Below are 70,535 nucleotides of genomic sequence, written 5' to 3' on the forward strand. Positions count from 1 at the left end.
ATGCTGAGCTCATCACAAGAAATGCCAGGCTGGATGAGTTACAAGCTGGAATCAAGATAGGCAGGAGAAACATCCACAACCTCAGACATGTGGGTGATACCACTCTAATGGCAGAAAGCGGAGAGGAACTAAAGTGCCTCTAGATGAGGGTGAAGGAGGAGAGTCAAAGAGCCGGCTTAAAACTAAATATTAAAAAAACTAAGATCATGGCATCTGACCCCAAAACTTCATGGCAAACATCGAGGGGGGAGTAGGGGGAAGTAGGGCAGATTTCCTCTTCTTGGGCTCTAAATCACTGTGGATGATGACTGCAGCCATGAAATCAGAAGATGTTTGCTTCTTGACAGGAAAGCCATGACCAACCTAGACAGTGTGCTGAAAAGCAGAGACATTACTCTGCTGACAAAGGTCCATATAGTTGAAGCTATGGTCTTCCCAGTGGTCACAAACAGTTTTGAGTGAAAGTCACTCAGTTGTGTCCGACTCTTTGTGACCTCATGGACTATACACTCTATGGAATTCTCCTGGCCAGAATACTGGAGTGGGTAGCCGTTCCCTTCTCCAGGAGATCTTCCCAACCCAGGGATCAAACCCAGGTCTCCCACATTGCAGGCAGATTCTTTACCAGCTGAGCCACAAGGGAAGCCCAAGAAAACTGGGGTGGGTAGCCTATCCCTTCTCCAGTGGATCTTCCCAACCCAGAAATTAAACCAGGGTCTCCTGCATTGCAGGCGGATTCTTTACCAACTGAGATATCAGTGGGATGGTTGTGAGAGCTGGACTGTAAAAAAGGCAGAGTGCTAAAGAATTGATGCCTTTGAACTGTGGTATTGGAGAAGACTCCTGAGAGTCCCTTGGACTGCAAGGAGATCAAACCAGTCAATCTCAAGGGAAATCAACCCTGAATACTCGTTGGAAGGACTGATGCTGAAGTTGAAACTTCAGTATTTTGGTCATCTGATGCGAACAGCTGACTCACTGGAAAAGTCCCTGATTCTGGCAAAGATTGAGGGCAGAAGGAGAAGAGGGCGTCAGAGGATGAGATGGCTGGACGGCATCACTGATGCAACGGACATGAACTTGGGCAAACTTTGGGAGATGGTGAGGGACAGGGAGGCCTGGCATGGGGTCACAAAGAGTCGCACACAACTTGGTGACTGAACAACAACCTCAACACGCTTCCCAGGCTGCACCCGTCCCAACTGGGCATGGTGGGGATACCAGGCAACCACCCCCACTCCCCACCTCGGTCCTATCGAGGGGGACTTTGGCTCCAGGACTTGCTGGTAGCCTTCCTGAAACTTTCTCAGAACAGCGCGGCTGTCTGGGACTCTTCCCTCTGTCCTGTGGGGTCAGACTGCATAGTGATCTGATGACCCTTCCTCCTACTCTGCCTCCCCGATATTATCCTTTGCAGGCATTTTTAAATCCCATCTTGGTGTCTGCTTCCTGGAGGACTCGAATTCCCACTTTCCATATCTTAGGTTGCATAAGAGGTTTCTGGATGTTTGCTGTGTTTGTTTTGTATATCTGAAATATGTTACTAATTTTTTGATTATAAAAGACAAGATCATGACTTTATCTCACTGATAGAATCAGCAAGGGAAGTAGGAAGAGGGAGTGACCTGGAGTTTGCAGCCATCGATAGATCCATTTGGTGTTCTCGGCTGGTTGTTTTGCCTTCCTTCTCCTACTTATGCCAGGGATTTTTTGGTCTTTTTTAGCCAATTAGTGCAGATCATCTTTTGGTTCAGATTCGCATTAGTGATTTTGGCAAATGTCAGAACGTCTGCCAACTGTCTGCAAGAGCACTTTGAACGCAGGATTTCTGGTGACAGTGCCCATATCAGTAAACACAGTCCGGCCCCCACCCGTATCCCTCCCACTTGATCAAGACACTCTCAAGATCCTCCCCACACATCTTCCTCATACCTTAGAAATAGAAATTAGTGCATTCCTGCAGTCCTTTCTGAGTAGAATTCTTCTCTTCCCCTGATTCTTCATCATCTCATCTGGACCACGAGGAGTCTGGACTCTTGACTATTCAGGGAGAAAACGTGAGAGGTGTGCCAGGAGGGAATTCAAGGGTGAGGCGGTGAGCTGCTTAGGCTTAGGGTCCTGGTAATCCCCACAGGTACCACCACTCCAGTGGGACACTCATGTTTCCTGACCACTGACCTCCCGCTCACAGAAGGTACCAAGTGTGGCTGTGAATTCTACTGACACTGTAATTCAGTAACTTCAAAATCAATCTCGAAGTTCAGTCTTCAGCAGTTTCAAACTCTGTAGCAATATGCAATAAAAGATTCTTTCATATAATGGCCCTGAATTTTATTCTGTGCCTTGAGGCGAACATTTTGATTTGAGCCTGTCATTTTCTTGCTTTAAATTATCCAATGTTAGGAACAGCCATCCAGCTGAAGGCCCCAGCTTTCTTCATCCTTTATAAATTGGCCCACAGCAGCTGCTGGAGTCTCTCACATTCAGTTGGCACTTGGTCCCTGGTGACCGGAATGTGTGGCATGATTACCAGCTCACCCCCGCATACCATTGGTAACCTCTTTTCTGTCGAATAATGTGAACCAGAGTCCTTCTGATTTTGGCCCCATGGAGCTAAGAAAACCAATTTCAGGTAGCTCACATATCCCTAAGGTTTAATGTCATAAATTCCACTCGTGGTACTAATTTCTGAAATCAGGATTCTTTGGTTGCAAGTACCAAAAATTGACTCTGATGAAAGAGTGAAACAAGAATGGGATTTATCGAAGACACAGTGAAGCAGGGCACGGAATAGAAGGAAAAGCTAGACCCTCAAGCTCAGGAGGGACAGGACCCCTGCAGCTCTGGGCATCCGGGCAATGTGGACACTCCTCCCGGGCACTGCTACAGGGTGCCTCAGCCCTTACCACCTTCCAGCCCCTTGTGTCTCCAATAGAGATGCAGACTCTTGACGGAGGCTCTGATTGGGCCAGACTGGGCCGTGGACCTAACCGTGTGGTGAGGGACATGAGGGTGGTGATTGACCATCTCCCAGAAGCAACAGGGGCCCAGGGAAACTGAGGCCCCCCTCCCCAAGGGAAAGATGCCAGGCAGAGGAAACCAGTGTGTGGATCTCACACACCACAGTTCTGAGCCTTTTCACTTTCCCTTCTCCCTGGAGGGCTATACTTTCTAATAGGCCTTTGCAGAGATGTCATTTCCCCTAGGGAGTTGCTGGGAGCTTCCCTGCCTGGGATAAGTGCCCCTCCCAAGTGATTCCACAGCCCTTATCTCCCTGTATTGTAATTGTCTGTTTATTTGTTTTTATTTCTTATGGGATTGTGAGCTCAGTGATAGGGGTGTTTGCCTTGCTTACAGTTCAGTTCAGTTCAGTCAGTTCAGTCGCTCAGTCATGTCCGACTCTGCGACCCCATGAATCGCAGCACGCCAGGCCTCCCTGTCCAACACCAACTCCCGGAGTTCACTCAAACTTACATCCATCGAGTCGGTGATGCCATCCAGCCATCTCATCCTCTGTTATCCCCTTCTCCTGCCCCCAATCCCTCCCAGCATCAGGGTCTTTTCCAATGAGTCAACTCTTCGCATGAGGTGGCCGAAGTATTGAAGTTTCAGTCTCAGCATCAGTCCTTCCAATGAACACCCAGGACTGATCTCCTTTAGGATGGACTGGTTGGATCTCCTTGCAGTCCAAGGGACTTCAACAAGTCCCTTCTCCAACACCACAGTTCAAAAGCATCAATTCTTTGGCTCTCAGCTTTCTTCACAGTCCAACTCTCACATGCATACATGACCACAGGAAAAAACCATAGCCTTGACTAGACGGACCTTTGTTGGCAAAGTAATGTCTCTGCTTTTGAATGTGCTGTCTAGGTTGGTCATAACTTTCCTCCCAAGGAGTAAGCGTCTTTTAATTTCATGGCTGCAATCACCATCTGCAGTGATTTTGGAGCCCAAAGAAATAAAGTCTGACACTGTTTTTATTAACCCCCAAATGTACACAATTCATGGCACACGGTCCTCAATAGCTATTTGCTACATGAGTAAAGGATGAAGACCTTCCTCTCTCACTAACTTGCTATGACCTCAGGGAAGCCCCTTCCCTCTGGGCTTTCGTTTCTTATTCTTAAAATGCAGAGTAGCAGCAGGTCTTGTTCAAGGATGGTTTGAGGGCAAGAGATCGAAATTCACTTAAGCAAGCTCAACAAAGAGGGGTATTATGAGGGATCAAAGATGTCTCGCAGAACCTGAGGGCTTCACCAGGGGCTGGAAAATGTCAGGAATCAGCAGTTTCATCTGCTGCCTCGCTGGGGCCAGGTACCTGCCTCTCTCTGGGCGCCAGGCTCTTGCTTCCATCTCTGTTTGTGGATGACGTAGTCTCTTCAGCCCTTGTGTCTCAGGCCCTTGTAGTTCTTGCGTCATGGGGTTGGCTTCCCTGGGAGGCAGCTCTGAGATGGAGTTTATCCTGGAAGATGTTTAGTTCAGAAGGTTTTCAAGATCAACACCTGTGGAAGGAAAGGAAGGATTCAGGGGTGGAAAGGGGGAAAGGTCAGGTTGGGACACCATCCTCCAAATGTCCTCAGCAGACCTCACAGAAAGCTCTGGACTCAGATGGTGAAAGGACTGGACTTTTAACACACCTCACCCACCCACCTCCAACTAGTCACTGGACTGGGCTGCCTAGGAAAGAGGGCGTGACCTCTGACAGGGCTCTCTTCTGCTGAGGCTGTCCTTGAAGGGGTGGCAGCTGGGAGATGTCTCCCATCAGCGGCACTTCCAGCAGCTGAGAAATGCACCCTCCACTCCTAAAGAGGGATGCAGGTAGAGCATCAGTGTTCTCTACGTGAGACTGGGTTCAGGTACTTGAGTGGGAATCTGATTGCCTCAGCTCTTGGTCAGGTGTCCACTTTACAGCCAATGAGCTGTGCTCAGGCAGCTGCCAAGTGACATGGCATAAATGGCCCTTCAGTTTGGGAGGGTAGGGGACCCCCAAAGAGTATATATTGTGAAGAGCCTCCAAAATGTCCTCTATAGGTAGGACAAGATTGCTAAGCTCCGGGGCTCTGGAGCCAAACTGTTGTGTTTGAATCTTACTAATTAGGAGTACTTTCAGCAATGAGTAACAGAAAATGATGGTAGAGGGGCTTAAACAAAGGAGGGGTTTCTTTGGCTCATCCGAGAGCTGGGAGAAGGTAGTCCTGAGCTGGTGCAGTAGCTCAAGGATGGCAGTGGGACGTGGCATCCTTTGATTTTCCATCACACTTAGCAAGCGAGCTTCTCCTGCTCACAACATGACCGCTGCACCTCTGGCCATAATGTCTGTGTCCCCCTTAAATAACCAGAAGGAAAAGGGGCCCCCAGAGAGGACTGGGGAAAAGGGCGTGAAGGAGTCTCCTTTAGCTGGGCTTTTTCTTTGAAAATAGGTCCTCCAAAGACTTTTGCCTCTTGTTCATTGACTGAAATTATGTCATGGGGCTACTCCTCACAGCCAGGGAGACTGGGAAGGTGAGCATTTCAGCTTTCCAGCCATAAAGAAGGAAGAGAAAGGGGGCTTGATGGTAGCTTTTGGATGGTGCAACACTGTGTGAGCCGCAACCACGTGTGGCCAGTGTGGCCTTGGGGAAGCCACTTCACCTCTCCAGCCTCAGTGTCTCCACTGAGAAAAGGGAGCAAGTCGTAGCATCTCCGTCATTAGATGAGCTCAGGGAACCAGCACCTGGTGCGTGGGGAGCTCCCAGCGGATGCTGGCCAGTGTTGTCATTGCTGTGCTCTCCTAGGGTTCCGATGGCGGAGTCTGAGGCACAGGGGTGGAAGGGACAGTTAGGTGCCCCATCCTGTGGGGTTCTGCCTTGGAAAGCACAGCTCACTGGACTGTGCGTGATGTGACATCTTCTGGAGTGGCGAGTGGGGTGAGGATCTGGTTTCAATTAGAAATGTTTGGGGTCAGGGAGAGGGGCCCCAGGGGTCAGGATGCAGCTGGGCTGAGAGTGTCCCCATCTCCTGTGACCTTCAGACAGCCTTCAGATTGGGGGTTAGAACAGCTCAGTGGAGGGCAAGGCAGGTGGCATGTGACAGGCTGGCTGGGCCCCTTCTGGCTGGCACAGGTTCATTTGAATGAGTGAAATTTGGCTCCGGGGCCCCCATGCCTCATTTCTCTTCTTCAGTGTTGGGGAATCAAATCAAATTGATTGCGAGCAACTCTAAATTGATTCAACCTGGTGAACAAAAAAGGCAAAAGAGTGGGCTGCTGCTGCTGCTGCTGCTAAGTCGCTTCAGTCCGACTCTGTGCAACCCCATAGACGGCAGCCCATCAGGCTCCACCATCCCTGGGATTCTCCAGGCAAGAACACTGGAGTGGGTAAAAGGGTGGGCAGGGGAAGGTAAAACACATATTGCTTCCAGTCATGAGACCAGTGGTTAATCTTGGCTTCATAAGCCTGTCCTGGTGGTGGCTTAAGTAATTAGGTGGAGTGAGTGCTGGCTAGCTGACGCTTCCTCCCCGTGTTGCCTTATTCATAGGGGAACCAATGGAAGGGAACCTGTGGAGTCAAAGCACTGCTTTCCTTCCCTTGGGGCCTGGAGTGGCGTGTGGGCCAGGCATCCAGGTGGGCTCAGGGCATGCATGCACCCCCCAACACCTGCAGACCTGACACCCTGGGCCCACATGCACCCGGTCAAGGAGGAAGCCCTTGAGCAGTGAGCTTTCTCACATGTGGGTCCACCGCAACCCCTACCTGAGCCAGCTTGAGAAGTTGGTCTGGCCCCTTTCACCCTACCCCCAGCCTTGGTTTCCCCACCAGTAATATAGGCTTTGCAACAGGCCTTGGAGGGCCTCAAGGTGACTGGTGGAAAGGAAGCTCTTTGAACTGCATAGGCCTTGATCAGGCTTGCATGGGCTTGCTTTCAATGCCCTACGCCCTCTGACCCCACCTCTCCCTGGCACCCAACTCGGGTCTGTTGCATCTCTTCCCAGAAAAAGGCCGGGTTCCTGGTGACCTGGCTGTAATGTCCTCTTGTCTCCTCCCAGAGGACCTGCATCTTGAGCCTTTCTCTTCATTAGGTCCCTTTTGTAGGCTCCAGACAGAGTGGTTCAGAGCCCAGCTCACCCCACTCCAGTACTCTTGCCTGGAAAATCCCATGGATGGAGGAGCCTGGAAGGCTGCAGTCCATGGGGTCGCTGAGGGTCGGACACGACTGAGCGACTTCACTTTCACTTTTCACTTTCATGCATTGGAGAAGGAAATGGCAACCCACTCCAGTGTTCTTGCCTGGAGAATCCCAGGGACGGGGGAGCCTGATGGGCTGCTGTCTATGGGGTCGCACAGAGTCGGACACGACTAAAGTGATTTAGCAGCACCTGTTTGTGTGACCTTGGGCAAGTTACTTCTCTGTTCCTCAGTTTCCCCATATACACTGGAACATAACAGGGGTCCCTGGGTAGTTATGAGGAGCCAGTGAGTGTGTCAAGCACATAGAACTGCACCTGATCTACAGTGAGCACAGGTAAGTGTTAGCACTCTCTGGAGCAGCAGCGGGGTGCTGGTAGAGCTGAGGGGCTCCCCTAGGTCAGGCTGGGTGTCTCATCTGGGAGGCATACTGCAAGCACCCAGAAACTGATACCACATTAACAGCCACACCAAGGCCTGCTCCTGACTACTGAAATGAGGATCTCTGGTGTGAAGAGGCCATCAGGATCGCTAAAAGTCCCCGTGCGTGCTAAGTCCCTTCAGTCATGCCCGACTCTGTGTGACCCCATGGACTGCAGCCTGCCAGGCTCCCCCATCCCTAGGACTCTCCGGGCAAAAATACTGGAGTGGGTTGCCATTTCCTCCTCCAGGGGATCTTCTGGACCCAGGAATCGAACCCACGTCTCCCGTGTCTCCTGCATTGGCAGGCAGATTATCACTAGCAACGCCTGGGAAGCCCAAAAGTCCCCAGTCACCTGGAGACTTATGTAGCGTGCGGCAAGCCTGGGACCCACCAGGCTGGACAATTACAGGGAGGGCAGTCCATCTGGGTGACAAGCACAGTCCAAATGAATGGAGGTGGTCTCGGAGAACCAGCCAAGCATGACTGCTGGAAGGCTTCCTGGAGGAGGGGGCAGGAGAGGGGAGGGATATGGGGTGGGAGGGGCTCTGAGGCCCAGGGGCAGTGGGGCGCCCCTCCACTGGCTGCTCCACCCTCAGGGCTCCCCACCTGCCTCTGTTCTCCCCCCTTCTGTCTCCCGGGAACCCTGAACTCCAGCTGGCGCCCGCCTCCTTAATAAAGGCAGATTGCTGCTCTGCTTGTCCCCAGTACTCCTGATGGGGCCATTAATATTCCAGGGAAGATTAACTCCCCCTCTGCTTCCTCCCCTGCAAATGCTGGGCTCCTCTGACTGATGAGGGCCTGGGGCTCAGACGGAGATGTTGCTGGAGATGTTGCTGGAACGCAGGCAGGGGGCTGCCTGAGATGACCTCTGGAACTTAGGTGCTATCTTGCCTCTGTGGCCCCTTCCAGGTTTCAGCTGAGACTTGGGGGAGAGAGGGTACGGGAGAGGCCGTGTGGAGCTGCCTGCAGTCCCGGGACCCCGGATGGAACCTCAGGGCTCTCGTTCAGTCGTTTTATTTGGCTCAGAGAATGCACACGATGTCCCCACAGTCACATGGCCGGAGCGGAACCCAGAACTCCGGACTTTTGGCTGAGTGACCTTTGCATATATCAGACCCAAGGGCCTGGGTGGGTGGACAGCACCCCTTCACCGTCCTCAGAGGCCTTTGGTGACAAGAATGGTGTCCTCTGGGGGCTGCTGGCAGGCCAGGGCCTCACGAGTCTTGCCTGCCTCACTGGGCGGCCTCCGCCTGGGCCTGCTGTGGAGTGAGGGGGCACGTGGGCTGCCTGACAGTGGCCTGGTGACTCTGAAGGTGGTGGAGGCGCTCCAGGGAGAAAGTGGGAGGCAGAGGAAAAGGGAACCCAACCCCTCAAAGCTAATGTAAAGACACATGATTCCTTCGAATCCCAGTTATTCTCTGCCAGCCTCCAGCTCCCAACCATGTACAGGCACATAGACCCACTTCACACACTGCACCTATCACACAGCACACACCACATACACCCACACACCACATGCACGCTCCAGAGCGCACAAAACTCCTCCATTCCCTGGCTTTTGGTTAGCATGTACATGCTGCTGCCGGTGCCCAAGCCGTGTCTCTGGTCCAGTCTCCCTCCAAGCTCCAGACTCCTACCTCTGTGACACCACACCTCCTGGTATTTGCACCCTGGGTAATCCCTTGCCCTTGAACTTGGGCTGGCCCCAGCCACAAGGCAGAAGTGACGCCATATGGCTTTCAAGGCTGGAGCATGAGCAGACTCACGTCTCCTGCCTAGTATCCTGGGGTGCTCACTCCTGGGACACTCCTTGGAATCCCGCCTCCATGCTGCGAGAGGCCCCGGCGGCAGCCTCGATTCAGCTCCCAGCCCTCACCACCTGCCCGCTGTATGAGGGAGGCACTTTGGACACCCAGCCCTGTCGCAATTTCAGATGACTCCTTGCCCCAGCCACCATCTGACTGCAGCCCCCTGGGGGATCCTAAGTTAGCAATGCCTGGTGAGCCCAGAAAAACTGTGGGAGGTCAATTAAAGTTTGAAGCTATATTTGGATAGTTGGCCATAGATCATCAAACACAGGATAAGCCCAAGAGAGACTTAGTCAGACTTTGGTGGAGTTTGGGGGAATCCTGGCTATGCCACTTCTGTGTGTTGTCGTGTTGGGTCACCGTCAAGGGTAAAGTGGGGCTTCTCCTGAAAGGAATCAATAGTTGCTCATCCTGGGCACAAATAGATTTGGGCAGAGGAAAGGAGGACATGGGCTAAGTTTTAGACCTGGGATGTTACGGGTAGATTCAGCTGCAGATAACAGGAAATCCTCAAATAGGAGTTGCTCACACTGTAGTTTGTTTCTCTCTTATTTGCATGATGATCAGAGGTAGACGGTTGAGGCTGATTTGGCACTCTAGAATCAGTGGCCCAGGCCCCAGGGTGTTGCTTTGCAAATTTGGGGGATATCTTTCTTATTGTATTCTGTATTCTATTTACCATAGTATACAACATAAAGGGTGCTCCTTGAAGTTGGGCAATGTAGATAGCCCCAAACTTTCTTCTTTCTTGTTGTTAACTGTGCGTGATTTCCAGTCCCAAGTTCTCCACAATATCATGATCCAAAGTTGCTGCTGGAGTGCCAGACATTGCACCTGCATTCCAACTGTCAGGAGGGAAGAATGATGGCAGTCACACTTTTTTCACTATAGACACTTGGAAATGATACTACCCAGTTATACCCCATTAGCAAGACTTAGTCACATGACCGCATCCAACAGCAAATAAGGTTGGGAAGTATTATTGTGGATGGGCACATACCCTGCTGCACATCCCAGCTGTCAGTCCTCTCCCACGTGTTCAGCTCAAACTAGACAGCTGGAGACACCCCCAGCCACCCTAATCCCATCACCAAGGCATTCTGCCACCCACTTAGCACTCTCTACCTCTGCCTCCATCAGCCTCTTGTAATCTCATCTGGCAGTCACCTCTGAATGACTCAGCCCATCCTGTCTTCCCCTTCTCTGCATTGCCACCAGAGCCTCCCACCCTGGCCAGCTTTGGAGTCCTCCAGCTGTTTCTCACAGCCTCCTAGGTAGATAAGAGTTGCAGTCGCATTCCTCACTTCAGCTGCACTGAACTGTTGGGAAGATTCCCCCCCCACTACACACCTGCTGCACATCTGGCCCCTTCCAGCAGGTTCTCAACACATGTTATAGCTAGTGCTCAGAACCTCCTGTGACAGGGTGAAGCTTCAGCAGAGGAGCCTGAGGCTCAGGGAGGCTAGGACACATGCCCAACACCCCAGAGGCTGAGCTGGATTTGAACCAAAGTTGGCCTTGCTCCAAAGTTGGCGCCATCTCCTCCAGCTGTGCCCTAAGTGGCCGACCTCCGGCGTGTCACACACAGTCCGATTCTCTTGTGTTCACCACACACTCAGCATACACACCATCCTACCCTTGGGGCCTCGTTCTAAGACAGATGCACTTTCATATTCTCAAAGGGAGCTTAACAAAGAATCTTACCCGCTTCCCTGAGGGAACCAGCTGCTCTGTCCAGGTAAGTTTTTACGGCCCCTGCCTTCACATGTGCTGCCGGGCCCTGTCTGTACCGCAGCTGTATGCTCCCTCCTCCTTGCAAGGCCAGCTCCGTCTCATCTGTGAGGTCTCAGCTTCAATGTCACTTCCCTACAGACTGTCAAATGGTGAGATTTTGAAAAACAGTGCAGCAGTTTTTTAAAAGGTTACATGTGCCACGAAGCCCAGCAGTTCCACTCCTAGGAAGCTACCCAAGAAATGGAAATACACATCCACATGAAGACTAGCTGTGAAGTGTTTATAGCTGCTTCATTCATAATAGCCCCCAACTGGAAGCAACCCAAGTATCCATCACCTGTGGAATGAATGGACACAATAGGTCTGTCCATCCCATTGAGTACTATGCACAAAACTGCTACATGCTACAACGTGGACCTTCAAAACACGCCAAGTGAAAGAAGCCAGACATATGAGATCATATATTGTGATTCCATTTATATAAAATTTCCAGAAAAGGCAAATCTAAAGGAACAGAAAGTTGATCAGTGGTTAGTCCAGCTAGTGGAATAGGACCAACTGTATATAGGATTAAAGAATCTTATCAGGTGGATGAAAGTGTTTCATAACTGGATTATAGTGATGGTTGAATGACATTGTAAATTTACTAAATATCATTGACTTGCACATTTGAATTTAATATATAACTCAGTAAAGCTGTAAAATATTTTAAAAAGTCACTTCCCCAGAGCAGCCTTCGCTAACACCTGTTCCCCAGTCGTCGTTGCCGTGTCTCATGGCTCATGCTGCGTCTCCCTCATGGGCCTGTGTCACATGGGAACTTTCCTTCTGTGGGGCGCTGTGCTTCCTGCAGACTTTCTTCTATAGAAAGGAGCCTGCATAGGGAAGGGCTGAATCCATTTTGTTTTAAAATATTTGACATATAATTTATACACCATAAACCTACTCATAGTTTATTGAATTAGTATATTCACAGATAAGTTCAACCATCACCAGTTTTTTAAATTTGGCCATGCGGCATGTGGGGTCTTAGTTCTCTGACCGGGAACTGAACCTATGCCCCTTGTATTGGAAGTGCAGTCTTAACAGCTGGATCACCAGGGAAGTCCCCCACAACAAGTCAATTTTATAACACCTCGTAAAGCCCCATACCCTTCAGTTACCACCTCCTAACCATCACTTCATGGGAAATAGATGGGGAAACAGTGGAAACAGTGTCAGACTTTATTGTTTTGGGCTCCAAAATCACTGCAGATGGTGACTGCAGCCATGAAATTAAAAGACCCTTACTCCTTGGAAGGAAAGTTATGACCAACCTAGACAGCATATTCAAAAGCAGAGACATTACTTTGCCAACAAAGGTTTGTCTAGTCAAGGCTATGGTTTTTCCTGTGGTCATGTATGGATGTGAGAGTTGGACTGTGAAGAAGGCTGAGTGCCGAAGAACTGATGCTTTTGAACTGTGGTGTTGGAGAAGACTCTTGAGAGTCCCTTGGACTGCAAGGAGATCCAACCAGTCCATTCTGAAGGAGATCAGCCCTGGGATTTCTTTGGAAGGAATGATTCTAAAGCTGAAACTCCAGTTCTTTGGCCACCTCATGCGAAGAGTTGACTCACTGGAAAAGACTCTGATGCTGGGAGGGATTGGGGGCAGGAGGAGAAGGGGACGACAGAGGATGAGATGGCTGGATGGCATCACTGACTCGATGGACGTGAGTCTCAATGAACTCTGGGAGTTGGTGATGGACAGGGAGGCCTGGCGTGCTGAGATTCATGGGGTCGCAAAGAGTCGGACACGAATGAGAGACTGAACTGAACCCTCTACTCAGCGCCCTCCCCTGCAAGTCACTAATCTTTGTCTTTATTATAGATTTCCCTACTCTGGACATGTCATATAGATGAGTCACAATATGTGGTATTTTGTGCTTGACTTCCCTCACTTTTTAACATGGTGTTTTTAAGGTTCATCCATGTCGTAGCATGCAACAGTACTTCAGTCCTTCTTATGGCTGAACGTGATTCCATTGTATGGATACTACATTTTGTTTATCCATTCATCAGACATTTTTCCCCCACCTTTTGGCTAGTGTGAATAATGCTGCTATAAATATTCATATACAAGTTTTTACGTGGATGTATGCTTTCATTTCTCTCATATACCTGGGAGTGGAACTGCTGGGTCACATGGTGACTATGTTTAGCTCTTTATGCTGGACTACTTTCCAAAGTGGCTGTACCATTTCACGTTCCCAGAACAAATGTCTGAGGGTTTAGTCTCTTCACATCCTCACCAACACTTGTTATCTGAGTTTTAGATGATAACTCTCCTAGTGGGTGCGACATGATATCTTACTGTAGTTTTGATTTGCATTTCCTGATGACTAAGGATGTCAAGTGTCTTTTTTATGTGTTTATTAGCTATTATATATCTTCCTTGGAAAAATTTCTATTCAGATCTTTTATCCATTTTTAAACTGGCTTGTCTCTTTCAATTAATGAGTTATAAGAGTTTAAAAAACATTTTTGCTGTGCCAAGTCTTCGTTGCTGTGCACGGGTTTTGTCTAACTATGGCAAGCAGGGGTTACCCTCTAGTTGCAGTGTGTGGGCTTCTCGTTGCAGAGGCTTCTCTTGGCGTGGAGCACCGGCTCAGTTGTTCCAAGGCATTGGGGTCCTTCCGGACCAGCAATTGAACCCACATCCCCCGCATTGGCAGGCAGACTCCTAACCACTGGCCCACCGGGGAAATCCTGTAAGAGTTCTTGTAGATACCAGTCCTCTCTGGAGGCCTGATTTGCAAATACTTGGCCCTGCTCTAGGGCTTGTCTTCTCACCTTCTTGATAGTGACTTCTGAGGCACACACGTTTTGCCCTTGTCATGAAGTCCAACTCATTTTTCCTTTTGTTACCTGTGCTTTTGCTGTCACAGCTAAGAATCCATTGTCAAATCTGACATTATGAAGATCTATTCCTGGTTCCCTTCCGAGAACTTTATAGTTTTAGCTTTTATGTTTAGTTCTTTGTTCCATTTCGCGTTACTGACGTTACTTGATGATGTTGGGTGAGGGCCCAGCTTGGTTTTTTGCATATGGCTCTCCAGTTGTCCCGTCACCGTTTGTTGAAAATACTATTCTTTCCCCCCATTGAATGGTCCTTTTACCCTTGTTGAAACCACTTGACCACAGACACGATTTTACTTCCGGACTCTCAATTCTTTTCCATTGATCATATGTGTATCCTTAAGTCACACTGTTTCAGAGTTTGCTGCTTTTCTTCACTACATTGCCTGCAATATGGTGGATCAAATAGCTGTGGGATGTTCAAAGCCCAGCAATCAAATACCACCAGGAACACACCTGTAACAAAACATTTAGGCTTAGTTTGCTGCAGCAAAGGAGAACATACCTACCAAAGATTCCCCAGAGTGTCTGGAGAGAAGAGTTCTGAGAGGGGCGTCTTAGAGGTTGGTGCTGAGTGATTTGGAGGAGAAGCTGGGGAAGCAGAGGCTAATCTGGGGCTGGCACTGCCTAGAAGGGAGGCTATTCATGGCTGGGGTCTTAGTTTTTATCTGGGAGGTGGGAGAGTTAAAATAGGGAGTACAGCTGTCCCTTTAAGAGGCTGGCCCCATGGCCTTGTCTGGGTGCTCCCTGATCATGGTCTTGGTGCCTTTGGGAACTTCTTGTCTGATGGTCAGTAGGGCTGTTTTTGACTCTCCGGAAGTTAACAAATGGTCCCTGCTAAGGAAGAACTAGATAGCAGGCCAAGACTGACCCTGCCTATCCTATGACACCCACTCTGATGTTTGCTTTAGGGGCCAACCCAGGAATAAGGTGCATGTGCGGATAGCAGGAGGTACCCTCAGTGTATGATGGCCAGAGCCTGGGCCATTGACTTACCATGTTGCTTGGCCAGTTATTCTGCCTCCCTGGGCCTCGGTTTCCTCTTCTGTGATATAAGGAGATCAGACGAGACAGTGCCTGGGCCACCTCCTAGTTTCTTATCCATGGTCTAGTTGTAGTCCTGGGCTATTTCAGAGAGAGGGAAATCTCTGCTGATAAACCTATTTCACCAGTGCCCCCACATGAGCACATATGCATGCGTGCACGCACATATACACACACACACACACATTCTGACTCATCTGGCCCCAAGCCCCTAATCCAGTCTTTTAGCTCAGCATCTCCCAGACATTTGGATTTGATACCCTGGCAAAATTTTCCAAAAACACCTATTTTGAGGATCCACATATGGTTGCCAATATTTTATTCTGTCAAATAGGACATTAAAAATCACAAGTACTACCACCTGTTGCAAGCCCTGTGTCATAAAAGAAAGAATAATAAAAGATAAATTAAAATATAGGCTAATACTCTCAAATTGCCCACATTCTCCTCATTCTTGGATGACAGAGAAAACTGCTGGAATGAACAATTCTGATCCTTATCTGGGTTTGGGAATGGCTAATTTATCTTATAATGGCTTTAGCTTTCATTAAAATGCAAATAGTGTGGGAGAGCCAGCCTCAATAGTCCATAAAGCAGTGGTGGGTTCTAGGATGGGGATGGGAGGTTGGCAGGTGAAAATGGGGCTGTGAAGTACTCAGATGGGGCTTTGAACACCAGGTCTCTGGCAGCTCCAGTTTCCTGAGAGGGAAGGACCAGCACCCATGTTCCTGGGCACATCTCAAAGGCCTCTCTAAATGTGAGGCTGGAAATACCATCCTGGGAGAAGGCATTGGGAACTGGTGTTAATCAAATGAAAACAGAACTAGACAGTCTCCTTGACCATGAAGCTGAGCCTCTTCATGCCTCCTCAGTTGCCACCTACTATTTCCCGTCATTTCCACCTCCAGTGTTTGCCCAAAGCCTGTGTGTGTGTGTGTGTGTGTGTGTGTGATTTCAACAATTGCCATAAGTGTTTTTTGTGGAAGGCTGTAGGAAGTGGAGAGTAAATAGTCCACCCCCAGAACAGTGTTGTGCTACTTTTTTTTTTTAACTCTTGTATCGCAGGATAATACACGGTACCCATGGGTTCACTCTGGACTGTGAGGAACTGCATCCAACGAGGGGATTCCTCCCATACCCCAGGTTCATTCTCCCAGCACCAAATGTGCACTGTGCTACTGTTCCTTTAAAAAGTACACCCACGTTGCCAGAGGGAACCAATCAGCAGGTGGGGGAGGAGCTACTTGGGGGCCTGACCACCAATCACAGCGATTAAGAGCCTGGGGCGGGGGGGGGGGGGGGGGGAGCCCCAAGAGTGACAGCCTCCTGAGGGAGCCTGGGCAAACCTGCTTAAAGGGACAGTGTCCCAGATGGGTTGTTTGCGTGCTATCAAATTCCAGAGTCCCTGAACTGACCAATGCATTCTCAGAGTGACTGCTGTCCCCACCTTCCCACAAGATGATAATTTGCTGGGAAAGACGAGTGATTTATCTGTCTAATTGGGCTTTTATTTGCATTTTAAATCATGCTCTTTTGCTAAACTAATGGACCCCCTATTTATAGATGACTCCAACACAAAGTGACTACTAATTACTACAATTAATATCACGTTAAGGGCTTGCCAGCCAACTTCACAGCAACTTGTATCGCCTACTCATTTTCAATTAAGGCACATTGACAGGGAGAATACGTGGTTATTAAGAGTGGGCCCTGGGGTGTAATTACTGCTCACAAGGTCATTAAGCGACTCCCCTGCAGAGCTGGAGCCTTGGGGCCTGGGGCCTGGGGGCCTAGATCCGTGTCCCACCAGGGCCCTGGAAGCCTCGGTCCCCCCAGGTCGCTGGCAGACGGGGGCTGGCTCTGAGCTGTCTGGAGGTGGAGTAGCTGATGTGTGGATGGCTTGGGGCTGGGATGGCAGAGTCAGGCAGGGAGGCTGGAGGGGATGATCCGCCCTCTCTTGAAGACAGCAGTTTGTGGCAGCCCCCAGAGAGCCGACAGAACTGCAGTCCTCCTGGAGCAGCTTTCAGCAAGTGTCTGTGAAAGCATCGTTGGGGACAGGCAGGAAGTCGGCAGCAGGGCCGCAGGGGTGAGCGGAGGCGAGGCCAGGAAGAAGACAGCTGCCCAGCAGTGTGTGGGGGCGGGCCAGGGAGCCTGGGAGGGTGAGTGAGCTCTGTGCCCCATATGTTGGGGAAGAGTCCCTTCTGACTATGAGGAGGTGAGGGAACGCTGTTGCCGAACAGGAAAAGGATTAGCAGGGTTGGGTGGCCGTGGCAGAAGCCAGGGGGAGTGGGCACCTCAAGGGGGTGCTCTGTAGCTGACTGTCCCCCAATTCCTCTCTACACAGTGGCCATGGCTGACCTGCCAGGGTTAAGGTGCAGTGGGAAGGCTCAGGGGCCCGGTCTCTACTTTCCCAGGGGCCAAACCCAGGCCAAGCCACCTGTGTACTCAGGGCCAAGACTTGTGGCTGGACTGGGGACCTGCGACAGGAAGCCCTGGCAGTGGTACTCTGGAGTCGCCCCTGAGAGCCAACGGGGGTAGGGGAGCTCACCCCATTCAGCTTTCAGGGACTTATTCAAGGTTTAGCATTGACATGGTGGAGGATTTAGACCAGAGAAATCTGCAGACGCTACAGCTTGGAGAACTGGCTGTTAGATATTCACCTGCTAAGCCAGATAAGCCTGCTGGGGGGCTGTGCCCTGGGCACTGCACTGCAAGGCCTTCTTCGAGTCACGTCCTCAGCACTCGGCCCCATGTACATGTAGCATCGCCCTGTGTGTTTCCTCAGCTGAGTTCGACAAGGCCCCGCTGCACTGACAAACCCTCCCCAGGCTCTGTCCTCCTTGCCCGGTCCACCCCTGCTGCCTCTCTCCTGGGCACCCCTGCCCTTTCTAAATCGTCTCTCACAGCTTCCCGTCCTGCCCCTGCTCCTTCAGTGATAGTGTCGGTGGAGGGAAGGGAGGCAGGCAGGGGCCATGTCAGAATCAGGTTGGCCTGCACAGAAACAGCGCTGGCTTACATGAAAGAGGCATGTTCCCTCTCGCCTTCATGCGGCCTGGTGGTCTCGGCCTGGTTCTGGGTGGTGCCATGGCGTCTGGAGCCAGTCAAACAGCGTGCCTTCTGCCAAGTGGGCAGAGGCAGCAGCCGTGGCTTGTGTGCCTTCAGGCAGGGCAGGGGCATGCTCATCCCTTTGAGGCACTTCCTGGAACTCTGGCCTGGCAACTGTCCCAGGGTGGCTGAGGGACACCATGCATCAGGACGATGGACGTTGGTGAGGAGGGCAAGGGCTCTTGGCCATAGCTGCTGCTGCTGGGGGATGTGCAGAAGTGGTTCAGAATCCAGGAGCCTGGGAAGCCCGGACCAGCCACCAAGCCTCTCCCTGCTTCCAGGCCCGGGACTCAGCATTCTCACCTTGGAGCTGGGCAGCCTTCTCCAACAGCACAGGGGTGCACGGCTGAGACGTGGCAGGAGCTGGCCACACGGCCCCCAGGACGCTCCCGTGGTGGGGCGGGAAGGAGATCGGGAAGGAGCCATGGGCCTTAGACAGAGAAACCAAGTGTAGGAGGGTGGCATGCGGCAAGGTCAGGGACGGTATCAAGGGCATTTCAGACTGACTAGCAGCAGACGTCAAAGAGGGGCAGGGGGTGTCTGGAGTGAGGCTGGCAGTTAGGTGTGACCAGAAGCGTGGGCTGGGCGGGGAGCCAGGTGGACCAGGGAGGTTAGGGAGCCCACATGAAGGTTCAGGGTTCCAAGAGCACCTGTTTTGTGTCAAGCATTTTGCTTGGAGTTGGAAATGCCCAGTCATGTTTTTTCCCTCACCTAGACTGGTTCCAAATAGGAAAAGGAGTACGTCAAGGCTATATATTGTCACCCTGCTTATTAACTTATATGTGGAGTACATCATGAGAAACGCTGGGCTGGACAAAGCACAAGCTGGAATCAAGATTGCTGGGAGAAAAATCAATAACCTCAGATATGCAGATGACACCACCCTTATGGCAGAAAGTGAAGAGGAACTAAAAAGCCTATTCATGAAAGTGAAAGAGCAGAGTGAAAAAGTTGGCTTAAAGCTCAACATTCAGAAAATGAAGATCATGGCATCTGGTCCCATCACTTCATGGGAAATAAATGGGGAAACAGTGGAAACAGTGTCAGACTTTATTTTTGGGGGCTCCAAAATCACTGCAGATGGTGACAGCAGCTATGAAATTAAAAGACGTTTACTCCTTGGAAGGAAAGTTATGACCAACCTAGATAGTATATTCAAAAGCAGAGACATTACTTTGCCAACAAAGGTCCATCTAGTCAAGGCTATGGTTTTTCCAGTGGTCATGTATGGATGTGAGAGTTGGACTGTGAAGAAAGCTGAGCACCGAAGAATTGATGCTTTTGAACTGTGGTGTTGGAGAAGACTCTCGAGAGTCCCTTGGACTGCAAGGAGATCCAACCAGTCCATCCTAAAGCAGATCAGTCCTGGGCGTTCTTTGGAAGGACTGATGCTGACGCTGTAACTCCAATACTTTGGCCACCTCATATGAAGAGTTGACTCATTGGAAAAGACCCTGATGCTGGGAGGGATTGGGGGCAGGAGGAGAAAGGGACGACAGAGGATGAGATGGCTGGATGGCATCACCGACTTGATGGACATGGGTTTGGGTGGACTCCGGGAGTTGGTGATGGACAGGGAGGCCTGGCGTGCTGAGATTCATGGGGTCGCAAAGAGTCGGACACGACTGAGCCACTGAACTGAACTGAACTGAGCTCCTCTGAGAGGAGTTTTCTCCCCATTTCACAGTGGAGGCTAGTGAGGCCCTGAGGGAAGGGCCCTGTTAGGAAGAGCTGCCAAGCCGGGTTTGGGGGTAGGGGTGCGGGGGCTGCCACTTACTCACTGCCAAGAAGTCACCTTTGTGCTGGGCTCAGGGGCTGGGAAGTACCGGGAGGGCCATAGAGGGCCCAGAGGGCTGTCCTTAGCCCTGGGATTCCCATCCCTGCAGAGCCCGGAAAGGTCCAGCCCATCCCCACGCCCTCAGGTTCCACCCTTCAGCCGCTGCCCCCAACCCCGCCCCCCACCACCCACCTCCTGTGTAACTGTGGGGAGGCTCCCTGGGGCATCCACTGCCCTTTGGCCTCCCCCGACCTCCAGCAGTTAAAACCTGTGCCTCCGGGTACCTCCTCCTCCCACCTCCTGGCTCAACTCAGGGTTCAGAAGGCTGTCAGAAGGGGAGGCTGCTGGTGCTGTGCCTCCATCCCTGGGTCCTGTCCTGTGCTCCTTGGCATGGTCTAGAACTGGGAGGGGTGTGGGTGAGGAACAGGATGCTGCTACCCACCAGTGGGGAGAGAGCATACAGTATACACTAAATTAATGCTGGTCAATGCTCTTCCCCATCAAAACACAAAGAGCTTTGAGAGAATTTCTGGTTATTCATAAAACTCTGTGAATATCTTCTTTTATGAGAGTTTAAGCAAATGAAAGATTAATTTCCCCCCAAATTTCATGCGCTATGAAGCTGAATATGTTTAGATATGCGGTTTTGAGGCCCAAACAGAGGTTCTGACTGCCATGCTGGAGCAGATCCACGTGCCTGTGTTCTGGAAGGGAGGAGATGGCATGGGTCACCTCTTTCCGGGCTGGGCGTGGTGGTCACACCCCTGCCACACCTGGCCTCTCCCACTTGCTGATTCTGCTCCACCAGAAAGTGGCACGTCCACCCCACCACTGGGTCCTTCCTCCTTCCTTGATCAGGGCTCCTGATCTCACTCTGGTCCTCTCTGCGTCTGGCTGCTGGGCCTGCCTCATGGCCAATTGTCTTGGCCAAACCCTCACCTCCGCCAAGTCATCTCATCAGATTTCTTCTGCCAGGCCCCGCCCCTAGAGCAGCTGGGCACCGCTGAGACCAACCACATGCACCAACAGGTGAGGCAGGCTCCTAGTTAGCCTCTAGCTAGCACCTAGGCAGAGTCTAGATAGTCCCTTCTGATCCTCAGAGCCTTCCCACTTCACAGACGAATGAGCAGCAGAGGAGAGGACCCTGACCTCCTGTCCACATCGCCCCCTTCACCCTCTCCTTCCGGAGGCCTCGCCTTCCCAATGAGAATACCACCCTCGCTTCTGTGAAGACCTTAGACACAGGGGAGACCTGACTGTTGACCTCCCAGGGACCCTGAGCAGCCGAGGGATACTCCCTGTTTCCTTTGCCCAGACTGCTCCCAACCCCCGCACCCCATGCAGCCCCCTCCTCCTCAAGGGCCGGGGAGGCTCTGACCCCAGGAGGAACTGTCCGCCGCCTCTGCCCTGCCCTGCTGTGCTTTGGCTGTAGTTCTTTTGATCCACACATAGCCATCAGACATAACAATAGCTTACGGTGGATGGTGCCAGTATTCATGGCCTCCAAAGGAGAAAATTTCACTCCAGTATTCAAAAGACATGGGTCTCAGTTGCTCAGAGCTTTGTGTAACAAAGTTTAAAGAAAACGATAGAGAAAGCCGTCAGCAAAAGGCACTGGAAGTGGGTAGGAGAGTACCCACCCTCACGAGTTTAAGCGGGCCTCTAGACTTCTCAACTGGCTGCTGAGAATAGACGAAAAGAATACCTCAAGTCTCCGCCCATATCAGCCTGAAGGCGCCCGATCTTGTCTGATCCCAGAAAAAAATACATCAAGGTTGGGAGAGCTCCACCAGACTCTTTCCCAAGGCATAAATCCCAAGATAACTTCAGCACAAGGTGAGCCAGGGAGCACAGGTTCTGGGCAATGACTCTGGGCTGGATATACTGTTGCTGTGCAATTAGGGGTACAAGTCTTAGAGAAACAAGTTCCCAGGCAAGATATGTTACAATTATAACCATCAACATAGTAAGACATTGTCTCCCTGTGTAATTATCAGCTCCGGACCTAAAGCAAGGCCAGTTTTCGGGCAAGATACACTGTTGTATGAGGGAAGCATGAGCAAGAATGTTCACCTCCTCCTTCAAGGGACCTGGGCTCCCTGCCTAAGCTGCTTCTCTCAATAATATTCATTTTGTCCCTGACCCTCCCAGCTGGACCCTCAGGTCTAGGCAGGTAGGGGCTTGCCTGTCTTATTCACAGATGGGTCCTTAAATGCAGCCCATAAATATTTGTTCAGCGAATGAATATGAGAGAATGTTTCCTATCACTGTTTATACCAGTGAGGAACCTAAAGCAGTTCGTCCCCTCCCCAGCTCCTCAAGTCTTCCAGCTTCGGCCCTGGGCACCCCGTTTTCCATCCTGGGCTCCTTTTCTGTCTCCATCTGTGTTTGGCCCTAGAGGTCCTTGTCTCTCTTGGTTCACTTCATCCCATGAAGCCCATCGTCTGTCGTGGGGCAGCTGTGTCTCCTCCTTCCCACACTTGTGTTCATGTGCAGGGTTCTTAACAAGCCCCTCAGGCTGGTTCCAGAGGAAAGAAGACTGCCCACTGGCATACATGCTCTCAAGCCTGGGCAGCAGGGACTTCTCAGGACAGGCGCTCTCAGCGGCAGCACTCAGTTTCACCTTGCCATCGGTTGTCTAATCCCACCCCCTCTCCCCTCTCGGCATCTGAGTCATTAAGACTGGACTTCACGGGCCTACCCACCAAGCCTTGCAAAGAGTCAAAGGTCCCTCATTTTCTGGAAGACGGAACTTGCTGGGCAGACTCACAGCAGTGCCCCGGGATGGACCCCAGATCACCGCCTCCACCTGGCTCTAAGGAAGCTGCTGCTGCTACTGCTGCTAAGTCACTTCAGTCATGTCCGACTCTGTGCTGCCCCATAGACTAGGGGTGGGAATTTTCTGGAGTCCCCCTGATGGTTAAGTCACAGCATGGAAAGCTATCCTTGCCTCCCCAACCAGAGTGAGTGTGTCTGTGATGAGTCAGAGCTTTGGCGGGTGTGACCTCCTGCGAAAAGCCCACTTCGTGGGGGGCACAGGCCTCCAGAGATGGGTGGGAGCTGCTCGCCCTCTACAAATCCCTTGATCAACCAAGAGGCTGCTGTTTCCCACACCACCCCACCCCCCACCCCACCTCACTAGCCTCAAAGCCTCTCAACCAGTTTCCTCATGTGGAGCCAGGAGCCAGAAGGCTGTGTGGACCAAGTTCGGGGTAGGAGCAGGGAGGGCTAGCCAAGGAGACCTCCTAGATGCCCAGGCCCAGCGCCGGGCCTGAAAGGTGGCCCAGAAGAAAGCAAAGACTGCTTTTCACACCTCCCTCTTCCTTCTCCTGTTTCCTGGTGGCCAGAGACACAGTTCTTTTGTCCCTGGAGACAGCCTCGCGCTAGGCTGGTGCCTGGAGGGCTGCACGGCACAGACCGGAACTCTGCCAAGCTCCGGGACCAGATGCCCATCTCTCTCATCTCTCTCGGCATACTTGCACCCAGCCTTCTCCACCAGACATGGCCTTTCCCGCCTCAGACGGGCTCCACCCTGCGTCCCTTCCCACGCTGAAGGCCAGCTCCCCGAGCAGCTACGTTCCTGGGCTAGCAACCACCTGCAAGTCCTACGTGCCCCCTCCTCACTCCAAGCCTAAGGGCTCTGTCTCTGGAATCTCATTCCCTCCCCACCGTTCCCCTGGCTCATGCCTCTGTCACCCCTGCCTTTCTAACAGCAATCGTCTGCTCTTTGCCCCCAGCCCAGCTGGTGCCCCTGCAGGTCCAGGGCTCTTCTCCAGCCCACCTCTGCCCCGGGGCCCATGGTCTGGCCCGGCCCGGCCTCCTCTCCAGCTGAATGCCCTCAGGTTTCTTGGCTGTCCTTTGCCACCCTCACTTGCTCCTGTCCATCTTGAGATCTTGGCTCGGACACCTTTGCCTCCTGGAAGCTCTCCCTGCCCTTCGCCTCTCCACAGTGGGCTTTCCATTTGGGCTCCTATTCGCTTCGCAACCCCCCGGGCTGCCCCGGCCTGCAGCTCACTGCACCATGCTGCCCACTCCATGCTGGCAGAGGCCACATCCATCTTGCTTTCTGCCAGTCAACACTTTAGGGGCCAGCAGGAAAGCTGGTGAAGCCACGATCCTGCCCTCAATATGAGGACCCATGTGAGATGGAGGATGAGACAGGGAGGCAGCTATGCCAGGGCACAGCTGGCTGGGGTGCTAGCCTGCACCCCAAGGCCCTACCTACCTCAGTGACAGAACAGAGCGATGTCTCATGAGCTGATTCCAGCTGATGAGCTGTAAGCTGAATGCGCTAGACCTAAAAAAGGCCTGGTCTGCCCATCAGGCCTTTTGTCCCTCCTCTCTGGGCATGGTACCTAGTGGAGCATCAGCATCTTGTAACCACAAGGATGGAGGTGACCCACAGAGGTTGGCAGAAAGATGGGCAACATCCCAATGGCCTGGGCCCCAAGCCTGCCAGTGCCCACAATTCTTCTCCCAGTGGACAGGGGGGCTGTGCCTGGGCCACTGGCCAAGACCCTTGGGGAGACTCCTTTGCCCCTCTCAATGTCCTGGCTGCCCACTGGGGTCGGACCTGTAGGCACCTCTTCTCCCTATCCTTGTGCCATCCCCTTGCACAGGAGACCCCACTCCAGGCATGCTCCTGGGCTGAGTGCCCAGTTGGGGTATTCCCAGGCTCTTACAGCCTTTTAAAATTTTATGCTTTAATCCTCCATCAGAGCTGAGGTCCTGCTAGCCCCTGGAGGAGGTGGGTGATATGCGACCTGATCTCCAACTCTGGCCCATCTGGCTCCCCTGCCCATCGGGGTTGCGGCTGCTAAAGACCCCCACTACTGTCCTGCTACCCCTGGCGGTTCACTAGGAGGCCCTGAGGAGGCATTTCACTGACCCAGCCCCTGGGGATTATCTGGACATTGAGGCTGGGTCTGGGGAGGGGCCTTCAGGCCCACCTCTCTGAACCAAGGCCCAGATGGGCATGTTTGGCATACCCACTGTGGACCTGGGGCCCAAGACAGTCTTGCAAGACTCGGGACTCTCAGCCCATAGCCATCTGTGGGCCCGGTCAGTACAAGCACTTCACTCGTTTCTCAACACTAACAACCATGTAAATGTCTTGAAAAGCACCGGGGACTCTGGCGGCCACGGCGGTCTCTTGGAGGTAGAAGCACCAGTTCCCTGATGACCTTGGCTGAAGATGCAGAACCACCACTTGTCACCAACACAGGGAAAACAAAATTTCTTTATTTGGTCTATAGCTTTAAAAAAAAACTGCGTAAATCCCTAATCTGACAAAGTTCAGTCCCATTCAACATCGGAGAGTCTCCAGGCCCAGATGTGGCCTCTCCGTCCCCAGGGAGGGGCTCTTTGCTTTTCTGGATACAGGCTTGTGGCTCCTTCTGGCCATCAGAGCTAACTGTAGCCTCCACGTGGCCCAACCCACCCCACCATCCACACTGGAGGAACCCCCGCCCTGGGTACCTCTGCAGTCAAACAGCTTCTGGGTCCAGCCTATCACACATGAGGACCAGGGCAGATCAAGAAAACAGACTCAGCGGCCCCCTCGGCCTGCAGGCAAGATGGCCCAGGGGCAGGGCTGTGCCCAGGTGACCACGGGGCTGCCCGCCTTTGCTTTTGGCTTCTTCAGCTGGTAATGTGTGCCCTGCTCTGGGGCTGAGCCCTGGAGAGGGCCTTCTCTCTCCTTCTCTTTCCCAGAGGGCCCTGGGCAGGCAGTGCCGGCTTTGCGCCTTTCCTTTTCCGCCTGGACCTCACTTAAGTAAAAATACCATAGTCCAGCTCACTGGGCCTGGCCCTCAGCATACCACTGGGGGTGATTAAGGTTAGACACTCTTCTTTCAGAATCCAAACCTAGTTTGTTAACTCCTGGAAGGACAGCTTATGCACTGCTCAGAACCAGGAGCTGGTGATTACTTCCTTGGCCTCTTTCACTGTTTCTGGGACAAATTAGAACAGGAAAAAGTGGAACACTCCCACATTTCATCCTTGCTGCAGTGTTGGTCCATCCCTCCATCTAAGTTTTACTCCTGGATTTGCTCCTTGGCTCTTAGGTGTTTTGTTTTTTGTGTGTGGCATGAAAACTGGCTAGTCCACCACAGTAGCTGATAGCCCCCTAGTCCCATAAGACCCCAAAGCCCCATTCTACTCCGAAACCACCCGCATCCCAGTTCTTGTGTATATTTTTTCCCCCAAGAAGTTGAGGCTGCTGCTGCTGCTAAGTCACTTCAGTCGTGTCCGACTCTGTGCGACCCCATAGACAGCAGCCCACCAGGCTCCCCTGTCCCTGGGATTCTCCAGGCAAGAACGCTGGAGTGGGTTGCCATTTCCTTCTCCAATGCATGAAAGTGAAAAGTGAAAGTGAAGTCACTCAGTCTTGTCCGACTCTTTGCAACCCCATGGATTGCAGCCCACCAGGCTCCTCCGCCCATGGGATTTTCCAGGCAAGAGTACTGGAGTGGGGTGCCATTGCCTTCTCCAAAGTTGAGGCTAGTGGGATGCAAGTTCTCTGTTAGAGGCCAAAGCGTCTTGGCCATCCAGATCAAGTTCAGGGCCAGGCCACGATCTGGAGGAGCCTGGCTCCACGGACTTGACCTGACGCAGGGCCCTGCCATCAGCTCCTCTCCACCCCTCCAAGCTGTTCATCCAGGGACAGGGCTTTCGTCCCCTTCCTGACTCTACTGTGCTTTCTGCCAGCAGAGGGGCCCAGAGGGGCCCCTGTCACTCCTGCACTTTCCCCTGTCAGGATCCCGGGTGTTGCAGACAAGTTTCTGCTGCGGCAGCTCTTTGGGGCTAACTGCTGGCCCTCCATCCCCTTGGCTTTACTTACTCGAACTTCCTCAGCATACATATCCTCAGAAACTAGAACTGCAGTGATGTAAACCTTGGAATCTCTAATAACTGATCCTTACAAAATGGCATTTCTCCAAACCTTGGCAACCAGATACCCCAACATGGATTTCATTACCCCTCACTTATGAGCCAGACTACCAGGCAGGATCAGTCCCCAAGGGGGTCCCCTCATTTGAAGGCCTTCCGTGTGGACATTCCTGCCTGGAAAATCCCCTCCCCCTAGACCATCCATGGAGGGTTGCTTGAGACCCTTTACTAGGTCTTCTCTGTTCGATGGGGGTCCAGGGGCTGCCAGGGAGGCTCAGAAACGGATACACAGACCTGCGTGGCTCCATTGGTCTCAGGTGGTGTGTCCCGGTTCCCACCGTCTGGGACAGTGGTCCTCCTTCCTGTGCTGCTCCCCCACCGACCGACTTTGGCCCACTGACTTCCTGCCACCTGTGAATTCACAAACAATGTCTGGAACGAACTAGATCTCAGCTGACCTTAAGGAGACCAGAAAATCCTAAGACGTAGGAAAATGAAGACAGAGCCTGGAACTCCAGGGAACACAAGAGAGGGTGGGGCTTTCCCAGCCACTGACATTTCTGCTGGTCAGGGACACACTCGATGATCATCATTTGAGATTTCTCAGGCACCTTCTGTTGTTTGTTGCCCCACTGTCGTTGGCAGAGAGGCATTTGAAATGGACTTGTTGAGACTTCCCTGGTGGTCCAGTGGCTGGGACTCTGCATTCCTGAGGCAGGGGGCCCGGGTTTGATCCCTGATCAGGATGTTGGATCCCACATAGCACAACCAAGAGTTCACATGCTGCAACTAAAGCCCCCGCGCACCACAACTAGGACCCAGTGCAGTCAAATATTTATTAATAAATATTTTGTGTAAAAATAGAAAATAGATTTGTTGCCTTCCATGTTTGACTGGAGGTGACGAGGAAGCAGGGAGCTGGAGCACCTATGGGTGGCCACTGGCAAGGCAGGGAGAGGAGCCTCAGAAGGTAGGGTAGGTGGTTGCAGCTGTGAAGGGAAGAGGGGGCCACACCAAGACCCTGAGGCCCAGGCAAGACAGGGACCACCAGGGACTAGACACAAGATCAGAAAGCAAGTTGGGGCTTAATTGGCAAAAGCCCCATTACAAACATAGGGGTCAGGGACGATGAGTGGGAAGCGAGCAGGGTGGGGAAGTTGAAGGTGACATGAGGAAGGAAGTAGGTTTGGAGGGCGGTGGGTCCACAGGGAGGAGATGCCCATTGGGCACCTTGCTCTATAGGAACAGTGGTGTGGAGGCCCCAGAAGCTCATCAGATAAGATGCCCAAGGGAAGAGGCTGGAGCATGAAGCCTCATCCTCCACCACCTATGCTCAGATGCCAAACCCCAGAGGTTCCTCCAAAGTTCAGAGTCCTGAGTGTTCTTTGGTGACACACAAGGAAGCTTACAGACCTTCCATTAAGGATGAGGGGCTCAGGCAAGACCAGATAGATCAAGAAGACACAGATGAAGAGAAGGGCAGTCTGCCACCCCTACCTCTGGCTCTTCATACAGTTTTGTCCAGCAGACACGTTTGTATGAACCATGCTCCAGCCCCAAATATCCCCATCCAGACCGGTATTCAGCTTGTGGTTCTGCTTTCCAAACTCAGATGTTGTCTGTCTTAAAAGATTGGAACTCCCTAGCTAGTATAGAAAGAGGGAAGGAACCCCTTAGAAGAGAGGAAAAAGGCATCATCAACCTATTCTAGAACCTACCTTCAGTGAAGTTCTTGAGTCCCTCTCTGAGCCTCCCTGCCCCATCCCTGCCTCCGCTGATACTTCCTGAACTTTAAGGGGCCCCTGGGGCCTTAAAGGAGGAAATCTCAAGGTACCTTCTCTTCCTTCGGCTTCTCATTGTGTTGGCCAGGCTGGGGGCTCAGATACAGCACAGACAGTGTGGCCAGCTGGAGAAGAGAGCGGGACTGGCCCCGCATGCTAAGGCTCGAAGAGGCCCTGGGCAAAGCCTCCATCTGGTTCTCCCAGAAGGCTGGGTCGGAGCGGGGTTTGGCAGTGAGACAGTCCTGCCCTTCCTGTGCCCAGCACCAGGCCCTCCCCTCTGCCTGCTGTGGGACTGGCCAGTGTCCCCTAAGGACTGCTGTGCCCAGTGCCACCCCCCTCTTGTCAGATGGCCTGGGGTCGGGGCTCACTTCTTCCCCACCCTCAGAGACCCCTCGAGACTGTTGGATCCCATACCTGAGCAGGGAGAGTGGGACTACATATTTTTGGCACTTCCTTTCCTAGAGTCCAGGCTCAAATGAAACTGGAATTGCATTCCATTCCACACATCTCTCAGCATGCCATCTGTCAGTCAACGCTGGCTGGCCCTGGCCCAGAACACGCTCTCTACCAGCACCCAACAGGCCCCTCCCTGGCTGGGCCAGCTGCCCTGGACTGTGTGCTAGATTAAGAGTCAGGGAGCTTTGCTCTGACCCCCGTCCCACTCAAGACCTGAGTCTGTCCCCCTGTTTGTCATCCACCCATTCATCCATTCAACAAATACTCATTGAGTTCCCGGCGGTATCAGGCCCCATTCTAGAAGCTGAAGGTGTGGCTGCAGCCAAGAATGACCAGATCCTGCCTGCCCTGGAGCGTAGCTCTCTCCAGGGAGGAGAGACAGACAACCAACAAGGAGACAGAGATGGACAAGATAAATCCAGATAATGATAAGTGCTATCAGGAAAACAGGACCAGCAGGGTGACGAGGATGGCCTTGGAGGGAGGAAGCCCGGAGGAGCTGTGGGGCATCAGAGAGGACTTTCCTGAGGGGTTAGCTAAGGGGATTCGGAGGGATGAGCATCCCTTTTGTTCAGTTCAATTCAGCCTATATTCACTGGCCACCCTGTGCGCCCCAGGGCTGTGCCCTGTTTCGTGTCATCCTGGAGGTTTGGCTGTGGACCTGGGAGGGACCTTATTCCTTTCCCTCCCTGTACCCCAGACCCTATCAAATCACTACCCTTCACAGCCCGAGCTCGGAGCTGACCTGGCTGGGAGAGGACTAAGTGCCCCCCACATCCCATAACAAAGCAGCAGTCCCCAAGCCCAGTCCGCCAACTTAGACAATGTCTGGCTTAGAAACCCTGGTGTCTGTCCCCTCAGCCCAGTTCTTGAGTCTACTTCCTCCCTAGGCAGGTGTTCCCTTTTTGGCCCCCTTGCCCTCTGCCTCACCCCCCTCTGCAGGTCATCTGAGCCTCTCCTACATTCCCTGGATCCCGAGAGGGTCCCGAGCAGCAGCTCTAGCTTCTTCATTGCCCTTGGAACCCCTCTTTTCTACCCCCAATGAGATGCCATCAGTTGTTGGAGCCAACAACTCCAGCTACCTCCAGCTAGCGCCCAGGCGGACCCAGCACCCACACACAGGGCAAGCAAGCACACAGGCCAACTTCCCTCAAAATTGTTTATCCCCCATGGTGAGGGGTGAAGGGCTTTAAAAGAAATGCAGGGTCAGGCCTCCCCTCAAGGAGTTTATTATCTTGCTAGATAAAAGAATGCCCAAGAAACTCTTAGAGATTAAAACAAAGCTGAGACATCAATGGAGTATAATGAAGCACTAAATAAAATAAGAGATGCAGACAATAAAAGCCCTCTGCAGTCAGCAGACTGGAGGGTGGTGATAAGCTGGAATGGACCAGGAAATCTTCCTGGAGGAGAAGGGCTCCAGGTAGACTGGGGGCAGAGTGATGAAGTGAGGGGCGGGGTGGGAAGCTGTTGGTATCTAGATACCGAAAAAAATCAAGAAAGTCAAACCCAAACCAAAAAAACCTCACTCTTTAGACACACTACAGAATGAGTCCTGGGGCTGGGACGGATGCACCACTTTGGAGGCCTGGCTCCTTGTTGCTTTTCTGAAGACACGTGGAGGATGGGCTGGAGAGGCCCAAGCTGCCCTCCACTCTTTGTGCCCAAGAGGACACAGCTGCTGAGGGCCGGGCCAAATTCTGGAGAGAGTCAGCTTGCGAGAGATGAGGAAGCAGGCGGGGAAGGCCCCTGGCAGGGAGGGGCTTCCCTCATTTGGCTTTGAAGTTGTGCAGGGTAGGGAGAGGCAGGCCAAGTGCCGCTGGGCCACCTCCACACCTGAGGAAGAGGCTGACCGCGGACTCTGCCACAGGCTCAGGTGGAGGGGTAGGGAAGGCAGGAGGAGCAGGGGCCACTACCAGAGACAAGCCCTCCAAAGGAGCTGCGAGGCCACCCTGCCCTGAGCGCGCCCGTGCATGCGGCTGCCCCAGAGCCGATTCCATCAGCTCGCTGACCACTGGCTGGTGTGTGGGCCACCACGTCCCAGACTCGCTTCTCTGCTCCCAGGGCCCGGAACGCCCATCCTCCCAAGCCACTTCTTGTCCACTGAGCGTCTCACCCCGGCGTGAACCTTCATACCTCTTCTTCTCTCTCCATAGGTTGGGGTCTTCTCCTGCTGCCTCTCCCTGCTTCATCCTGTCTCCTCAGCCCCTTAATTAACTTGCCTCTGAATTCTAGAACCTTCCAGCTCTAGATCAATCTGCGCACGGCAAGTGCTCACCGCCGCCCCTCTGACCAGGTTATTTATTCCAGGCAGGATTCACCATCTCATCCCTCACCCACTCCCCCAGGCCATCTGGATTCACTTTCAACACCAGCTTCCCCAGCCTACCATTTTCCTGTTCAAGTCCTCTAACAGAGGACACAAGAGAAGGCAGGCCTTCTGAGCCTGAATGGATGAGTTGAATGAATGGTTCTAAGACACTGGCGGTGAGATTCAAATGCAATCAGGGTAGTTTTTCAACTAAAATGGAGCAAATGTCAATCGGCATCAACCGATTCTGAGATTCTGACTGGTACCAACATTGTGACAGGCAGGGATTAGGAGGAATGTAAAGAGATTTGAAGAAAATCAGGGCAATGAAGAAATGTGCCCATGTAATCTGACAACCAACAGGTCCAGGAAGTGGCAGAAAACTACAAAGTATGTAACTGTTTCTACGCGCACCTCATGAGTGGGGACAGGACGGACAGTGCAGCCTTGACCAAATCGGGTGGAACAGACCAGGAGGGAGTTGACCCACGGCCACGGCTCTGAATGACCGGAAACGGAGGTTCTACAGAATGCAGGAAGATAGGAGCTGCTCCCTGGGGCTGGTCCATCGGCCCACCCTACAGTACCTGGGTAAGCCAACAGTTGTGAGGGAGCTGCAATGAATGGGTTTTCAATAACTAAATCTCATTTCACTAATTGCCCTGAGGTGTCCCCAAAGCTTTCTAGAACTTTCTCTCTTCCAGTTGCACCATTTTTTGGATGATGACTTGGTTCTGTGTGTTCCCATCAGTCAGTTGCCGCTTCACTACTCAAGATAAAACTCCTCTCTATTGGCTCCAACTGCTGATTTCTCTTCAGGACGAAACACTGAGGTGAGGCTCACTCGGTTAAGACAAATGCCTCCCCTGACCAGAGTTTTCTCACCCCATAAAAAGAGGAAGCAGTCTGGGTTCACTTTCCAAGGGGACAGACCCTGGTGCAGGAGGGGTCCCCGGGTCATTGCTCTCTCTTCACAACACCTGATATCATTTAAGGCGGTGCAGGGCAGACGGAAAGGAAGCCCAGATACGCCCCCGTGCATCCTCTGTTTAAGGAAGAACTTTGATCAAATGTGGCTAATAGTAAGGTAAAAAAGAGCAAAACCCCACTGGAAGCCTTGGAGAATACTAGAAAACAGGAAAAAAACTCAAACAAACCAATTCCCCCATCACCACCCCGCCACAAGTCTTGCAGAACAAAAAGTCCAGGCCCATCCATGACCAGATGCCACCGGCAACTGAACGCAAGGCCGCCATGAGCAGGGAGAAGGTCTGGGAGCCAGCAGCCCCTGACAAGGGCCCTCACAAACCTCAAAAGCAGGAACTAAAGAGTAAGTGGGGTTGCAGATGGAGTCCATCAGCAAAAGGATGATGGCGGGATGCATAGCACCACGGACACACACATCTTGCAAACTAGTGACAGACGTCTACCCAATCTGCCAGGGACATGCAGAGAGGAAGGAGAAGGGCTCTTGTGGCCAAGAAGCCCTCTCATGGCCTCCCAGTCGGCTCCAGGGATCACAGCCAGGAGAGACGCTTCTGTCCTTCCTTCCAGAACCCGGGCAAAGCCCTGAACACGGATTGTCCACACAAGTGCCGTGAAAAAGCAAAAGATCTTAAAGAAGCACTGCCGTGCACAAGAACTGCACTATTGTTAGTGTGATGCTATGGCATGACTCTCACATTCCCTTTTCTCTGGACCAGACATCATCAGACCTGAAGAATCTTTGCCCTGCAATTCCAGCTGCGGTCTTGAGAATCTCTTGGGCACCTTTGGGCAAATTAGAAAAAGGCACCCCCTCTGGGTGGGTCCAGGGTAGCTGGGCCCCGCATGGCCTGCTGGGAGGGTTGGTCCCATCTGTCGGGCCATATCTGGGGGCACTGACACAGGGGGCATGACCCCAAGGCCTGGAAGATTCCAGAGGGGAAACGGCCTCTAGTATCCATGATGCGGTTAGTCATCTGAAACATCTTTCACCACCGCTGGGCAGGGGGAGCAGACAGAGGTGGCCAGGTCTTCAGCTGGCACGGCACAGGCATGGGAAGAATGGCTGCCATGCTGATTGTGCAGTTTCCAGCCCGCAGGAGGCCCAGCATCTGCTGGAGGTGACCTCAGAACTGACTGGCCTTGTAGCCCAAAGACGGCTTCACGTGGTCTCTCTTGCTCTCTTTTTTAAAGTGAACTGTTTATTGAAGTAGAACATATACACAGAAAAATGTCCACGTCATAAATGTCTAGGCTGATGCTCTCCAACGAACGGCCCTGTTGAAGTCAGCTCATAAAAGAGCAACGGTCACTCGTTCCCCATGAGAAACCACTCTCCCCAAGGGAAACCACTTTTCTGACGTCTATCTCCACTGGTTACTTTCACCTGTTTCTTGAACTTTACGGAAGTGATTGCAAATAACCCCTAGTCTTCTATGTCTGACCTATTTTGCTCAACAGGTATATGTTTTGGGGATGTATCCACGCTGTTACATGGAATTGTATAGCATCCCGTTGTAGAAATATACCACAATTTATTTATCCATTATACTGTTGATGGGCATTTGGGCCACTTTTCTTTTTAATCACTTTTTTTCCTTATTGCAAAGATAAACAAATAGTATAAAAATATCTCCATTTTCAATCTCATAGAGAGGCCCCAGGTCCTGGCGTCCCCTGGGGGTCCCTGCATCTGGGTTTCACTCCCTTCCTTCGATGAGTAAACCCTCTCTCACCAACATTCACACCTCTGGGTTCTTGCCCACCTGTCTCAGCCTCCTTTCAGTCCCCCAACCTGGAAACAGTCCCCAGCACACCCACTTCCCTCCCAAGGTCTCCAGCAGTGGGAGTAGAGGTGGGGGATAGGAGGTGGAGCCTTCTAGAGCCCAAGACCCCCTCCCTGGCCCACTCAGGACTCACGCCTTCAGTCTTCTCCCTCAATACGGAAACTCGGCTTCTCCCTCTCTGAGGGTGTCTTCCTCCCAGCTGCTAACTGGCAGCCCCTTCCTTCCCCACACCCACTACACAAGCAGCTTCAGTGAGGGCCACAGGATATGGCATAGCCCTTCAAAAGGCAACCTCCAATGGCCTTTGGTATAGTCTCCTGTGCTCCGTCTGCTGACACGCTTCCCTTGACTTCCTGGTTCTCTCTCCATCCCCACCTCTGCCCTTTCCTAACCCTCCCCACTGTTCTCTCCCTGGGCCTGCCCCTGAAGTGTCAACTTTCCCCTAAGTTCTGGGTTCATTTCCTTTGCTGGACCTCTCCTCTCAGCAACCCCAACTATGGGACCACCTCCCATCTCTGGTGCCCCCTCTTCCCTTACCCCCCCAGCCCCGAGTTCAGGCTTCTAGTCCAGCTATTCCGTCTGGAGTTCCCAGAAGAGCCTCAGCATCTCAGGGAGATGCCTTTTCAATAAAAAGCATGTTCGAGTTCAGCTTTTACATTTGGAGATGAAGCCATCCACTGTTTTCACAAGCTAATGAGACCAATTATTTTCACAGTCCTAACCATGCAGAGCCCAGCAAAACCTGGCGGGTGGGCCGCCGAGTGACAGCACCCATAGCGCCGGGTCGAGTGGACTGGGAGGCCCTTCCCTACCCAGGAGGGGCATCAGAAAGCCTGGCTGGGTGCCGAGCTTGTGTGTTCACTGAAAGCGAACATGGGTTTAAGAAGCTGAGAAGACACAGTGGAGAGAAGGGCCGCCTGGTCAGGGAGTGAGCAGAGCTCAGCCATCCTGCTCTCTACCATGACAGTTGGGGGGATTTGGGACATGCTTCAGGGAGAAATAGAAGACCTAAAAGCAGGGGCGCACACAGCTCTGCTGGGGAGGGCAGCTGGGCCAGAGGGACGGCCTCCCCCTGTGGGACCGGCCAGTGCCCACTGTCTGCAAACTTCATTCCCTCCTGATGGTGGCACCTTCCTCTGGACCACAGCACCGGGAGACCGTAGTCCATTCACCCCGCCTCCTGTGATGAGGCCCAGGAGCCTCAGAGGGGCTGGAGCGTGGCTCTGGAGAAGACCATGAGGAGGAGGAGCGGGGTCATGACGCATCACCTTCACTGAGTCACAAAATGAGGACTGCAGACCGTCACTGACACTGCCATCAAGACCAGGAGGTAAAACTAGGAGGACCCAGTGACATGGCTGGAGCCGTTTCACCTCCTCCTCATCCATCCTGTCTAGTCTGTATCAGTCACAAATCACTCCCTCAAGAGGACCTGTGCGCCAATGTGGGGAGAGCCAGGGCAAGGCTGGGGTAGCCAGATCGCCATTCCCCTCTCTCTGGGATAAAATGTGTGGGCCCAAGCAAGAAGGCCAGAAGGCCCAGAAAGGCAGATGGGAAAAGATGAAATAGGCAGGCCCTTGGGGATTGAGTTTGAAGAGGAAGAAATCTGAGACAGAAAGAAGATGTATCAATACTTGCACAGGTAAGAGGAACTTTGGTGGGCCCCCTCTTCCGTAAGAGGTGGGGGGAGGGGCTGGAGACGGAGAAGAAAAAGAGAATAATCCAATTCCCAGCTGCAGGAGAGGGAGGGGCTGCAGAGCCACAGCTCAGGGGCAGGAGGGTGAGCGGCAGACCTGAACTTCAAGGCAGACAGAATTATGGCCTCCAGGGTGGCCTTGAGATAAGGACAAGGGTCTGGGCACCCGACCACAAGACGCTGATGAAAAGGTGGAAAGCAGAATAGAACCTCATCTGAACCCGATACAAAGCAAGTGGCTCCCACACGTAAGGCTTGGTTCATTTGACCTCAAGCAGCAGATTACAACGCCTTTTCTAAGACAAGGGTGCCAGGAAGCTCAAGGGGCTCAAGAAAGAGGGCTTAACTAGGCTGTCCGTGGTGTCTTCCAGTCTCTAAGGATATGTCTCAGCAGGATTGTGAATCAGTTTCCAAATCCTAGAAAACTGATTAAGAAGACCAGAATCCCCCTTGGGGCTGGAAGAACCCGTTTAGCAAAGCAGGTACTTTCAGGAAGAGTTTATTAAGCTGAAAAGAAACTTAAAGTAGGATTTAGATACATTGAGAGCAGGAAAGAGCTCCGTAAGTTATGGGGAGGGCTCAGGGAGACCCTGCTGTGGGGCCACCAGTCTTGGCAGGGGGCGGCTGGGTGTGGCAGGCATTCCGGGCCACTGTGGAGTGTGCCTGGCATTGTCGCCTAGGAGCTGTTCCTGGGTGTGCGGAGGAAAAGGCAGGGGAAGAGCTTTGGTCTATAAGAAACCAGAGTGGTTTCCCAGTAGCCATTGGCCTGATGTTCAAGCAGATATGACAGGGCAGGGCTGGGTGGTCCAGCAGGAAAGTGAGGGACAACCCCACTATTCCTTGTGCCTAGTTCTGGTCCAGGCCTGAGGCCCCGAGTGGAGACCCAGTGCCAGTTGGAGGCCATTCTGAGCACTGTGATGGAGCAGCACCCGCCCGTGCACACGTGGAGCTGCAGTGCAGAGAGGAGGAGAGAGGTGCCTGAAGGGGCCGCTTCCCAGCACCGTGCCCCGGCAAAGGGCCCTCCGGCAGGTTTAACTGCAGGTGGAGATGAGTATGTGTCTTGTCCTATGCCACCAACCCCAGAAGCAGATCTGTTTCCAGCACCTCTTTCCACGCTTCTACCTGGGACCCTCTTCTAAGCAGCTTCAAGCTGTTTTGGCCTTTCCTGTTCTTCTCCCCTAGCTGCTGCATGCACATGGTCATCTGCAGATGGAAAGGCAGGCCAAGTCCTTTGCCTATCCCTCTTTACCCTGGGCCGACAAGTGTCCCTGCCCTGGGGCTCTGGCTTTCGATCCTCACTTCTGCCGCCTTCTCTTCTCCCTTCCTGCCCATCTCAGCTGTTGCTGTTTTCCTTCCCCAGAAGCTGCAGTTGCTGAGACAAGAACCAGAGGAAGGAAGAGTGGCCTGACCACCTGCTGGTGGACGGATGAGGCCCCAGGCCTTGCTGGCATCCCAAAGACTTGGAGGGCAAAAGGAGGAGAAAAAGACTTCTGTCCACCTGGAGTTCAGCTTCCCTCCTTGTGGTCAGTTGGCAACTCCAGCTCTTCTGGAGTGGCCCTCCTCCAAGAGCAGAGCCTTCCTGGCCTGCAGGGGAAGCCAAAGTCCCTGTCATCCTGCCAGGAATCTTCATCTGGAGCCTTAAAAAGCCCAGCTTGATCGTGTTGTGCAGACGGGCAGGTCACCAGTGCCTGGGGGGAGCCCCACACCCACTCCCCAGGAGGGGGGATGAAGACCAGGATGTTCAAGTCAAATGACAAGGTCAGTAGTGTAGGGAGTGGGACAGAGTGACAGCAGGTGATCTAGAAAGTGGCGCTCGACCTGGAAGGTGACATAGAGGGAGCGCGCCAGGGTGTTCAGTTGGAAGGAAAGGCGCCCTCCTCAAGATCCCTGCAGGGAACCCAGGTCATCACCACCCACCTCCCTCCAGGCCTTTCTGCACCCCTGGCCCCGGCACTGCCCCAGACCTCCTCCTCCCACCCCCCTGTCCACTGTGGCTTCAAGGTGGCCCAAAGGACAGGAGGAAGCCATCAGAGGGAGCTTTGGAAACCCTCAAGACATGATTGAACCAGACATGCCTGGTGTCACCCCGCTCGTGTGAGTGTCCCCCCCCGCCTGCTTCTCTCAGGAGCATCTCGGTTGTCCTTCCATGGCTCTTCACTTCCACACAATGGCTAAGGGCCAGAATCCAGAGCTGAAGTCACAGGGAAGAGTGTCACTGTCCCGGGTGTGGAGGAAGATCTTGCCTCTCCCCACGTGTCAGCCCCCAGGTGCTCTCTGTGAGGCCCGAGGCTTGGGGAAAGGTGGCTGCAATGGGGTTGTCTGGGGGCGGTGTGCAACGAGGAAGCCGTGAAACACACAGGCTCCCACCACCCCCTCATCTGGAGCCTGCCAGTCCCTGACAGTGCTCGTCTCCCAACTCTTCTAGAAGACCAAGGCTGCTCTTCTTCTCGTCCATCCCAAGTCCACCAGCGTACCCTGTCCACCCCCATCAGCTCCTTGCCCCATCTTCCTGGCCATTCTAAATCCGTCCTTGGTGATGCTTCCTCTTCCTCTTGGAAACCCCAGCCCCCACCACCACATCCCACCCCATCACCACCTGGCCTGACCCTCTTCCTCCCATCTTCATCTATCAGCAGTCCCAGGGCCTCCCGAGTCCCACCCACCCGCCAACCCTGAGGCTTGAAAGGGTGCCTGGAACATAGTAGGTGCTCAATAAATATTTGTTGAATGAATGAATTGAAGCTCTGGACTCAAGTTTTAATCTTTGCCCCTATACCGCCCCCCAGGATTCCCTGACAGCTCAGTTGGTAAAGAATCCGCCTGCAATGCAGGAGACCTCAGTTTGATTCCTGAGTTGGAAATATCCGCTGGAGAAGGGAAAGCCTACCTACTCCAGTATTCTTGGGCTTCCCTGGTGGCTCAGCTTGTAAAGAATCTGCCTGTAAAGCGAGAGACCTGGGTTCAACCTCTGGGTTGGGAAAATCCCCTGGAGCAGGGAACAGCTATCCACTCCAGGGTTCTCACCTATATTATATAGACTATATATATATAGCCCATGGGGTTGCAAACAGTAGGACATGACTGAGCAACTTTCGCTTTCATACTGCCTCTGTCTCGACGATTTTAACAACTCCTGAGGGACTTGGTCCTCACTCTTATCCACTTGGGCAACCCATCCCCACAGCCACACCTTGAGCCCAGACATCCCTTAAGGGGCCATCCCGGGTCATAGAGAAGCCCTTCTCAGCCCGGCTGTAGAAGCCCTTCTCTCCAGGGCTCATCTCTGCAGCTGCTCTTCCCAGCTCCCAGGTCTCCAGTTCTTTTCTCGTTGTTTCTCTACCTTGTGGTCAGTCCATCGAAAGCCCTCCCCTCCCTTCCCTGTGGGCCAGTCCCTAGCCTGGGAAACACGTGAAATTTCATTTTCTCTAGTCTTGCACTTGGGTTCCAACGAGAGAAAAACACAGAACTGCCAGGTTGCCCCAACACAGAGGTGTAATCCACCAGGCAGCTGGGCCCCCCTCCACCGCCAGTGAGCAGTCCATTCGGGAGCACTTTTTCCCAGACCTTTGCCCTTAGAGCCTTGTCCACAGCCCCAGCCATGTCCCTTTCCATGGCATAGCCACTCAGCTCCCTGATGAGAACCGGGGTCACCAACTCTGAACTCTCTTCCCTGGCCCTCCCACCTCAGCTTATCCACCCCAAATCCCTCCCTCACCCCCAAAACACTTCTCACCCTTTTAGGATAATTCCTCTGCTTGGGCTCGTGGGTTCACCTCCAGCCGAGTCTCCCTCTCCCCAGTGTCCCAAGAAACTATTTCTGATCTTGCCTCCCTCCCTTCTTCCCACCAACTTGCCACCACCCTCCAATTAGCTCTAAGAGCTTCCCTCTACCGTACCTCTTAGCTAGCATCCTCTTTCAAAAAGGCCACTCTCCAGGAAACTTCTGGAGAGATCTTCACAGTCCACAGAGGTCTTGCCTACCCACCCCAACCCCGTCGCCTCCACTCAGGCCATTGGCCCTGGCTCCCTAGAGGCGAGTGACTCTGAGCTCCCACAGTGCAACATTCCCTCAGCCTTCCGTATACTACCACCTTTCTGCTTCCTTTGTATCACAGAATACACATGCATTCAAATCATACCCCAGAGAGCCAAATAGTGTCACTCCCCTCTGAGCCCACCCTGAATCCCATTCTCCAGAGGAAAGTGCTAGAGGACGCGTGGGGCCTTCCAGACTTTTTTCTAAGCACAAACACATGTAGTTTCATGTACACAAATGGAAGTTTGTTGTAAAAACAAATGGGATCCAGGTGCACACACTGAATGAACAGAAGAGAGCACACAGATTCAATGAACGGACCATGGATTTCCTAGTCAATGATGCACCTCCATCACTCTCGGTGAAGCTGCCTTGTATCGTATCCTATGGAGGTACTGTGGATTTAATGTCGCTTTTAACATTGCGGCAACTGTCCCTGCATGTAGATCCTCACAAAGTTATTCAAGCATTTCTGTTGGAGAGAGTCCCCACAGTGTAACCGCTTTTTATGCTTCAAACGCCCCAGTGAGGTTGTCCCAGCTTCCCTGCCCAACCACCTGCAGCACAGGGGGTGGAGTTGGGGGGCTGGCTTTTGCAGCAAAGGCCTTGCCTCCCACTTCCACCTTCAAAGTCTGTGGTTGAATTACTTCTTACCTCCTCCTTCTCAAGCCTCCTCTACCACTTCACACTGGGCCATCCTCCTCTGCCAACCTCTTGAAAGTTGTTTCCTGACTTTTCCCTGAGTTTTCTGAGTGGCTTCTTATATCATCTTTATGCTAATGGGCTTCAGATGGGTCTTTTTCAAAACCCCTCCCTGCAGCCTCCAGACCTACTTCTTTCCAGGTGCCCCCAGGAACTGCACAGCCAAGCCATTCAAGTGAGCTGCCCAATGAACGAGGGTTGCATGGGTGAGTGTGAGGAAGAGGAGAGCCCAGACGGGCCCTTTCATTCATGCATTCTACAAATATTTATTGAGTACCTAATTCAGTGCCAGGGAGTGGCAAAAGAGGCAGGGGGCAATGGTAAGCCCAACTGGGCAAGGCCAGTCTTGGAGCGAAGAGAGACATTAATCAAATAATCACACAAACAAGTGTGTAATTTCAAAGTGTGCTAAATGCCACAAGGGAGTGGCTTGTGGTGATGTCCCTGATGCCTGCCGGGTCCAAGGGGCTTGGGAAGGTGTCCCTCAGGGAGGACACTGGAACTGAGATCTGAATGATGGGCAGGCTTTGAGCAGATGAGGCAAGCGGTAGACGAGCTCTCCATACTGGAACAGAAGGCCTGGCCAGAGGGGAGTAAGACCCATTCCAGGGAACTCAAGAAAAGAGGACAGTCTGATATTTACCTGAGGGCACAGGAAGCCTTGTGGGTAGAGAGGCAGGCAGTGGGCTAAATCAGATGGGAGTTTTGTGAGATTCCTACTCTTGACCTTGCCTGCACTTCTAGCCACAGGAAATAACAGAAAAACACTTGTTCGCCCTGCTTTGCCCTCTCAGACCACGGGACCTTGGATTCAGGATGCACTGATAGGGGAGCAGCAGGAAGCAGGGCCTTCGTCCTACCCTTCAGCAGTGATCCTGGTTCCAGCCCTATACTCTGCCTTTGCAGAAGCCACCCACCCATCCCTTGACTGGATGCTCTAAATCCTCCCACAAGTCACCAGGGACAAAGAGTTAGCATCTGGGCCGCAGCAAGGGTGGGCAGGCTGGGCTGGCTTTTGACCAATCAATCTACTCTTCTGTTCTGCCAAGGCCACCTCTGGCCACCAGAACGTGCTCTTCTCATCTCTGGGGATCTGTGCCAGGCAATGCTCTCTCCCTGGTATATATTTTTCATTCACTGGTATATATTCTGCTCTTGGAATCTGAGCACCTCTGAGTAGAGGCTAAGAAACGCTGATCCCTACAGAGTAAAGAAAGTCACTTAACTTGGCCATGGGTCCCATTATCCATCTAATTTAAATCTCTCCAAATGGTGGTCTGACCACAGGCCACTCAGGGTTTTCCAGGGGCATCATCCTAAACAACAGAATGGGGGCATGGGTCTGGAGCCCCCCACCCCAGCCACCTCTTGACCTCTTGGCCTTTTTGTCCAAGAACCACCCATTATCTACCCCGAGAGGCCAAGAGACACCTTCCTTGTCTCCATAGGCCTCTGCCCTTGAGAGGTCAGTCCTCCTCCCCCACACTGCCACTGAATTTTGAAATACATCAGGGCTGTTCTCCCTTTCACAGCACCTGGGCAATCCTGTATTTGATGCCTCAGCCCCCCTCAACTAGCACAAGAAATGCCAAGCCCAGCCAAGCCCACTTCCCTGGCCATCTCATCCCCTTGTCTGTGGCCCTCTCAGGCCCATGGTGTGAGGGCTGAAAGGTTCTTTAAGAAGCAGGCCCCCTAATCCACAGCAGCCCTGCATGCATTAGTCAGCCTCCTGTGACACATCACTTGAGTTCACCCTCAAGCTGTCCACACTGATTACCAACCACTAACCCGTGCCTTCAGAGTCGAAGGCAGCCGCTGAGAGCTGGGTCTCTAACTTTGACTTGGGAGTAAAGAGGGGAATCCCCGAGACGGATGCACCTGTCTGGGAGACAACCCTCCTTTCTGGATTTTGGTTCTGAAAGTGTAGAAATAAGAGCCGGTTCCATTCCATTTCAAAGACCTCCAATAAGGCAAATGCTTCCTGCAATAACAGTATTAAGAAATTTGACAAACAAAAATGGAGCTGAGAGCCCTTGAGGAGACTGAAGCTTTCAGGAATTAAACGTTCAGTTAGTTCACAGAGCAAAAAGATGTGTGGGTGATTTCTGGAGCCCTTTCGCTTGGGCAGCCATGTGGCTCTCACCTGAATTCTGCACTTTGGGCCCCCAGCCAGGGGTTGCTGCTTCCTGGGTCAAAATGGGCTGAAGTGCTTGCAGCGACAAGCCCTCACTGACCTCGCTTCACCCACAGAACCTTGCAAATACTCTTTTCCCACAAGGGTAGCACCTGCTGATAGGTGCAGGGCCCAGGCCACCTCCAGCAGCTCCTGTAGTCCAGACTTCAAGAAACACTTCCAATATTTGATGGAGAGTAGACATCAAAGTGTGGAAGTGCTTCTCCTGGACGTCTTGTCCATCCCCAACTGTTCCCAGTGAGCTGTGCACTACTCAGAGAAGGTAGGATGGACCTGCTTCCTCCCACACACTGACCAGGACTGGTGGGAGCAATGCCCCCTCCTACTCCATGGAAACAGGAACTGGGCTGCCCAGCCCAGAGAAGTCAGCCACACACTTCTGCCCAGGAATTCAAATACAAGGCCTCTGATGGGCTCCCCAGAAGCCCTGCTCCTTCCAAAGTTGAAAGCAATGATGATCTGCAAAAGACATTGTTGAGAAACTGCTGAGAAAGTTTCTCCAAAGGAAACTGAGAAAGTTTCTCCAAAGGACACTGCTAAGAAAAGGAGCCAAGGGACTTAGAACACCAGGAAAACCAAGTGGAAAGGGAGGGTCTTTTCCGGGGTTGGTCTCAGATCTTCCAATCGCTGACCCCTGACTTCTGCCTGTTATCGAAGGTGTGTGTGTGACTGAGGGCCCAGGTAAGGAGGACTTGGGCCTCCAGGCTGCGTTCGGGACATGGTATTTTCCAGGCCCCAGTGAATGCCTAAGCAAACTTTTGGCCGTGTGCTCACTGGCAGGGTCAGGCGCTTGTGGGAGGGGGTGGGTGGGGCCAGGGGCTGCCTTCCACAACTTACAGTTCTAGGACTTCACAGACACCCTTATCGTGGCTGTGGGCAGCCGCCAGCTGTGCTGGGGCAGCTATCCCCAGGGGCTTTTCTGTGCTACAGGTACGCAGGCAGTGTCAAGGAGGCAGAGTCAAGCTGCTGCCTGCTGGGCCGGGGGTGCCCGCGCCCTGTGACTGAGGGAAGAGAAGGGAGGCAATGCCTTCACAGCACTTTGTCCTCCATGTCGGGGTGCGGGTTTTAGCACGCATTTCTGGGCAAAAAGTTACCTTAAGTGTGCTTTTTAAGCTGCCACCCCCTCTTCACAAGCCTTCTAATTAATATCTACTATGTGAATTATTTATTGGGAACAGATGTTAGCTGTTTAGAGTGTTGAGTGAAGACCAACGAGTCAATTGATCAATAAGATCAATTGCTAATCAATTTATTTGAACAGGTTTACGAACTTACTACAAACCGAACTGGAGATTTCTATGGCCCTGGAAGCCCATGCTCCCACCAACCTGTGCTGTATTTCCAGCTCACCACCCCCGCCCCCTCTAGCCTGCTGCCTGATCATTCACTTTCCCCATCCCCGCCGAGGAGTCTACTCTTACTGGGATTCTAATTTGATCTGAAGAAAGAATTGTCTTTCTCCAACCAGAAAAGATGAAACTCAGGCTAGGCCGTTAAAACGTGCATCAAGTAGTAGCCTGAAAACCTAAATGAACAGGGCTGCAGAGTTACAGAACCCCATGTGTACGTCCCCGAAGGGCTCTTCTCATGCAGCCAGTCGAGGGAAGCTGGGGTGTGCTTGTCCCTCCAGCCCTAAATCCACAGCAAACTTAGGGGGTGGACTGGCTAAGTGCTGGGGAAGCTTAAAGCATTTGGGGGTCAGGGTATGGGTGATAAATGATCCAAACAGGCAAAGACCCCATTCTCCCCCAAGAACGTACAGCCCAGGAGATGGTCAAGTCTGCATCTCAGGTTTTCCTGCCCAATCAGGGTGAAGGGAGGGAAGGCGAGTTCTCTCCAGCAACCTGCTCTTCCCTGACTGCCTGCCCCCAGTTCGGGGACTGACCCTGCATCTGGAATCACTCCTGGCAGGTGAGAGACTGAGGTGTTTTGGAAGTTCACAGAGATTCCCAGGTCCACTACAGCCCCATTGCATCCACCAGCAGCTGCCCTCTGGCCTCAGTGGCTCTGCAGCAGCAGAGAAACTGTCTAAAAGGCAGACGCAGGGGCAGGAGCAGGTAAATCCTGGCCGGATGAGCCCCTCTACCCCATGACTAATCTTCCTACCTCCCCAGCACCAATCCCACTTAGACCCATGGTCCAGAATTCTCTGACGGGTCCATAGTCTAAGGTTTGTAGTCTCAGTGTGAGAGCATCTCCTCCTGTGAGTCCACCTTTACTTGAGAGGCCTGAGCGAGGAGCCCCCCCCGGAGAAGAGTAGCTTTACTTCTATCCAGACCCCCAGGGGTAATCACTGTCTCAAGACTATGTTTTGAGGTAAGTTTCTCACTGTCATGTATTTGTGGCTAATGTTTATCTGTGGGTCCCACTATAAATATTAGAGACACGCATCCAGGGAAGGAGGAAGACTCTGCAGTAACAGGAGATGTGGGGGCCAAGGGAGGGATGGATGGATGTCTTGGGCACAGAGGACATACAAAGACCACAAAAACAAAAGTCATCATTTCAAATAGCTGACACCCAGGTTCCATTTGACCTTATGCACAGGGAAGGAGCCTTTTTGGCTTCCCCAAAAGGGGATTTGTGATCCTGGAGCTGAGGAGAGAAATGATCATCCCCACTTCTTCCCAGGCAGAGCTGTGAGGGGCTTGGGGGCTGGGGGCTCTGCCTCTGGCTGAAGTCATGACTGTGACCCAGATGTGACAGTCCCCCTTGGCCTGGTCTAATGTTTGATTACTTGTCACTCTCTCCACTTGGGGGGGGTCCCTGCGAGATGAGCTTCTCCTCCCAGCCCCCAACATAGATCCCGACAGGGACCACTGTCCAGAATTCTCCGATAATTCTCAGTTTTGGGGGGGTGGTCTAATCTTGCTTCTTATCTGCCTTTGGAAACCCACTGTCCCTGTGCAATGGGGCTACACTGAGCTAAGAGAACCCTCTTCAGTCCCCACATCTGCACAGTGAACTCTGTAGAGCAGGTGAGGTAGTTTGCCTCAGAAGAAGGTCTAGAAAGCACACAGCTTAACATGATCTCTATATAAGGCTTGTCATGACATTGGGGCCTGCAGCTGTGAGCCACGTCCGAGAAGCTCCCAGTTCATAGCCTTTAAAGCCCTCACAGTACACATGAGTCCCTATGTTCCTGGAGCAGCAAGCTGTCTCAGGACATTTTAGGGATGGTCTTGTGGGGGTTGCGTTCCCTGGACTTTGGGAGACCAAAGGTTCTGCCATGCCAATGAAAACAAGACAAAGCAGAGAAGAGCACAGCATCCAGGGGAGAATGGCTTGCTGCCCCTGGAGAGGGGACAACTCCAGAGAGCACAATGGGGTGGATACTGAAGCTGGAGGTTCAAGTCACCAGCAAGGGCACAGGGCCTTCCCTTCCTTTCCAGCTCTGAGGTTCCACCCAATGTCAGGACCATTTGTCACCCCTCCCAAAAGACACTTCCCTTTCAATCCTGATTTCTTTGGGCTGGTCAGGCAGGCTCAGGGCTTCCTTGGCTCCTGTCTACAGGAAGCTAGCCCAGGCTGATTGGGCAGACAAGAATATGTAATCTCTATGCAATTTTTAGGGACTAGGAAGGTACCTTGGGGCAAGGGGGATTTACTGCCAAGGCTTGTAGATAACCCAGTGTCCACCCAGAAATCCTTCACAGTCCAGCAGGAAGGGAACTTCCTACTGGCTCTTACATTCCTGAAGGGCACATCCAAGTTATCTACAAGTGTGAGCGAATGAGGCCCACTCAGGCTCCTCCTCCAGTAGTTAAATCTCATGCTGAGCCAACTCCTCGGATACATCACGTGATTTCAATCAGCTCCCCAGTGCCTCCCCATCCGGCTGCTGATGTGGATCTTATACATGGGCCTACGGTTTGGGCCTTTAAGATACTGTAAGGATGCACTGCCAATACCAACCAGGTGCCAGTTCAGTGCTGGGGCTGCAGGGGCCCAGAGGTGAATGAGGCCATCAGGGAATCTCTCTCAAGTTGGAAAATCAGGTATTGACTATAAGGGGACAGCGTCACCTCGGTGACCTTGTATGTTTCCACAGAAGCCACACAGGCAAAGTCTTGAACCACAGCTAATCTGAGTCCTGGCCTGATGCCTTGTGATCCTCCCAGAACCAGAGGATGGAAGCCTACTTCAAAAGGCCACCGCCACGCCCCTCACTTTCTCCCCAGGGAGGCTGTCATGAGGCAGTTTCTTATCACCTCTGGGTTCTAGACAAAAGAGAGAATATTGGGGTGAAAAGAGCTCCTTTCCGGAGGCTTGTGATGAAAAAACTAAGATGCAAATACTCATGTCTGAGTCAGACTCAAAGATTTTCCTGCACTCTGGTTTAATCTGTGAAAGAAAGATTATTTCTCTGAGGCACTTAATAGGGAACCCGCTAAGGCCCAAACTTCCCCTCTTTCTCCATTTCGCTGACAAACAAGATTCCATGGTCAGAAAATGTTCTCTCAAAGGATAGCTGAGGACTCTTAGCAAAAAGCTAAGGAGATGGCTGGTGCTGGGTGACCTGGAGCATTGCCCCACCCTCTTCCCTTCAAGCGCTCCCCCCGCCCCCTGCCCCCATAGCCTTCTACACCACACATCCTCCCTGGTCCTCATGTAATATAACCTTGGAGTTTGCCTGTGTTGTTAGCTGATTGAAGTTCATCGAATTTCCACCTTTCCCACCCCCAGGGCCCCTCTGTTGGAGCTGCCACTGACTTCTGCTCTGTAAGCGCTCCCTCAAGCCCATTCCCTGCAAATGGGCTCCTCCCTGCCTCTTCCTCAAGCCCTCCATGCCAGTATTTCTTCAAGACGCCCACAGTTGCCCTTGCAGAGCAAGCTCACTTCACAGGAATCAAGTGGTGGGCTGGGTCATATAGACGCTTAAGAGCAATTTTATGTGATATAGAGTTGGCAGGTCCCGGCCCCCGAGCTCTGGTACAATGTTATGACCAGTGCTTGCCTTTCTTTTGAGCCCCAGATCCTGCACCCCTGTGGCCAGCAGGCTCCACCCCAACAACAAACATACTCCATCTAACTTGATGCCTACCCTCCTCTCAGAAGCCCACAAGCCCCGGCTTTAGTCCCAGCATGCCCTTCGCTCTTGCTTTGGGACCAGGCAGTACTCTTGCCTGGAAAGTCCCATGGACGGAGGAGCCCGGAAGGCTGCAGTCCATGGGGTCGCTGAGGGTCGGACACGACTGAGCGACTTCACTTTCACGTTTCACTTTCATGCATTGGAAAAGGAAATGGCAACCCGCTCCAGTGTTCTTGCCTGGAGAATCCCAGGCACTGGGGAGCCTGGTGGGCTGCCGTCTGTGGGGTCGCACAGAGTCGGACACGACTGAAGTGACTTAGCAGCAGCAGTGACCAAGAACAGAGGCTCCCGGCAGCAGCAGGTGTGACAGCCCACGAGTCGCCGAGGACACAGCCGATGGGTGGTGTGGCCCTCTCCCTTTGTGGGGACCGCAAGCCGAGAAGCGTGGGCGCCTCTCCTCCCGCCGCCCAGCCTTCAAGGAAGACCCCGCGCCCCCACTCCCACTTCCTCCCGCGTCCCGTCCTCGGACCCGTCTGCTAGTCAAGACCCGCTTTCGCCCCCTGGGAGCTCTGCGTGGCTCTGCCTCACGGCTGGACTGAGGGAGAAGATGAGGGTGTCAGTTACTCCCGGGCTGGGTGAGGAGGGGGCGGACCTCGACGCCCCGCCCCTGCCCGCCTCCAACGGCCAGCACCGCCCAGAGCTCCCCCGCCCGGGAGTGGAGTCGGCAGCGCCCCGCCCCTAGCCCCGCATAGTCCACACTCCCCGGCCTGCCCCCCGCGACACGCCCCCGCGACACGCCCCTACGCCCCGCCCCTGCCCGCCTCCAACGGCCAGCACCGCCCAGAGCTCCCCCGCCTGGGGGTGGAGGCGGCAGCGCCCCGCCCCTCGCCCCACCCAGTGCCACACTCCCCGGCCTGCCCCTCACCGCGCCCAGCCCCCGCGCCTCGCGCAGCGCCTCGCCCCGCCCCTCGTCCCGCCCAGTGTCACACTCCCCGGCCTGCCCCGCGCCCCACCCCTCCCCCGCCACGCCCCCGCGCCACGCCACGCCCAGCGCCCCCCTCTCTCCTGCCCCACCACCCGACGCTGGCTGCGATTCGCCTATTTCCCACTGCTGGGTCTGTACGGACCTCTGCCTATCAGAACTCCTGGGCCCGGGGCTGAGGACCAACTGAGAGGGTTTCCCAAGACATCCCTGATTTCAAATATCCTGTTCCGTCGTCAGAGTCAGCTGTTCTCCCTGCGCTTTGGACAACGGCGCCTTTCATGCACTTTCTAAAGGGCTTCAGATTAAGCTCTATAGTTGAGCGTCGCTGCGGAAGGTCCCAGCTAATCCAGATATCTTGATCCACCAGATTTGTCCCTGGGTCAGAAACGTCTGAGGCAGGGGGGAAGGGGGCTGTAGAGGCCGGCCCAAGTCTTTGGCCTTAAGAAGGAATGGACAGTGCCAAGGCCGAGGCCGTGGAGTGAGCCGGAGAGAAGAGGGGGTCTGCCCCAGCCCTGCTCTTTGCATCTCGCTCAGTTAGACTGAGAACCCTGCCCAGAAATTTGGGGCACCGTCCAGCCCCGCTCCTCTCTGAACCCTCTTGTTTCTCTCCATCCACCTTGAAGTCAGAGATCTCCTTAGCTCCCTCGAGGAAAAAAGACGCGGACCTTCGCGTTTCTCCACCAGCCCCCTCCTCCCTCGGGGGCGGGCAGACTGCATTTCCCTCCATGTTCTGTTACAGACAGAGCCTCGGATAGTGCGCTGCCCACCCTCCCAGCACCTCCTCCCTCTCCGGCCTTCTTCCTCACTTCTCTCTTCTTCCTCAGCTGAGGAGATAGAGCAGCTGAGTGAAAAGACAAAGTAATTTCCTTTCCGTCTAACCGCTTCTAATAGGAACCTGGAGGAAACGGAATTTAATAAACTGAGAGTGGTCGCAACCAACCTCTGCCATACTTTCCCACACCCCACCCCCCTCCATCATTACTTTTTAATTACCGAAGACTTTTTACAAAATGTAAAGCAAATTGACTGCGGCAATTGAGGCAAGCTAAAGATGGCTCTGAAATTATACCATTGTCAGTTGTAGACCCATTAAAACAAAGTTTATAACTATCCGATGTTCTCATTGACGACCCCGATCCATCCTCTTGCAGTAATCTCCTTCCTCCCCTCCCACGGAATCCATCTAGGAGGGTTATTACTCATAGAAAGTCGTGGTAAATTGCGAGGAAGTGTACCCCAAAAAAGGGAAGGAAGGAAAAATCCGTTTTTAGTTAGAGCTTGGACTTTAAAGTAGCCAGAGTTAGAGGGACTTACCTTTAAAATGCAGATGTGTGTTGTGATGGTCTGAAGCGGGGAAGAGACAAAGAGATATAGAGAAAAGGTGGGGAGTTTTCTCCAGGGTTTGTGGTGATTAAGTGAAGGTGGTCCCTCCACACAGAAACCAGAAGGGCAGGACCCCAGGAAAGAGGAGGTCTCAGACTAGGATGGAAGTGCATTGCTCTTGTGTGTGGGTGGGTTAAGTGAATGGGTTTGAATGGAGCTGCAAGGGGGAATTAGGCTGGAGTTTGAGAGGGGAAAATTCACAGCCTTCCAGATTCTTTCCTTGAAAGAGTACATTTCAGATCACCTGAAGACAGGCTCTCATCTCCCTTATGTCACTTAAGGGAGTGTCCTCAGGGATCTTGGTAATGATAGAAAGGGGGAGATGCCTGGTGGGAGGGCTTAGCCAAGTATTAGTACTGGATAACCAGGCTTGGGGGGTCCAGATGGCAAGGCCCCAGCAGGAGGACTTCAGAATGCAGGGAGCATTTGCAGTACACCAGGATTCCCTCCAAAGCCCTCTGCTGGCTTCCTGGAGGGGCGGGGTCAGGAAAGCTCATGTAGAGGGGCAGCTTTGTTTCCTGGCTAGTATACACTTGGCATTAAAAACAAAGGACAAGGAGCTTCGGTGGTGCTTCAGGAAGGGAATCAGAAGCTATAAACTAGAGACCAGAACTGATGGGATCTTTGAAGAGCCTGAATCTTAACACTTCTGAATGTTTCTATTTTGGTCAACACTTTTCTTTTAAAACTCTGTAGATAGGCTTTGAAAGTGAAAGTGAAAGTTGTTCAGTCATGTCCGACTCTGCGACCCCATAGACTGTCTATAGTCCATGGAATTCTCCAGGCCAGAATACTGGAGTGGGTAGCCTTTCCCTTCTCCAGGGGATCTTCCCAACCCAGGGATTGAACCCAGGTCTCCCGCATTGCAGGCAGATTCTTTACCAGCTGAGCCACAAAGGAAGCCCAAAATGTACAGCAAGGAAGTGGGGAGCAGAAAGACCGTCCCGTCCTTCTGGCCACTAGTCTTTGAGTAGAGTTAGATTCCTCTCAAAATGGGAGGGACTGAACCTTGAGGGGGCCCACTGTATAAAGAAAGAAAGCTGGGTAGGTGGAACTGGGCAGCAATGGGTGGTCTGCCCTTGATATCACTGGTGGCCGGCCACTGATCACAGTGGAGAAACCCAGGAACAGAGGATTTTGCAAAGAGGTCTGGGCACCAGGAGTGACAAGGGAAGGAACAAGGGAGTGGGAGCAACTGAGAAGCAAGGTTGTGATGGAACGAATCCCTTTGATTCGTTCTGTGAATTTGCAAGACTGTTGGCTCCTCAGGAGTTGCAGCTTGGTCTTAATTTCCATTCCTGGTAACCCTCAGCCAGGTGCCTGCCACACTAAGTTAAATTTTACTTAAAACATTAAATTTGCTTTCAGTGGTATATTTGCAAGCTCATTCTTCCAGATCTCAGTTTATTCTTTTTTTTTCCAGTCATTTTAAAGGGATTCTCTCAGACTCTCTGTTGGTTATGAGAATTGATCTCACAGTCCTTGAAACTTCCTTCCAGAATTCTCAGGAAGTGGAGCTCAATGCCTTGTGAGCTGCTTAATTCTCTTCAGAATTAGCGTTGTCTCAAAATATGCATGTTTGTTCTCTGATAGTGGGTGAAATGCTCTGCATGTGAAAGATGGTATATAAAATTCCACAAGATGGCTGTGATTATAATAATTATTCTCTGCCAAACCCAGAAGGGTTAAATCAAGGCAGGTAGCTGGAAGGGGACGTCCAAATCAGAGTTTTACCAGAAGTTTACAACTGGGCTCATAGCAGGGCAATAGGAAACTCACCTCCTGACTTGGGGGTGACTGGGGCAAAGATTTGCCAAGACTTCTTGAAGACACATTGCCCCAGTCTTCCTCCTGGCCCCCACCACACTGCAGGCACGCTGTCTCTCTAGAAGCTGCATCCCTGGGGTGGCTCAAACCTCAGACTCGGCCAGCACTGGAGCCACCTGGGCCTGCTCTCCGTTAATCATTCAGATTGCTCTTTCCTAGCCGCAGCCTTGCCTCAGGGTAGCCATTAAGAACGTTACTTCCTAATTTAAGCTCAAAATACAGCTTGGTGGGGGTTTAAACCCAGAGGGACCTGTACTCATATCTTGATAAATTGTAAAATATCTCCCCCATGTCTCCCTGTCTCAGTCCTCCTGCTTCCTTGTTACCATTGCAAGTCTGGCACATAGTCTTTCAAAGAAAAAATAGAATTAAAAAGGAAGAAAAGAAGAAAATGAAAAGCTTATTCTTTCTAATGTCCCCTAACATTTAAACACACACACATACACATGTGCAATTAGACACTTATTGTGTATTATGCACAAATACACTTAAGTGTATTTTTTCAGGGAAATGGTATCCTTAAGGATCAACATATGATCCTAAGGGGTCATATGTTGGCGTGATTTTGTTGCCAACCTTCAAATGGGAATATGGGTTTATTTGAACAGACTTTGAACGTGACCCTGAGAAGAACTGCTCTGGCATTTGACTGGTTGGAGCGTGGAATAGAGGGCTCTCTGTAGCCCCGTGACCCACTCCAGAAACTGTACCTGCTGTTTTGTGGGGGATGGAGAGTTACTTTTTATAAACAAAAATCCAGAGAGCAGTTTCAACATTTATCAGTGTATCACCAATGTTGAATACAAATTGTACCAAACTTGCCATCCCTGGGGACACTCTCTGAGATGCAGCTGAGCCAGGAAGAGCCCGTTCCAGAGCACCCTGGTATCCTTTTCCCACAGCCTGACTTCCCTCCTCCCTCCTCTCCTCTCTGAGCTGGACAATGGGGTAAAGCCCGGAGCTTGTCTGGTACAACCCTTCTATTTTACAGATGAGGAAACTGAGGCCCAGATAAGGACTGCCCTTGCCCAGTCCTGCGTCCTTGACACTTTTCTCTTCTGCCTTCACTCTCTGTACTTTCCAGTATGAATGACACCAACCTTACCTCTCTCTGGTGCCATGCCGCTCTCTTTTATTTGGCATGGTAAAAAAAGCAGGTCTCTTTCCCTCTTCTCAAGCCCCTCCCCATCACTCCACCACTGTGAGTACCGTGGTACTGGTCCCCACCTGTGTCCTTCCATTTATCACAAACTCAGCGCATGCGGCTCTTTTACCAACTCGTATCCACAAAATCATGGCATGAGAAGGTCATGCCAGCAAATTGGATTAAGAAAATGGTACTTGATAATTTACTGTAAGAATCACCTCAAACAAAAATTCTCTTCTGTTGGGATGGTGACAGGAGAGACACGTTGCCGCTATTCTAAGGCGCCTTCCCTTTAATCAGGATACAAAAAACTCAGTAAACATGTTATATCAAAGGCTCATATCATTCAAATCTTCCCTAATCCACTGCCTTCATTTGAAGAGCCCGCATTTCATTAAAAACAGTAGTGTTGTCCGCAACACTGCTGCTAAGTCTCTTCAGTTGTGTCCAACTCTGTGCGACCCCATAGACGGCAGCCCACCAGGCTCCCCCCATCCCTGGGATTCTCCAGGCAAGAACACTGGAGTGGGTTGCCATTTCCTTCTCCAATGCATGAAAGTGAAAAGTGAGAGTGAAGTCGCTCAGTCGTGTCCGACTCTTCGCGACCCCATGGACTGCAGCCCACCAGGCTCCTCCATCCATGGGATTTTCCAGGCAAGAGTACTGGAGTGGGGTGCCATCGCCTTCTCCGGTCCGCGACACTGACAGTATATTAATTTGTCATGTGAACCTGTCACTTCGCAAACGCTTGTTATCCTGTATGTGAGCAGTGAACTTTGTTGAGTTATATAGCTTGGCCATAACTGGAAAGAACTCAGGAAAGTTTGTGTTTTGTCCCCTTGACTTACAGATGAGGGAACTGGCCCCCAGCAAGAGGGAGGGACTTGCCTAGGGCCACTAACCCAGAGTAGAACTGGGGCTAGTTCCACAAAGTCAAATGCAAAGTCAGGATCCGCGCCCACCTCACCCCACTGCCAGCCCAGCATCTGACAATGGTAGAAATGCAGGATGGTGACGCTAGAAAAGAGACGTAGAGGTCTTGTACCCTTTTCTTCTGCATTGAGAGGAAGCTGAAGAGTTTTTCACCGCTTGACAGCTACGTGAGTTAAGAGAGACCCAGGTCCCAGGAGGACAGCCTCTCTTTCCTGGAAGTGGGCTTGACCAGCTCTAGTGCATGCGTGGAGGCTGAGGTACTTTCCTCTGGCTCATCCAGACTACTCTAGGGCAGGCAGTAGGTGGTCCAACTTTGATGTCACCTGTAGCAGCCAATGCTGACGCTTCCCTGGCCAACTAACAGGTGGTCACAGAAGCACCCCCCCCCCAAGTTGCTGGGTCAGTTGCCAGGAATTTGAGGTGTCGACAGAGAAAGATAAAGACCAGGAAACCGTTTCTAACACCATTGGCCCAGAGCAGAGAGTAAATAGCCAGCAACGACCTGGAAGAGGCTATAAAATGAGAATAAAACAGGCTGATAATTTATGATGCACAATAAAAAGAGCAGGGGAAGCTGAGGAGCCGGTGACGCTTCATTCCCTCCACGCCCGGCTCTTTAACTGTGCTGAGCATTTCCTGCCCAGCCTGCTGCCCCTGCATTTTGGAGAGCCCCTGTCCCTCACCCACAGCATCCAATCCCACCCGCAGGGCTCCCAAATCCTGACAGTGAAACTCTGTGAGGGCTTTCTACGCAGACCTCCCAGGACTGGCTCAAGGTCACGCAGCTAGTCAGTGGCAAATCCAAGGCCTGGACCCGGGACTACCTATTTCAAGATCAAAGTCTTTCTCAAATCCACCCCATTTTCCTTGCCAGGAACAGAAGACTTGAATTTCAAGATCTAAGTGAAAGCTCTTCTCCATATCTGATGTTCTCCACCCCCACCCCACCCCCAGAAAGCCCCGGGAGGCCAGAGCCCAGACCTGGGGGGGCACCCACTCTTAACTGGCCTTCGAGCCTCGTGGTGGACTGGGGCAGCCCCAGGGGGAGGCCACTAACCTCGCTGACGGCAGATCCTTGCTGACCACAGATCCTATGGGCGACAAGGGGAACAGGCTGCCTCTCTGACTTGCCCGCCTCCCCTACCTCTCTGTGGATTTGGGTCACCTGCAAGTCATTGAGCCTGTGGGGCGCCTAGGCTGCCCCTGTTCCTAGAGGCTTTGTGGGCTCTCCACAAGGGTTAGCCAGGGGCCCCAAGGGGCTCAGGCAGTCCTCTCCCCACTTAGCACTGGTTGTGAATTTTTCCAAGTATTCCAATGAATGGGGACATCTCTTGTCCCATGCAGCAGCCAGCCTCAGAGCCCCTTCCTGGTGGGTTTGGAAGGTGGAGGGAGGTGACTGGCAGCAGAGAGGGTGCTGCCCCCCACCTCATTCTGGTGTGACTCTTTCTGGGGGTGATTTTGGAGACTCCCCTCAGGACCAGTCCTTTTAGCTGGGTCAGATTAGAGGTGGGGTGGGCAGGAGGGCAAAAGGGCCAGAGACAAGAACTCTGGGGCTAGAATTGAGCCCCAGCTGGACCACTAATCCATCACGTGACATCTCTTCAGAGAAGTCACCTCTCAGAGACCCACTTGCCTTTCCTTGCCCATCTCAAAGTACCCTTGGAAAGCTCCCAGGAGATAACGGATATGATGGGACTTTGTAAATTTCCAAGCCCTTGGGTTGTAGGGTGCGGTAACCATCACTGGCTGAGCAGAGGTCACCAACAGGCCCGACCCAGGCACCAGGGGTCTGGAGGCCATTTATGGTCAGTCCCCAGACTTGCTGTTGCCATATCCCGGCCACACCAGGGACCTGCACCTTCTTGTTTATGGCCCACCAAGGCAAGCCTGAAACTTAGGGAAAGTAAGTACAACTGTACATCAGGCCAGCGTAGAGAATCTGAGGGTCACTGATACCGAGTATCCCCCCGAGACCGCCTTCCCCCACATAATCCTTTCTTTTCACTCTTCCTTTTTCCCATGGTCCCTCAGAGGAGGGAGGAGGACGTCGGCTTCGAGCCCTGCTGTCCACCCGGCCTCCCTACCTTAAGATCAGATTGTCCTGATCCCCACTCGTTGGTTAGAACGGGAGTCTCCAGGACCCCCTGCCTCCTCAGTGAGGGGCCTGTTGGCTCTCAATGAGGCTGTTCAGCCCAGCAGCTGCCCAGAGGCCCATCCCAGAATTCCTGAAGACTATCTGGGTACCAGATTTGGGCAACAATTGTTACACTAATCCATCCCAAGAATTCCAGACCCTTCTGCCTGGCTGATCCCCCTTATTTAACCAAGTGAACCCTTGAATCAGTTGACATTTAAGGGTACAATTCTGTATTAACCCAGAGCACAGAAATTTCCGAAGTGGTTTTTCACGGGTGCGATTGCTACCACCAGGGCCTTGGCCCGTAGCCTCCCCTTGCTCTGCAGACACACAAGCGCCCCTCGTGCTGAACTCGTGAGTGTCCAACTTTGCCCTGCTGGTCTCCAAGAACTGCTTCCCTTTCCTCTCTCTTACTCTTCAACCACCACCCCCCTGCCACCTTGCTCCCTCACAGAGCTTCAGTTCCTTGAGTAGGCTGATCAACAAGGTGACGGCTATAAAGGAATCAAGTTTTAAAGTAATTGAACTCAAGGAATTTGGGGCCCAGGGGAATTCCCCAGAGGAATGAAAATTAGCAGTGTGGTGACCTCTTTGGAAAAGCCCTGCTGTGTTTAATAAACAGCAGGCCTGCCGCGTCTGTTTCCATTCAAAAACATGATCAGAGGACACATGAGGGGGAATCCCCTAAGCCCCATTATCCACCTCCACGGAGGAGCCATGCTGTAAGAAACCCCCAAACCGTTTCTCCTTGGCCTGGGCATATTTTTCCAAACTCTCCAAGGGAAAGGACAGGGTTTCTGTGGCCGAGTCCAGAAATGAGCTCCCTGGCTTTCCCTGCTGTCTGGTTATTTAGCGTCCTGACAAGCTGCCTGCTCCTTCCCATCCCCTGAAGCTCTGCAAACAGGGCTATCCGGGGTCCTCCAGGTGCTGCTCCTGGCGGTGTGGGCAGCAGGGGGACGCCCCTCCAGGTGGATACCTTTTGGAGATGGATCATGGGCGCTTCAAGCCACAGGTGGTTCCCATCACTCATCTCCATGTAAACCTCTGGCCTCCTGCTCAAAGCCAAGGAGCTCCAACTGGTTCCTTTTCTGCCCGATTGCCGCCTGGCTGGGCTGCCCTGAGTCAGCACAGGAGGAGCCTGGCTGTTTGCTGGGCTCTGGCAGCACAAAGGCACAGTGTGCCACAGAGTGGGTGTGGGGCTGGTCCCAGTCTCTGTCCTCGTGGACCTTACAATCTGGTAAGGGACACAAGACAAGGATGGCCCCAAGAAGGGAATGGCTCAAAATCACACGCAGAGGGCCTGCGGGGACCCAGCCCAGCAGGCTCTGCAGACCCTTCTCCCCAGACCTAGAATTAGAGGCCAACTTGCCTCTGGGCTGGATCTCAAGCACTGCAGGTTCCTCATTAGTGGGGCCTGAGATCATGTGTCTTTATCTCTTCATTGACAAGGCAGGTGATGTGCTTACTAGATGGAGTTGGCTGTTCCCCAGAGTTGTCTGGCTGTTTGTCTCCCAGAGCCCACTCAGCCCTCTGCCCTCCACAACCTCCCTCTGCCTATGTTTGGCCTGACAATTCTATTGATGCATTAATCCCTGCTGGGCCTGAGGAGCATTCCTGCTGAACATGCTTACGGCTCGGCCTGGGGTCCCCCAGGGGCAGGCTCTGGTGGAAGGTGGGGGGAGCGGACCACGACCTCCTGTCTGGGGCTGGGGTGGGGCTGGGATTGGAATTGGGTTGGAGATTTTGGTGGGAAGCAGAGTGATTACTTGGAGGGACGAAAGTGGGCAAAGCAGCTTCCTTTGTACGTCAGGCTATGGCTGCTCTAAGGGGAAAAGGGGGCGCAGGGTGGCACGGAGACGCAGGGCCACCTGACGTCTTTCTGCCCTACCCCAAAACTGCGTGCGCATGCATCCATCTTGCTATCTGCTTAGGAAGGCTTGTTTTTTCCTTGCTCATCATCCATGGTGAAGAGGAAGCTTAACATGGGAATTGTGCTTTAAAACCTGTAGACTGCCAGAGGAGTGACTGGGATTCCTTGTTCCCACCCCCTGGGGACCTGTGAGGTGTTTAGCAGAGCATGGTCTTGAGCACACAGGTCTCTTGGTGGGACCCAGTCAGGCTGGCAGCCACAGATTCGCAGAGCGGGTTCTCCTGGGTGGTTAGACAGGATGCGCTAAGTTCCCCAACTGACCAAGCATTTCCAGAACCCTCTCCTTCTACCTGCCAGGATTGCCTCCTACCCTCCATCTGGTGGAATTTGGAGTCATTCTGGCAAATCTCTCATTTGTGCAGAAATCCCAAATAGGCATCAAATCAAAGGCAACATTCAGGCTGAGGGCAGAGCAAAGAAAAGGGAGCTGCTTCTTGGTTTTCGTCTTTGCTCCCTTGAAACCTTCCCATTCTTTGGCTTTTTCCAGCTCTAGACCCCTGCTCACATGGCCCCAGGCTTTCCACTCAAGGGGACCTCACCTGGCCTCAGGTGGGAAGGTATGAGAAATTCCTTCACATTACGTGAATTCGGGTGGCCGGGCACATTCGTGAGCACAGCCCAACAAGGTATTAGGAGACTGTGGGTCAGGAAGTGGATGTTCTCATTTTAGTGGAGTGAGAAGGAGGCAGGGCCTAGATCCTACTTCCAACGCTGCAATCACTGAGTGGGTGTGCAGTTACTGATTGCATCCACGCCTTGGTTTCCTTCATGGTTGGATTCCAGAGCTTTCCCAGAGTCTCTTCTTTGGTTCTAACAGTCTAGGCTGTAAATACAGTGGGATTCAGCCATTAACTTTCAAGTCAGTTCCATAAAGAATCATCTAGTTGGAATTATCTACAGAGGCCCCACCTTAGCCCCCAAAGTTGGCAGGGTCAGAAAGAAATTTGAGTTCACCTACACTGCCTCATCCTCCACCAGAGCCCCTCTCTGATGACTGTACACACCCATGACGGAGTTTGGTTCACCAACAGATACGTTCACTGTGACCTCCTCCTGGTCTACACTCAGCTTCATAGAAAGAGCTATGGCTTTTTATATGGCATGCACTGGTATCCACTGGGCACATCTTCACACACTGTACCCCCAACCCCTTCTCCATGAGGAATGTCATTAGGATAACCCAGTCCAGTAACCCAGGAAGGAGGCCGCCCTAGTTGGCACCACTGCAAGCCCCATATCTGGGTGTTAATTTCTCTGAACACTTACCTCCAGGTGGGTCTAATGTAAAGCTGTAGGAGAAAACCCAAGGGCGGTGCATCTGATCAGCATGGGGGCAGGGACACCATCCGCCTCCTTACTTATCCCCCTCCCTACCACCTACCCTGGCACCCGAGCCGCTGCTTTCTGGGCCTGGCCCAGTAATCCATCTGGGCCTCTCACACCCCACCCCATCCCACCCCATGTTAAATTCATCATCAAGAAAGAAGCCCTTATTAGACATAAATGTTGTCACCACAGAGGTGAACAGGACGAAGATATCTGTAAAGGACAGATCTGAAAACAATTTAAAATTAAAGCACGTGATACGGTTTCTTAGGGAGACACTGTAGACAAGAAGCCAGTGGGTTCACAAGATGTTTCACGGAGCTGGGCTGAAGCCCAAGTGTGGCCTGGCTGGAGGGGTTGGCCAGCATGGGAGAGGGGCAGGGCGTGGACCACCGAGTTCGCTATTTAGATGACTGTGAGGTTCTCCCTGCCGCCCTTTTTCCTTTCTTGGTGTCCTGAAGTCACAAGACTCCCCTGCGGTGGGCCGGGGATCAGCAGTATGGGATGGCAGAGGTGGGCAGGGCAGGCTTCCATGAGCTCAGGGTGGGCTGCCACCCCAGAGGAGATGACAGTGAGGGGGGAGAGACTGGATATGAGAGGGCAAACTGGCCCTGTGGGGGTGGGGTGGGGGCAGGGAGGTTGAAGGCGTGTGCTTCCAGTCTGGGTAGGAGGGATAGAAATGATAAGCACTCACAGGAGTAAGCAGAAAGCGGGCTTCCTCCCTGCTCTGCGTTCTGGGACCTGGTATACAGAATACCACAATGACCGTGCTTAGGAGCAGCGGGGAACTCAGTCCAGGGACACCAGCCTGGCCCCACTGGCACCTACCGTACGGACTTCTCCCTGTGGTCTCTGCCTCTGCAGGGAGGCCAGAGCGCCCGCCCTTTCCAGTGGTCCCCACATGGGCACTGACAGCCTCTGCCCCGGGGCATCCTCCTGCCCCTCCCAGCCGTCCCCTGCCCCAGGGGAGGTGTCCTAGCATCCCAGTGCACCAGAGTCTGGTTCTCTTGAGGTTTTTCTGACCCTGAGTGTGGCCGCCATGCAGTTTGGGGGAGGGGGCTAGTCCATTCCACAAACGGCCGTTAGCCACATGGCAGCTTCCTCTCCACGCTGCCCCTCCCCAGGGAGGACTAGAGTGGGGGCATGGCTTCCGGTGACAGAGGCTGTATCCATGGCTGAAAGCCACCCGCGAGAGGGCCCTGCTACCTGGGCCCCTGGCGCTGAGGTGAGGTCAGCAGAAGAGCCCGCCCTCCTGTTTTCTCTGCTTTCCATTCTCCCCAGCCTCCCTGGCCATGTGTTTGAAGAGCTTTTTTCTCTAATGGGTAACAAGCCAGGCGGGGGCTCCTATCCCATGGAGGTGAGAGAAGCCCAGTGTTTCCTTCAGTGTTTCCTTGTTCAGCAAAAATCTAAAGAAGCTGTGCTGTCCCGCACGTGGGCATGGAGTCACACCTCGACTCCCCGCCTGACTGTCCGCCATCCCAGCAGTGGGGAAGACGCGACCTGCTAATTATCTGTTCAGTCTCCCGCTGAAGCCCAAAAAGCAATTCTAAGAGCTTCTCCCTGCATCCTGGCTCGGGTAAAATGGTCCCACACCTGTCCCCTGATGGTTGGGTCTGCCTTTGGGGCTGCTCAGGCTCTGGTATCTTGGTCCTGGTTTTAATGCATCATATCCACGTCCTGCCTTGACCTTTCCTGAAGCAAGGGGGAGTCACAGGGGAAGGTTGAACAGATGTACAGGAGGCCGTGAGTGACACCGAGTGGGATGGGGATTGGGGCCTGGGGCAGAAGCCCCTTCCTCACCTCCGGATGACCACGCACCCCTGGTTCCTTCCCAGCGATTCTTCCTAATCCCCTCCTGTCTTAGCGCCTCCCAGATCAGCCTTCTGAGATGCAGAATCCCTTTGCCCTATACTCTCTCTTCACCCCACCCCCAGCCACATCTCAAGCTGACGTGCCCCCACTGACTGCCCTTAGGTCAGCTGGGCCGGGGCATGGTACACACAGCTAAGACTCTCTCTCTGGGGCCAGGCGGTTGTTTTTACAAGAACCATGAGCACAGCACAGCAGCCACTGGAAGGTCTCTTCAACTCTGATTGACATGACCAATGTCTGCTGAGCACTCAACCACGGGCCAGGAACTGTCCCAGGCTTAGGTACGCTGCGAGGTCTGGGGGCCCAGTCCTCTCTGGAGTCTGGCAGACGCTTCTCTGACAGACAGGAGACGGGAGTGTCTGCAGTACACAGAGAACCCTCCCCCCGCCACCTGATACAGTCAAGGACATGGATGTCCCGGGACAGGGCACTGCCCCGGGGGCCCGGCCTGGTGCCAGCTGTGGCCTCTGTCCTCTTTTCAGGGCAGTGTCCATCAGCGTTCTCCCCCAGCTTGGAGGGATAAAAGGGAAGCCCCAATCCCCTGATTCTGCAATTCTTCTGCCCTTGCATCTTGTCCTTTCCTCCCACCCACCCTCCCACCAGGCCTCGCCAGACTGTACCCCGTCTCAGCTAACACGGGTGGGTGTGGTGGGGAGGGCTTGCAAGGACCGGGGGGCCCCGGGTCCCCCCGGTCCTTGCTGGCTGAGGAGCCTAGAGCCAGCCCTTGGGCCCCGGGGAAGTCAGATGGGCTGCCTCCATCATGATTCAGACTGCTGCTGTCAGCTCATGGCCTTCTCTGCCTCCACGTGGTAATAACAGTTTTGAGCTGTAAAGGAGGGTCACTAAAACAGGACACCTCGCACACAGATGCTTCCAAAAGACACCTGCAGGAGAAATGGGGCTTCCTGCCCTCAGGTCATGGGGACTGTAAGCGGAAATGGTCCCCAGGAAGGCAGTCTTTCCTTTCAGGGGTCTGGCTTCAGCCTATACTGAATGCCCTGCAACTTGCTACATTTTTGTGCTTCTGTTCGAAGTCACTTTGCTCTTTTTGTGCTCCGGTCCCGAAGCTGCCCCTGTCCTTAACCTGAGGCAGAAGGGTCCCCTATCTGCCCCCGGCACCCTGTTCTTCTTACCGCCCCAGCCCAGCCACACCCACTGTGCTCAGGACTGACCAACAGGGTGAGATGGAAAAGAACGAGATGAGGCAGCACCTTGGCGGCCCCCACAGGGGGAGGGAGGTCCAGGCCTGGGCTCCTGGCCTGGACTGCTGGTCAGCGCCACAGGAAATGCTTTCTAGAAGCACAGGCACCCGAATCACCTCCCAGAGCTTTCAGCCACGCAAGTCTGGAGTGGGCTTTGTTGGGCTTGGGGGCAAGAAGCAGGGGCCTCACTTAGACAAGAGAAAGCTCTCCTCTTTATACCACTGACAGTCTCTAAATGGGGCGGGGGGTGGGTAGGAAAAAGAGGTACAAAAACCGCAGTTGGGAATAGTTGTCTATAACTGTTACCAAACTTTTGAAAAACCAAGAAGCAACAAAGAAATAAAAGCAGGAGATAATTAAGTACATCATTGTACACACCACTTGTTAATTAAGCTTTTACTCCGAGAACCTGACAGAATCTGCTTATAAGGTGAGAGCGTGCGGGCAAGCAGCATATGGCAAGCCATCTGCAGTGCGGACGCGCCGTCAGGACGTCCCTGCCCCGCAAAGAGCAGGAGACGCTAGATGTGGTTTTCCGGAGCGAAGCAATTTATCTTCATTCTCTGCAGAAGAGGAGTTGGCGGTTGGGAGGGACGATGAAAGAAGGGCAGGAAGGGGGTGGGGTGCGGGGCAGGAGTGGCGGTGGTTTGCTCCTCTGTTAGGCTGTGACGCCACCTCCTCCACGCAGACCACACATCTCAGCGCTGCTCGCTCCAGGGCAGCAGTGCTCTGGGGACCCCTTGAGTCCCCTTGTTTACCTGTCTGAGAGCCAGTCCTTAAAGGTGCATGACACGCCCAGGAGAGGAGGCCCGGCTGAGGGCTCTGATCAGCTCCTCTCTGAAACGTTCCTATGCCGGGGGATCACAGGCCTGTGGAGAGCCCTGAGAAAGGTGGATGGATGGGTGGGGGCGTCGAGAGCTCCCTTATTTCTCGACCGTCAGCCCTCCGCCTGCCATTTCACCATTAGAGTTTCTGCTCTCAGAAGTCCTTCACCTCCTCAAGCCTGGTTCCTCAGCTGTAAAATGGAGATAAATTAGCTACCCAACCGCTGCCCTAGGTTGATGTAAGACCTGATAAGGTAATGCAAACAGGGTGAGGTTTACCTATGAATGGAAGTATCATTAAAAAACAGTCAGCCTGGAGTCCTGCAAGTTCACACCTCTGCTTTCAGTTAACCCCTGACCAGCGGAGTTGGTCACGGAGTTGAGCACGGCAGGTCCAGGGCCGTGGATCCAACCCCCCCAGCCCGCTTCATTCTAAGGGCTTTCCCAGTTCTGCTGCTTTGGCTCTAAGACTCTGCACGTCCAGGCTGCTGGAAGAAGTGGGGCAACGTGGAAGACAGGTTCTTTTGGATTAACTGGTAGCTGGTCTCCAAGAGACAGGCTTGGTGGGAAGAGAGCAGGGCCGGGGTGTGGACACCGCCCTGCCAGGCCCCCAGCCCCAGCCCACGATGCCAACTCGGACTCTCTCCCCAGCCCCTCTGTACTCAGAATATGCCCCCCCCCCCACCGCGGAGCTGGGACTGCCTTGGCCTCGTGCCCCAGGGTCCTGTCGCGGTGTGGTCGCACAGCCAAAGCACGGTGACCTGTGTGTGGAAGTCCCCAGCCTTCCCCCATGGACTCCTAGTTGGGAATTGCTCTCTGCCCAGATTCAGGCCAGAAGCCCAGCCTTTTGCTTCTCTACTTCAAAGTTGTGTGTTGGGGGGGGACCCTCCACCTCTGTCGGTGGGCATCCATCCACTCTATACTTGTGGGAGACTTTCCCTCCCCACACGTATTCCAGGAAAGCCCCTGTTGGGCTGTGGAGACGAGGCTGCCTTGCTCCTGGGCTCACCTCACCTGCCGTCTCCAGCTGTCATTCCAGCAGGGCCCACTGCCCTTGTGCTCCATGGTGTGCTCACGGTCCTCTTCCTGCCACTGCTCTGGCCCTTTACCAGTAGTTCATTCTCCCACACAGGGAGCCCTGGGAGACCCCTGCTACCGTCGCAGTGAAGGACCCTGTGCAGACCCCAGTTGGCTCCCTAGAGGGTAGGGCTGTGCCAGGCTGTCATGACCGGATGGAACAGGCACTAAGCTCTGCAGAGCTGTCCGGGCCTTTGTTTCTGGGGCACCTGGGCACAGACCTTCTCATGCTTTTCTTCCCTGAGGAGGCGGCCATGAGCAGAAACAGGGAAGCGGGGGGCACGGGGCACCCAGGGTTTCAGGCTGGGCTGACACACCCACTGGTCTGGCCCTCCCCTTCTTTGAAAGTGGATGACAGTGTTGATCCCAGGAAAGACACAGGTCCCTTGAAGACAAAAACCCTTCACACTCCCTGCCTCTATGGATTTATTACTCTCTGCATCTTATTAACAAAGGAAACCCCATCATAGAAATAGACTCTTGGCAGCAGAGAATCTCAGAGGCGGTGAAGTCTGCACCCCCTTGCTTTACAGATAAGGAGAATCAGGCCCTCTGGTCACCGAGGTAACAGGAGAACTCCCTGCCCCGAGACCCCAGTGCTACGGTGAACGGCCTGGCCAGCACTCACCAAGCAGATGGAGAAGGTGGCTTCAGTGAGGAGGCGGCTTCAGTGAGGAGGCGGCAAGCGAGGCAAAGAGGAAAAGCCGCTTTGCAGCCATCCCTGGGAAGGTGGTTCTTCAGGACAGAACCAGGGTATCCCAGGGACAGGCAACGGCTGCTGTGTTTCTGAGAATGAAACCCCGTTTTTATCTCTAAGGGCCAGAGCTCCCATAACTTTTTCTGACCAGCTGGGATATCTTGGGAGAATAAAGGTGGAACTGGAGCTTGGGGTGGGATAGGAAGTGAAGGCCAGAGAGACGAGCCAGGAGGGAAGCTCATGTCCAGGCCCAGATCCAGATGGCTGTCTGTGGCCCAGGACAGGTGAGAGCCATCTGGGCACCCTCTGGGTTGGGTAGGGTCTGCCCAGCCATGGGGAGCACTGAGTCAGCACAGAGCTTGGCTGAAGCAGACAGGGCATTCACAGGAGGGTCTAAGGCACCATGGGCCCTTCTGGTCTCTGGAAGCTTGGCACCTCTGGGCTGGAGAGGTGAGGATGCCCAGCAGGGGGAAAGGAGCCCTTCTGCTGGCTTTAAATTGAGGGCGGGGGTGGTTGGAGAGGTGAGGATGGCCACGGGGGTTGGTCAGGAAGGGTGGGGCAGCTTTCTGGGAATGTGCCCACCACCCCCACCCCCCAGCCAAGCAAGGAAGTGAGGGGTCGACAGGTGAGGGCCCTTGCTCCAGGCATAGGACCCTCTCTCCCCCACTGCCTCACCCCTGCAGACAGTTTCAGAGGCCCTCCACAAAGGACGGGGTGCCTGGGGTGGCAAAGAGTAACATAGACTCTGCTGGCCCACCCAGCACCCTATCTCCTCCCCAGCCCCCCAGCCCCGCAGTCCCCCAGGGACATCTCTCTAGCCAGTCCTAGGATCACTGGAAGGCTCCGAGAGCCGGCCAGAATCCTCTTTGGAGCCTTCACGGTCCTGTGGGGGCCAGCCTACAGAGAGACCGCCCTCCCCCAGGAGCCCCAGGGGGCCAGGCCCCTCTCCTTAGGGCCAGCACCCCCTAGACTCCTCTTCCTGCACTTGCCCTAGAGGTCCTCCAAGCCAGGCCTGGTGGGTGAGGAGTTCTGACCCTGGCAGGGTCCCCTGGCTGTCCCATGGGCCTCCTATGCTCAGCCATTGGGGAAGGCCCAGTGGGATCCCAGGGTCTGGTCCCCAAGACCTCGGCCGAGTACCCCCTGCCTGGCCAGTCCTCCCCAGTTCCTCCTCCTCCTCTCCCAGATGGCTGCTTTGTCAGAGCCCCGGAAGACAGAAGCACACTGTCTTCTTCAGTCCTGCTCCCTCTGAGCCTCCAAAGCCTGCAGATCCTCGCTGGCTGAGGCCCTGTCTCGCATCTCTGACTCCGCACCCCCCCCTGCCTCTGCTGAAGCTACAGTGCCACCTCACTGCCCTTTTTCATGGGGCATGGAATTCCTGCTCAGGGCCTCTCTCTTGCAGGCCCTTCTTATTTGCAGCTGCTTGTCATGGAAAATCTGGGCAGGTGGGAAGCAAGGGGAAAGGAGGTGCATGCATGCTCTGTCACTCAGTCGTGTCCAGCTCTGTGCAACCCCATGGACTGCAGCCCGCCAGCCTCCTCTGTCCATGGGATTGTCCAGGCAAGAATACTGCAGTGGGTTGCCATGCCCTCCTCCAGGGGATCTTCCCCACCCTGAGTCTCTTATGTCTCCTGCATTAGCGGGTAGGTTCTTTACCACCTGGGCAGCCCAGGGGAAAGGATGTTATGGAGCAAAGCAGGTGAAGCTTTAAACAGTGCAGCCATTGAGAAGAGACTTCTCAGGGGAATATACCGAGCAGACCCCTGGAGATAAATACCCTGTGGGAGGTAGAGTGGATCTCCGGAGATCTTGCCCAGGAATCATATGAATTGGTCATCCTGGGTATAGCACTCAAACACGCAGCTCTACTGTATGAACACTTGTATTCTTTGTTTATTATAAGGAACACAGTTTGAAAGCAGAGATTTCAAACTTCCCTCCTTGCTCTCCATGCATGAAGGGAAGATGTTTTGACATTGTTTTTTTGGTGGATCCCCAAAAACAACGTGCATGTAGATGACAGTTCTGTCACCTTCTGCTTGTCTATTGCTTTTTATCAGGTCTTGACTCTTTGATCATCTTCTGAGAAAATTCCCAGAAGGGGACCCAGGAAATCATCCTACCCATCCCCCTACCTCTGGTTTGACCCCAACTCACCCCCTCAACCACCCAAAACAAAGGAGGAATAATCTCATGCTCAAAGCTTTTCACAGCTGAGACTCATGTATTCCAAGTCCTCCCTCCCCTGATGTCTTAGCATAGGAAGGAAGGCATGCTCTCCATCCATCCATCCATCCATCCATCCATCCTTCGATCCATTCTTTTATCTTTCCCACAGCATGGAACTTGGAATTTCCAAGAGAGTCCTAGTTGAATATAATTTCATTTTTTAAGGGAAGGTGATATATTTCAACAAACCCATTATGGACTTGATCTTTCTTAAACCTTTGTTTTGTGTGAGTGACTTCACAAAGGCTACAGGTATAATGGCTGCTTCCAAAGGCATCGTGACCAAGGAAGGGCACCGCCCAGCACTCGTGTGAATTGGGGAGACACTGCTGGGCCCAGGTCATGGGTGGGGCCTGCGGTAGTCCAGACAGACCCATCCTGTCGCCAGGAACTGGGGCCAGGTTTCCAGCCTCAGAAAAAGGGGACCCTCAATGGCTCAGAAGGGACTGAGTGAGCCTGGGGCACTGGTTCATGGGCTGTAATCTCAGCAGGTTCCCAAAGAACAAATGCCAGTTATTTATTTACATTGAGGATATAACTGTCATGGGGACCAGAGCCTCCTGTTGGACCCATCAGCACACTCCCTCAGAGAACAGTCGCTGTGAGAAGGTAAATGATAACTGAACGTCTGGGGCAGAAGTCAGACTGGAGGCGAGGCCCTTAGGCGTGCATTTGTATAGTTCTCTACTGAGAAAATGTCAGCATCAAACAAAATAGCTATGGAGGGGCTTTAGCCATCGGACAGAGGGAGACCCATGGCCCCAGAAATGAGTTCTGCCCTACTTCTTAGCTTCTCAGCCTCTTCTGATGCCTGGGGGCCCCTCTCCCCCCACGAAGCAGAAAGTTTGCCCCCTTTCACAGAAAGGCAAACTACCAGACACTCACTTTTCATGCTCCTTTGCAGCTTGGCTGTGGGGTGAGCCCCAAGCCCATCAGTGGTGCACAGCACCCCAGGCCTCAAGTAGATGCTGGGGGTGGAGAAGTCTCCATTCCGGGGACAGTGGTGACCGGGCTGGTTTCTAAGACCAGCTGTTCTTCCAAGAGCCTCCGCACCCCCACAGCCTCCAGGCCTGTCTATCTGCTGTGCAAACTGCAGGGGCCAGGGCCTTGGGGGTGTCAGTGGTGGCCTCTGGACCAGCTCCAGGGCTGCATTTCGGGTGCTGTTCCTACTCAACTGCCTGGCAGAGTCTGAACTGTCCGGTGTCTGTTTAGTCTAAAGTTCCATTTCTGCTCACATCCACCGGTGTCCTTCTCTGCGACCTGCAGATAAGAAGCCTGCCTGATAGATGATTCCTTGGCACTGCCACCTGTCAGTTGTCCAGAGTCACGCCGCTGGGCACGGCACACTGGGACAAGTCCCGAGCTCCCGGTGCCACCTTGCTTGCCCTGCCATCAGCCCAGGAGCTGTAGGGAGCCACAAAGGCCACATGTGTGCCAGAGACCCATCCCTCCCAGCCTGGCTTGGCGGCAAGAGCAGACTGTGGAGACGGTAGGTCAGAAAGGTGAGTAAATGGGCCGAGAGGAAAGGGGATGGTTTTCTGCAGAAAAGACATTAAACGAAGCCTGACTATTCGGACAGTAGAGCTAGGAACTGACTCGGGATTGAGGACACGGCCCCTGTGCCAATGTCACTCCCCTCCCCCAACCCCAGCCCCCGGTTCTGAGCCCACAGCAACGGGGAAAACAGAAAAGCGAGCACTTGGCAACAATTAATCGCTGAGATGCAAAGAAAAATTGTTTTGAATATTAGAATTATAGATATAAAGCTATTAGGAGCATGATTCAGAGTTTATGAAAACATTATTTATATTGATTTATTCCCAGAGCCATCAAGACTCCTTGAAAATAATTAAAGTTGACATTTCCATTGCTGAAGCTAAATGTTGATATCGTGTAATGAAAATTATATGCTTGGGATGGGCTGCGCATCTAGAAAGCATTAAAACAAATACCAGCATCGGGGGAATCTCAGTCTACCCCGCCATCCTCTTATTATGCACCCAGCCACCCATGGACAGGCCTCTGAGGCTCTTCACCCACCGGCCCCTGGCCCAGCCCCTGGCCATCAGTCACCCCAGGGGCTCCCAGAAATGATGAGCGGGGGCGAAGGGCACACCCAGGGCCTCGAGCAAGGAAGGGGCTCAGCCAGAGCCGTGAGCTGGTGTGCAAGGGTGCAGACGGCACCAGCCCAGCAGGTCCTGGGTGGTGACCCAGCAGGCCCAGAAGGAGGAAAGGAGGTTAGGGAAGAGAAGGGCGGGAGCCTGGGGCCAGGAAGTGGCGAGTGAGGACAGCAGGAAGGCTGCAGGAAAGGGAGGCGGGGAGGTCTCCCTTCCAGCCTTGGGAAACTGCCTGCACTTGCGTGACCTCCAGGCTGGCAGCTGAGTGCCAGTCTCCACCTCTCTTGAGCCCCCGTGGCCACTGGGGTCTTCACCTGCTGATGGCTGTATAAGAGCCGGTGGTGGTCTCTCAGGAGCCACGACTCGTGTCCTCACCTCATCCTCTGAGAGCCACTGTGCTGCTCTCTGCCCTCCTCTCTCCACCAGGCGAGCAGGGCAGCTGGCCTCTCGTGTCCACCTTTACCAAACCTGAGAGTGGGGGGGTGCCCTAAGATGACGGATTTCACACAGCAAGATGGGGATCCTTTGGTGAATAGTGAAATCAGTTTCATTGGCTGTGACCAGCATGACCCCCCACACACACTACACACACGTACACACACAGGGTAGAATATACCAGTGGATACGGCAAGCAGTGAAGAGTAATTCTATGAAATTTTATGTGCATGCATATATGGGTCCTGTGGTGTTTTTTTTGTTTTTTTTGTTTTCAAAACAATGTGAAGCTGTTTGATAGTCTAGGACTTTGTCCAGATTTTAATGTTTCTGTATGAATGTGGGCGAGCTTCTATTTTGATTGTAGGATATGATCCTAGGGGTTAGGATGGGATGGGGAGGGGGTTAGAATCAGTTTAAACTACACACACTCTCCCACACACTCAAACACACTCAGATACACACACAGGGGCACACGACAGACCAGCAGAGACTCAGTATTCATGGTTTGTCTGCACAGCCCCCTCAGGAAAAGTTAGTCAAAGGCACCAGCCAGTCACCTGGGTTCTGGGCTCACTAAAAGCCCACAGACCT

General features: G+C 53.1%; 3 long non-coding RNA genes across 3 annotated transcripts; all 3 read right to left on the bottom strand.

Moving 5' to 3' along the window:
• Positions 1 to 10,132: 10,132 nt before the first annotated feature.
• LOC129647640 (uncharacterized) lies at positions 10,133 to 11,259 on the bottom strand. Its single transcript, XR_008712401.1, has 2 exons — positions 11,100 to 11,259; positions 10,133 to 10,240 (listed from the first exon to the last, which is right to left on the bottom strand). It is a non-coding gene; the product is annotated as an uncharacterized LOC129647640 (long non-coding RNA).
• Positions 11,260 to 12,213: 954 nt separating this feature from the next.
• LOC129647641 (uncharacterized) lies at positions 12,214 to 51,376 on the bottom strand. Its single transcript, XR_008712402.1, has 3 exons — positions 50,123 to 51,376; positions 15,024 to 15,152; positions 12,214 to 14,483 (listed from the first exon to the last, which is right to left on the bottom strand). It is a non-coding gene; the product is annotated as an uncharacterized LOC129647641 (long non-coding RNA).
• Positions 51,377 to 58,567: 7,191 nt separating this feature from the next.
• Positions 58,568 to 60,171, bottom strand: LOC129647642 (uncharacterized). The gene is made up of 2 exons (XR_008712403.1): positions 59,432 to 60,171; positions 58,568 to 58,988 (listed from the first exon to the last, which is right to left on the bottom strand). It is a non-coding gene; the product is annotated as an uncharacterized LOC129647642 (long non-coding RNA).
• Between the last annotated feature and the right edge of the window lie 10,364 nt (positions 60,172 to 70,535).

The sequence above is a fragment of the Bubalus kerabau genome, chromosome 3 (genome assembly GCF_029407905.1).
Source record: "Bubalus kerabau isolate K-KA32 ecotype Philippines breed swamp buffalo chromosome 3, PCC_UOA_SB_1v2, whole genome shotgun sequence".
NCBI classification, from domain to species: domain Eukaryota; kingdom Metazoa; phylum Chordata; class Mammalia; order Artiodactyla; family Bovidae; genus Bubalus; species Bubalus kerabau.